Source organism: Microtus ochrogaster, unplaced genomic scaffold (genome assembly GCF_000317375.1).
Source record: "Microtus ochrogaster isolate Prairie Vole_2 unplaced genomic scaffold, MicOch1.0 UNK132, whole genome shotgun sequence".
In the NCBI taxonomy this organism is placed as follows: Eukaryota; Metazoa; Chordata; class Mammalia; order Rodentia; family Cricetidae; genus Microtus; species Microtus ochrogaster.
This window is the reverse complement of record NW_004949230.1, coordinates 2,608-61,063: the sequence shown is the minus strand read 5'-3', so window position 1 is coordinate 61,063 and position 58,456 is coordinate 2,608. Positions and strand designations below refer to the sequence as shown.

Below are 58,456 nucleotides of genomic sequence, written 5' to 3'. Positions count from 1 at the left end.
AGAGAGAGAGAGAGAGAGAGAGAGAGAGAGAGAGAGGTGGCTTGATTACCCCCTCCCAGGCCTGGGTCTCCATTCCAGCCTCCGCTGTGGGTCCAGCCAGGCCGAGAAACCACTCAAGGGGAAAATGAGAAACCGCGGGCTTTCACGGGTGGCAGCGGCTAGGCCTGCCGAGCAAGGCCTCTCCAGCTGCTAGCCTTAGTGGACGGACAGACAGACGTGGCGGTGGGAGGAGATCAGAGGCTTTGGACTAGGGGCAGATGCTGGCTGTCCCCACCGAATTCCCAAGGCATCCAGGCCACAGGCTCATTGAGGTGCAGATAAAGGCAAGCCGTGGTGACCAGCTGAGTCCCGGCTGCTGCCTTTATTGAGCGCCTACTGTATTCCTGGGGGTCCCTGGGAAACCTCATCTTTGTACTCACAGAACCCAATGAGGTCAGTGTCGCCACTACCCTATGTCAGTGGGGTCTTCATGCATGACCTCATGGGAAGAAGCCCTGTCACGCAGTGCCTGCTCCTTGCTCTGACCCAATTCAAAGCAAAGGCCGCCTCCCCACACCCACTGGGACATGGTGGCAACTTTGCATTCTGTCTCCTTTATGTTGCGTCTCAGAGCTGGGTGGCTTTCAGTACACGTGTGTCACGTCAATTGATCCTCCCACCCCCGCTTTTTTGTTGAGCCCGCTTTGGTTCCCACCATCCTCTGGGAGGACTCACAGGTGGGACATATATGCTGCTGCTGGAGACAGCTCTCATCCCAGCAATGAGGGGCCAAGGCCACTGACACAGACCGTGCCCGACAGAAGAAAGATTTGTTCAGTCATTTCTGACTAGTGTTGCTGCTCCCTTCCCTGTGTGTACCGGGAAGGAAGGTTCCAGCTCCCAGGGCCTTGCTCCTTTCTCAACCAGGCAGGGTGGCATTCCTGGGTCTGTAAGATGCCAGACAAAGGCTGTCTGAGGGCGGGGTGGGGAGAGGATACAGTGGGAAAACACAACCACTCTGTCTGCTTTCAACCCTGGCTCCCTTGCGAGCTGTGCAGTGTTGGGCAAGTCTCTGAGCCTCTCTGGTTTCTGAATTCGTCACTGGAGCGGAGGATGAAGCAGTGTATGGTGACTGCCTCATAGGGGTCTGCTTATGAAATGGGTGGACATGGATGTACCCGGTGATGACATCACTCGAGGATGTGGAAGAGCCTTGTCTACAGTGGGAGAGGTGGAGGGGGTGGCGTCATCCGGTGCCAAGGCCCGACACATGGGGACTTGGCTCGAGAGGCTTGGCGACACACATAACTTGGTGGCTTACGTCATTCAATCTCACTCAGTGGATCTGCAGGGAGGTGTTTCTGACCCCATTTATATCATAAGAAACCGAGGCATGGGATAATCCAGTAACTCCTGGGGTCAAAGCTTTGTAAGCAACAAGGTAAACCTCTAGTGAATCCATCCCGGAATCTCCCAGGGTCCAGGTTATGCTGAGAACCTGGGTTTCCGGGGTCACAAGGAGTGCTCAGAGCAGTTTGAGGGTGGGGAACCTTCGGCCTGGGTTCTGAAAGCACCCTTCCAGGGCCTTGCCCTCCTTCCTCCCTTGGTGAAGGCCCTGCCTGCTGGGACGGCCTGCCCAGATAACCCATCTCTTTCTCAGGGACACAGTGGATGCCATAACTGTGGTCAGGGGCCTTGGCTTTCAGTTAGGACAGAGGTGACCTGAGGGGTATCCCCCAGGACTGATGTTATCTGGATGCTGGGAACATGGCTCTGGTTTAGTCTCCAACACACACACACAGAGACACATACACACACAGACCCGGAAGCTGGAAGCCCACAGCCACACCCACCCCACGCTGCACAAATCAAGTTCTTCGCGTCTCTAACTATGAATGCTCTTGGCTGGGGCTCCTAGCCTGCCGCCTGTGAGGGACACCCACTCCTCCAGGCTGCTTGGCGGGGGGCGGGGGGGGGAGGGGCCTGCCTCACCGCCTGCAGCTCTGCTGTCTGGCTTTCCAATTCTGGTCACATCATGCCCACACCTGCCCGCTGCTGTAGCTCTGCTTCCCCAGACCCAGTTTGGGGTGAAAGCTTTGCTTATTAGCCAATCTGGACTCCTCTTTCTGTGAATTACCCAGCCTGATTGATATTCATGAGCCCACACATCTGAGGCCTCAGCCAGCTGCCACGTGACTGCTCCCGGCCTCCAGGATGACAGGGAGAATGTGTGCAGCCCAGAAACACCGCCGTGGTCCTCAGATGGGGATAGCGGTGTCTGGGGAGCAGCCCCTGGCTGACAGCATACCATCTCTGCAGTGGCAAGGACCTGGGCGCAGCAGAGGGGCTTCCCGCCAGAATGACCAAGAGGGCTGGGCAGCCATGGCCTCCCATCAGTGGCCCCTCTTCCTGCGTCAGAGGTGCTCATGCCTCCCACTCCATACAGGTCTTCTATCATTCTTCTGCTTTTCCTGGGGACCAGGGCTGGAATTCAGAATCACCATCTACCACTGCGCTGGCCTCGCCAATGACTGAGGCTTGCCACACTGTCCTGGCACATGCCACGTGGGTATCATTTGTCACTTAGTCCCCCAGTCTCTGGGGAAGAGGATGTGGGGCCCTGGACTTTTTCCCTTGGCCTATTGTCACTGCTAGTATTGGACAGTTATCAGCAAAACTCCACAGAATGGATGACTGCCAGGTCTTCCTTGGACTCGGGACATGGTTCTGGCTTGATAAGCGTCCTCTGGGTCCTTGGAACCATCTGGAAGGAGTGGTTTTCTCCCTGTCTTCAAGTGAGGGAGCAGGGGCACATCTGGGAACCTTCTGATCAGAATCTAGGCTGGGTGGGGTTTCCAGACCGTGTTTCTGGGTCAAAAGGTGGCCCTTAACCCCATCGCCTGAGGATGGGGATTCTTGGGCGTGGTCTCATCTTGGGAGAGAGGATGGCTTTTGCTCCAGAAACTGAGACTCCTTGGCCAGAATAAAAGAAAACACTGGATAGAAGAACAAAAACAAAAACAAACAAACCTGCAAAAACTTACAAAAATCAACACCAACTGCCTCTCCCCAGCATCTGCCGCCCTGTGAGCTTTGAGGGCCAGCAGGTGCAGAGCAGAGGTCAGCAGGTGGCTCACCTAACAGGACAGGAGATGGCAGAGTGGAGAATGATTCTCAGACCCAGCCTGCTGGGGGCATGAGGAAGGTGCTGGCTCCTCCAAGAGTCCCCCGGAAACGAGGCCACAGCATTGGGGAGGCAGGCGAAGTGGGGCCTCTGTCTCTGATTCGGGCTCCAGAGTGAGGACAACCAGGCCTGGGGAATTGCAGAGAAAGCAGAACGCAGCGAAATGAGGCCACATCCCAGATGAGGTTTTCTAAAGTCCCAGCTTTCCCTGGGGCATTCGGGTCACAAAGGACGAGTCTGGGGGAATAAGATGAACTGGATCTGGCTGGAGGGGTCCCTGAGTACCTTCTCAACCAGGGATGGGCACCATTTGCAAACGTCAGCTGCCCTGGGGAGGCAAGAGCAAGGGTTTGGGTCACTGGTTGCCCTGGCAGGGACGATGGTTCCCCTTCCCATGATTCCAAGGGAAGACAGAACCCAAGACTTCTCAGTGGAGAGAATTAGCTGCAAAGTCCACCACATCCCAGGTAGGGCCACTGGGTCCCTACCAATGTTCCTGCTCCTAAAGTTGAAAGACAAGCCACTTGCCTTGCCAGCACCTTCCTGGGCTGGGCCGGGCAAGCCTCAGATTGGTAAGAAAGGAATTTGCCCCAGTACCAGCAGAAGACAGTGTTCCCCAATGTAGGGAACAAGGCATACTGCTTTGAGGAAGTGGCATCTAGATGAGAATGACAGATAGGTTAAGTCTGCCATTCACACAGAGGTGGAAGGTGGAGGGTGCCCTAAAAATATGTGGGAGACTAAATACATTCACGACCCCAATTTTCATGTCTTTCCTTCCCCATATCCACGCCTGTGGACACGGCCCCCTCTCACTGACTATAAAATCTTTTCTTTTCTTTTTCAATAATGCTGGAGATTGACCTAGGCTTTACGTATTTGAGGCAAGCACTTTGCCACTGAGTTCTATCCCAGCCCCCTCCGGCTGTCTCCGGGTCTTCCCGTGGGACTTACGGGCAACAGCAAACTTGACCCAAGAGGCTTTAAGGCAAGCTCTCCCGCTCTGCCTTCCCCATGAAGAGATGCCCTGACTGGCCTGCTGGAGGGACGAGGTCACATCGAGTCAGCTCAGACAAGAAATGAGCCCTGACATGGGGAAGAGGCCAGCCAAGACCTGCAGAGGCAGCTAACAAAGCCGCAACTGAAGTCAGAGGTGCAGAAGATGACTCTGAGGTAAGAACAGGCCACCCACAGCCATCGACTAATGCTAAGCCGTTGGGCTTGGCGATCTCTATGCATTTTTGTGGCAGAGGCTAAGTGGTTCAGGAAAGGGGTGTAGAGCAGATGTCACGGGCTCAGATGGGACCAGACTTCTCTAGACAAAGTGTTCACGATGCATCTTCAACATCAACTTGGCAGGATTTGGATCCTCATAGGAGACACACGTTTGGGAGCCTCTGGCACCGTTTCCCTCAATGTGTAACTGGGTGGGAAGGCCCACTCTGAAGGTGGAAGGGGCACCATCCCGTGGGCTGGGAGCCTGGACTGAATAAGAAGGAAAAAGTGGGCTGAGTACCAGCGTCTATCTCTCTCTGCTTCCTGAGTGTGGATGTCACGTGACCAGCTGCCTCACACTCCTGTCACCATGTCTATTCCACCTCAATGAACTATTCCCTCAAACCATGAGGAAAACAAATAAACAACCCCTAAATCTTCCTTCCTTAAGCTGCTTCTGAGTCAGGCATTTTGTTACAGCAAGGAGAAAACTGAGCGATGGGCTGGACTCCTCCTCTCGTCCTTAACATCCACCCATCTGGTCCGGTCAGCACTGTAATCGGAACTCGGAATGTCCTCTCCTCTCCAGATTCCTACAGGGCACCGGCAGCTCGGGTTGGATGACAGCACTCTTAGCTTCTGTGTCTTCCCGACTGTGGGCAGAGACAGGGAAAGAGCAGTTCTCTGGCCCCATCTGCTAACAGCCTCTGACCCTGGCCAAGCCTCAGTTTCCTCATCCATCAAGTGGGGCCATAGCCTCATCTCTTCAGGTTGCTGTGAAGGCCACTGGTCTTGTTATTTATCGAAGAGCCCCACACTAATGGGGACACCTACCTTCCTTCCTCCAAAGAACTATTCTGGAAATCTGGGAAATAATGGGGCTATGAGGGCTAGCTAGAGGAAGCGGGCCTTGGTCACCATGATATGACTAGCAGGCTCCGGCTGCTATGCTGGTCTAAAATCCCTAAAGTTGTCATAACAACGAGGACAGCCACTAATACATGGCTGCAGGGGGGCTTCCCAGTCACCAGGGAGACATCAGAGGGTGGCTTTCTAGGCAGATGGCAGCCACGTTCTTTCTGCGTGGTGGCTGAGCTCCACACAGGGCATGGAGAGGAGAGGTGCCACAGTAGTTCCTTCCTCTGGAGCGTGTGGTCCCCGGGGAGGTATGGCACTGGGTGTTGGGGTGTTATGGTTAGGTTTGGATTAGCTCTGCCGGCAGACAGGCTACTTGTGGGCCTTCAGGGCATCTACTTGGGAATCCACTGATCTCATGGGCTCATGTGCCACTTGGTCCCCAGAATGTGGCACTGTTTGAGGAGGTAGTAAACCCTTTTAGAAGTGGAACCCTGTGGGAGGAAGTGGACCATTGTGGGTGGGAGGAACTTTTGGCCTGTTGCCTGGCCCTGGTTCTTGGTCTGTCAAGATGGAAGCAAGCAGAGTTCCTACATCGACTGCCACACCTGTCAGTCACTCCCTAGAACGATGGGCTTCACCTTCAAGCCACAAACCAAAATAAAGCCTTCCCTCCCTAGGTCATGGTAATGAGAAAGGTAACAATCACAGACTGTTTCCCAGAATCCCTTGCAGCTAGGCTACCATGTCCTGGCCAAAGGAATATGGCAGGAGCCATATGAGGACTACAGGATGTGTGCCTGAGGGGCAGGGCAGGAGTTCTTCCTCCTCCACACTGGAGGTCTGGGCATTCTCTGGGCTGTGTGAGGACGCATGCCCTCCAAACCAGGCATGCTCACCTTCCCACGGTCACTCTGGAGACTCACCTTCTTTGTATAAAAGGCCCCCGAGGCCAGGGCTCGACACAGCCAGAACACACCCTAGCTGAGTTCACTCTCAGAAACCCTTGCAGCTAGAACCTCTGAGTCTGCAAGATTCTTTTGCGGAGCACTGAGGTACAAGACAGCCTTGTATTCTAGGTTCTGCGAGGTATCTCATGCTAAACCATTACCAAGAAATGCTCACACTGGGAAGAGAAGGATTTGGGGGTCTGGATCCCACCTCATCTCTGGGGAGCAGAGTCAGACCACATGGCAGGACAGGTGTTTTCTGTCTGCTTTCTCTGGACGGTCACACATGTCCTCACTAAGACTTTTTTCCTCCCATACAGCAAAGGGCAGAGAGAGGCCCAGGTTTTAGTCAACCATGAGGTGCGACTTGAGAGGAGGGGACGCCTGCCTTCCCCTTGCACCTTTCTGGAATATTCATGAGTACCTTGGCTCATCTCTCCAGCCTCAGTTTCCCCTTGTGCAATAGCCCCCCCCCCCCCCCCGCCTACTATCCCAGTGAGTGAATTGCAGGGGTCCAGGGTCATGGTGATGCCATCTGGAGTCCTGGGATGGGAGGACTCTCAAATGCTCCCAGGAGGAGGCAGGAGCTCCCGCTGTGCAGGTCTGCACAGATGGATGTGTTTGTTGCTGGCTAGAGCCCAGGGCAGGGGCGCCATGGCCCCAGCCAATCACTGGCAGCAAAGCCGCAATGATGGGGAAGAGGGGTCTATTAAGGAAGCCAGAGGGGAAGGCATCCTGGATGTCTGGCAATCCTATAATGAACCTGTAGATCCCTTTTATTTTGTCACTCGTGGGGACAATCTCAGCCCAGGGCTGCTTGCTAGGCGTGCAGGACGAGAACACTGTTTTTGCTCTGGGGGCGGGTGGGATAGCGACAGAAGAGGTTTTAGAATGTGTGTTGGGGACCTATCCTAGCTCTTGGTATGTCCTGACCGATGAATCCGTGCTCGCTAATTTTATGTGAATGTGGCACAAGCTGGAGTCATCCGAGAGGAGGGAACTCCATTTGAGAAGATGCCTCTATTAGATAGGGCTGTAGTTAAGTCTGTAGGGCGTTTTCTTAATTAGTGGTCGATGGGAGAGGACCCTGCCCCTTGTGGGTGGCTCCATCCCTGGGCTGGTGGTCCTGGGTTCTATAAGAAAGCAGGCTGAGCAAGCCGTGAGGAGCAAGCCAGTGAGCAGCACTCTCCATGGGCTCTGCATCAGCTCCTGCCTCCAGGCTCCTGCCCTGTGACTTCCTTCGATGATGAACAATGACACGGAAGTGTAAACCCAGCAGACCCTTTCCTCCCAAGTTGACTTGGGTCATGGGGTCTTATCTCAGCAATAGAAACCATTAAGATGGCATCCCACCAGTTCATGTGTCTGTCCTGCTATTGCCTGGAAGGACACCGAGGCACCAGGAGACCAAACAGGCAGTGTCGAGTCATATAATCCGTATGTGGCAGACCTGAGACCCAGCTCGGGTTGTCTGTGCTGGTGACTGGGCAAGAGCAGTCATAAACTCTGCTGTGGTGACTTGGCTCTACCCACCGCAAAGCTGTGCAGATGATACGTATCTCAACTGGCACAGTGACGTTTGAATAAAACTTTATGTGAACACATAGTGTTTGGACTTGGCCCTTAGACTGTCACTATTTTTATTTAAAATAACATATTTATTTAAGAAATTTTCATGTGCTGTGGGGTGGGCAGCGTCATGTGTAAATGCTATGGGACGTGTTGTGAAGGTCAGAGGGCAACTTGTGGGGGGGTTGTGCCTGCCTTCTACCGTGTGGGTCTCAGGAACTGAACTCAGGTTGTCGGGCTTTGTGGCAAGCACCTTTACCTAATGAGCTGTCTCACTGGCCTCCTTGTTAGTATCCTGGAGAGCTTGGGAAAACCTGTGGATCCGCTGTGGCAACGGCCTGCTGTGGCAACTCATGAATTGAAAAATGAAGTAAACGCAGACTCTTGACGTAATCTTCTCCCTGCCACGAGCCACACTTCCTGTTTCTGGACCTGGTTTCAGCTTGCTGGTTTTCCACCACTGAGGTACTAGGGGGAGATGGCCCTACTCCGCACTTTGGCCTCCTCAGCAACACTCACTTTCATTTGAGCCGGGCAGTGGTGACGCACACCTTTAATCCTCGCACTTGGGAGGCAGAGGCAGGCAGATCTCCAAGTTTGAGGCTAACCTGGTCTACAGAGTGAGTTCCAGGACAGCCAGGGCTACACAGAGAAACCCTGTCTCAAAAAACAAAACAATTGAAGGAGGAGTTGGTTGGCCAAGAGAGTGGGGGACTACCTTCCTGTGGCCCTGATGTGAACTTGAGGAACTGGGGTGTAGCTCAGTGCTAGAGTACCTGTCAAGCAAGTATCGGATCTCAGGTTTGATATCCAGCACCCCCAAACACACTACTATAAATAGAATGACAACAAACTAAATACTACCCCATGAAGAACCCCAAGGCAAACGGCATCTGATATTTGTGAGCCAAGGGTCAGGACCCTGGGCTATGCCTCCCATGGGGGCTTGCATGGCTTGTCTCCTATTTCAAGGCCTCTGCCTCTTCATGGTGCCCATGCTCAGACTCACAGTCAGGATGGGACTGACCCCAAATAGTCTGCTGCGACAGGAACAAGGAGTGGGCACAGGGCCCTGAACTTAGAGGCTGAGGTGGGTGGGTGGGGTCACAAGAGCCCAGGAGTGCAGGACTAGCCTGGGCAACACAGCCAGATCTAGAACAAATGGAAACAAGGAGGTATAGTGTCATAAGAAGCCCCGATGGGGATGATGTGTCCCAGAGGGGATGGGCAATGTGGGGAGCAGCCGCTGGGCCCTCGGCAGCAGGGGTGAATACATTACCAGGAAGCAAGCACCCCACTAAGATTTAAAAGGCGATTTTGCAGGAAAAATGCCTAGCTACTCCTGGTGAGGCAGGGGGGGGGGGGCAGGCAGATGGAGCCCCAGAGGCTTCATTCTCAGGACCCGAGCAACTGGCTCCGCTTCCTCTAGGCCTTACCCGAAGGGTTAAAGCCATTTTCATTAAAATTTAAATTCCAGCAGGCGCTCTCTCTCCCTCCTTCCCCGTACTTTGAACGTTTTGACTGGCAACCATTTCATATTTCAATCTCGGCAGAACAAATTGAATTAGATGTTGAGCCCGAGCTCGGCTCTGTTGGGCAAAGCCCGAGTGCACAGCCCCAGCTGATCCTGCCCCAGCCACCCTGAGCGGCAGTGGAAACTGTGGACTGTGGGGAGGGTGGATCCCCTGCCCTAGGACAGTGGGGCGGGGTGGCAGAGGTGAGGGCACACATGGGGGAAGGGCTGTCTGGCGCCTGATGTGAGCATCTCTTAAAAAAAAAAAAAAGCAACTTTTTATTGATGCTTATCTTGGTCTCCTTTTGTGTGCCACCTGAGCACAAGCGCAAGCAGAATCCAGAGGGGGCACCGGATCCTTTGGAGCTGGAGTTGCTGGCAGTTTTGAGTGTGGCTCACTGCAGATGGCTCCTGGGAACTGAACCTGGGTCTTCCGGAAAAACTGCAGTCTCTTAACTGGTGAAACATCTCTCTAGCACCTCGCATGTGCATCTCAAGACTGGGGACAGCCTCTGGAGTCCATCCAGCAAGGACTGCCATGTTTCAAGAAAGACATAGAGACATCCGGGTTTGTCCTCAGGTCCAGATCCAGCATGGGTTTGAGGAATGAACGCAAGAATGAAGGTCAGGTATCACTGACTCTTACCTCCAACCTCTGGCACTTCCCTATCCACTATTGGACGGCTGTTCTGATGTCTGTCTGTCCCTTATGGAGTGTGACAGCATGCTGGTGCCTTCCAGAGGCGCCAGGGTGCTTGTGCTGGAACTGGCACAGAGGGCAGTGGCGTTCTCTATCTCAGGACTTCATGCTGGCTCAGACTCTACTCTCCTTCCCAATTTCCCTTCCCAGCTGGGTTCTTGGAAGGGTATTCATGTCCCAAACCACCAAAGCCTTCCTGGGTAATGAGTCTAGTCTCCTGCCCCTGACCTGCTGGCCAGAAACCACGTCCTCCAGGCCCCTGTCTGGTGAGGCTCAGTGAGGGCCCAGGCTTGCTCTACCCTCTTCTAGGCTCCTCTGGCCTCCTGCAGGCTCCTATTTATGTCTGTGTGTGGATGGGGGTGGGGCGGGGCACACGTGGAGGCCAGAGGGTCGCTGTGTCTTCCTCAGCTGCTTTCCACTATTTTTTTTTATTATTATTATTTGTAAATTTCTGACTCAGATTCTTACTCAACCTGGAGTTCACTGATTGGCTAGGCTGGCTGCCCACTGAGCTGTGAGGACCTGTCTGTCTCTATACCCCATAAAAATCAGGGATTACAGGTACACACCACCTTGTCTGGCTGTTGCGTAGGTGCTGGGGACCTGAACTCAGGAGGCTGGAGGACTCAAAAGTTGCCTGCTGAACTCTAGAGCTTAGAGGGTCACTGTCGCAGGGGCCAGGCTGGTCAAGCACAGGTGCCCTGTGGACCCTGCTTTGGGGAGAGTTCAGCTGCTCCTGTGTCATCCTGGGGAGTTTATGCTGGTGACAGACCGTGGCTTTCTGCCCCAGGCTCTCTGTGACATGTGGGCACACCTTGGTAGGACAGGGAAACTTCCCATCCTGTCTTCCATGGTTCCTGACAGCCCAGCCTTGGCGTGGCAGCGAGCACGGTGCAGGCCCACCGGTGGAGGTGGTGTAGGGTGATATCTGAAATGAGGTAGGGGGAGCTGAGCCACTCTAGGTTCTGACTTTTATTGCCTAACTCTCAGCGCCCTTGAACTGTAACAAAGTGCCAGCCCCACCCACAGGGTGTGGTCCCAGTTTTGGTATGGGCCACTGTGAAAAGCAGGACCTCATCCCCCCAAAAACCACACAGGCTAAGATTCCCCCCAAAAAGTCCGAGTCCTGTCCAGCACCCACAGTCCAGATGACAACGGCTCAGAAGTGGGAGGAGCTGTCTCAGGTCTTCCCGGGTTGGATGGTTGAACATGGTGTGGCTATCTGAGACCACCATGGCCAGCCCATCGCCTGCACTGAGCAGACACCACTGGAGCTCAAAATGATGTAGGTCTGAAACTGCACGCTAGGGGTGTTGGAGCTGAGGCTGGACAGTGGGTGAAGGGCTGTGGTCCCGCTCCCTGCCTGATGCCATGTCCTCTTTTGCAGTTGGTGAATTGGCCCAGGGCGAGGCTTGGACAGGGCTCCCAGGGCCTCCACCTTGAGAGGCAATGGTGATGGAACACCCAGGCCAGCCTGAGAACCTGGCATCAGTGCTTGGAATGTGGTGCTCCAGGTCTGGGAAGGGCCCTGCGTCTGAGGTGGCGTCCGTAGCTCCATCCTCTGGCCGGCAGTGCTGCAGAGGGTGAGATGGCTGCAGGAGTCTGGCTGGGTGCAGCTGGGGTGGCTGGTGAATGGGGCTGAGGTGCGAGTCCCTGCCTAGACAGCGGCTTACTCTTGCCATGGGCTCTACACTGGCTGTGCACTGTCACCCACCAGAGTCTCTGCTCCTTGGGAACAAGGAGAGGAGGATGTCGGGTCTGTGTCCCTGAAAGGAGCCACCTCACGTGGGCTCCCCAGTGCGGGAGCTCACAGCTGAAGAGCTTGCTCGTTGTCATCGTCGTCCCCATCTTCCAGATGCTCCAGGATCCCATCCAACACTGCAGATCGCTTTTTCTTCGGGGGCTCTGTGGCAGACGGCAGAGAGAGAAAAGACCAGAGAGGGTTAAACAGTGAGGGGCAGAGGTGTGAGGCGGGCATAAGGAGAACGAATGGGGAATCGGAGAAGGACGAGAGAACACACAGGCCCTCGCTCTGGCCTCTCCCTGCTGCTGGCCACCTCTGCGCCCTCTCCCATCCTTGTCACAGAGCAAAGGACCCACTTTAGGGAGCCAGTGGCCACCTGAGAGTTGCTTCTTTCCTGCCAGCCAGAGGCCTAGCCAACTCTGGCAACAGCTGGGCAGAGAAGCAGGAGCCAGCTCCGTTTCTGTGGCAGCCATGGGCCCCCAGGGTATGGTTGAGTGGCTGTAAGCAGATCAGCCAATGTTAGGTGCGTGGCTGCAGTGCCCAAGGAATCTAGAAAGGCATGGGGACCATAAGAGTGAGGGTGGCTTTGCAGGAGATGGGTTATCTGATTTGGGCTTTGATGAGTGCAGAAGAGTTTTCTATGAGGAAGGGGTACGGGGATTGAGACACACAGCTGTTCCAAATGCCACTGACTGAGTACTCACTGTATGCTATGGCACCTTCAACAACCCCACAGACAAGGAAACGGGGAGGCTGGCTATGAGCTGCTTGCTCCACCAGTCCCTCTGCCAGCCTAACCATCCATTCACTAGTGAAGGCATAACTTATAAAAAGGCTGCCCACTCAAATTCCCACCTTCAGGAGACTCTAACTCCTTGTGTAAAGAGGCCCCCCCCCCCGCACCCTGCACACCTACCCCGACCCTTTACCTCACACCCGTACATGGCAGCAAATGGGGGCACCATGCCTGGCTCCTCCTGGGATGTGGGTATGGTCCTAGAGTCCCTCTCCTTATCTCATTCTTCTCATGCTTATGAGGATATGGACCCTGCCCACCTCCAACTCTCCCTGTCCACTCTGCCTTGCCCTAGGGGATCCTGCATAGCCTACGCCCTTGATCTCCCTTGCCCTGGCTCCCCACACTTCCCTGGCCACAGCCTGTGCCCCCCTTTCCCACTGTGCAGCAGGCACTCCTGTTTGGGACACTACCCAGCCGGGGCTCCCGTGAGGCATCCAAGTGGGAGACGCATGAACACAGGAGCCCAGGGTTGGGGTGGAGGCTGTGCTGTGGGGAGAGGACTTGGCAGGGCGGGGGCACTGGCCGAGAGCCAAGGTCTGGCAGCTATGCCCATCATGGCCAACTGCAGAAAGGGGGGGAAGCGGCTGGGCTCCCTGCCGTGTCCTCTCTTCACTCTGCGCCTCATCCCGGCTGCACAATGGCCTCAGGAAATTGAATCGTGGGCAGGTAATAGGGCTGGAAATAGACAACAAAGCAGGTTCCCGGCCTGTGTCTGATGCTCCCCCCCACCCCCCGCTGCGACCTTCGAGGGCACCAGAGAGCCGGTCAAGCCAATGGGCAAACCACAGCCAGAGCCCACCTACCACTCTGCAGCACCTCCACTGTGCCCTGTTCCTGGGGGAGGCCGAATGCTTCACAGAGCTGGTCATTCCCCGATCCTGGTGCCCATTCCTCTTACCCCAGGGCCTTTGCACTGCCATGACCTGTCTGGAATGCTCTCTCTACAGGAGCACTCCGGGGTCTCATATCTGTGGTGAAGCTTCCCTGCTCTTCTCTCTTGCTGCGACTATCCTGGGACCTGGCGGTCCTCAGGAAATGGCGACCGAATGGCTGAAGATGGCCAGGGAACAGTAGGGTCAAAGGGATCAGGCTATGGCAGAAGGGCCAGACATTCTGAAGAATTTATGAGGCCAAGAACGTTTTCCATAAAGTTTTTCCCCGACTTCTTTCACACCAGAGACCTGGTCAACTCTTGCTTTTGGAGCCACAAACAGAATCCAGCTGACTCCTGGATGGGGCCTGTAAACACTGCCCCGCTAACCACCCTTGGGCAGGAGGCCTTGGGGACAGGGTACCCATTGCCCCTACCCTGGGCACATGGCACCAGACAGAGGTCTCTACTCCGTCCAGGCCTTTGTCCCCCTTCTAAAGAGCTGCTCTCTCGCTCGAGCACCCAGATGCAGGGGTGCTTCTTGCCTGGGGTCATTCCCTTAGTCACCGGGTCTTCTGCCAGGGAGTGGGTGCTCCACACTCTGCCTCTAGGGTGGGTGCACTGGGCTGTTTGTGACATGTGACCCTTACCTCCATAGCCCCTGGAGCCCATGGGTGCTCCTTCTGCTCGCTGGCACTCAGCACACTTAGGGAACCCTTGTGAATGGGTCACTCTGCTCACATTCAGACTTCTAGGGAGGTAGAGGAGGCAGTGTTCTGGAGCCTTCAGAGTTCCCACAACAGGGAACCAGCCCCCACCAAGGCCTGGCCTCCCTGAGGAAGTGACTGTGACTCTGCTTGGCCCCGTGTGAGTGACCATCTGCCAGCTGCAAGTCAGTAAAAGGAGCCCAGGGCTTGGGGAACAACCAGCCATTCCTTCAGTTGCAGGTTAGAAAACGAGTTGTCGGGCTGGAGAGGTGGCTCAGTGGTTAAGAGCACTGGCTGCTCTTACAGAGGTCCTGAGTTCAATTCCCAGCACCCACATGGTGGCTCACAGCCATCTATAATGAGATCTGGTGCCCTCTTCTGGCCTGCAGACATCCAGGCAGGTAGAACACTGTATACATAATAAATCAATCTTAAAACAAACAAATTGTCCAGGGAAGTGCTGGAGGCCTGGGACAAAGGGGCCAGGCAGTGATCACAACTCCAGGACCCCAGACCAACAGACTCTGCCATCAGCAGCCAAATCATGCTGAGCTCTGCCGCCTCCTGGGGGGCAGCTGTGAGGATGAAGGAGTCAAAGGGTGCACCTTGCTCGAACCCCCCCCCCCCCACGTAGAACATGCTGGGCCCTGCGTCTTCGCTGCCACCCAGCCCCCCATTGGCCTGACTCCACACAGAGTGCTGGCTTGCCTGGCAGGAACAGCTGTGGAAACCCCACTTCCCCACATCGGAAGCCTCAGTGGGTCCTCACCAAACAAACACAAAGCAGAACCCGGGGAAGGTGTGAAATAAATAAACGAAACAAGCCGTGCATTTTCCCTCCACGGCGCAGCTGCTCCTGAAGATAAACAAGAAGTGACTGTCACTAAACATCAATACCGAGAAATGAACTTGACAAAAAGCTCGGCCGGCCCCCAGCAGCCCCCCAGTCCTGCCCCCTCCCCCCAACCTCCAAACACCACTTCTGCATTTCTCCAGTTCCCACCTAATGGTTTTATTTTTCAATTAATTCCTTGACAGAATGCCAGCCGGCATCTCTCCCTTCCCTGGCTGGCAATGTCGCCTGTGTGGAAGGCGCGGGTGGAGGGCCTGTGGGAGGACAAGAGAAAGCGCTTCCTAGGAGGAGAGGCAGGTAGGCTGGGGATGAGAGCTTGGCTGACAGGGAGAAAGGATGCTGGAAGGGCCTGCGAAGAAGAGACAAGACAGAGACAGCCCAGGATGGGAAGTTAGCAGGCCAGGAGCAGACCTGGCTGGAGGCAGCAGCCAGGGCTGGCTGGAGCCCTGTCTGGGCTCAGCTACTGAATGAAGACAGAGCTGATTAAGAACACAGTTCCCAAGTTGCTGGCCATGCCTGGAACCCCAGCACCAGAGAGGCTGGCACAAGAAGAAGGCCTGAGCCTGGTGATGTGAAGCCAGCCTGCACAATGGAGAGATCCCATTTCAAAATACAAAATATGAATGAATATAACTAGTCACAAGGCCTTCAAGACAAGGACGGACACTCAGGTGCCTGAAGGCAGAGGCCAAGGCGGACAAGAAGTGTTAAATGTACTATCAAGTGTTTATGATGGCTAGCACCTGGCAACCAGGGGATCTGGGAGGCCATGGGAAAGATGGGACACAGGCAGGAATGGGGTTCTAGGCAGCTGGGGGCTTGCTTAGCTGCGGCAGGCTAAGTGTGGACTTTTCTAGGAATCCCACAAGTTGGATGCATGCTCCCTGGACTCAGGGGAAGTCCTCTGGGGAGAAAGCTCTGCACAAGGGGCCCATGAACACTTGCCTTGCCATGGGTCCACCCTCTGAGAGTCTCAACAGAAATGAGTGCAGAGCCAGCCACAGGGCAGCATTCATGCAGATGCTGACGGTACATGATGGCCTGGGGTCCTCTGTGCTTGGTCTGTGTGAGTGGGAACTCTTGTGCAGCCTAGGAGAGCAGAAGGTGTCAAGGCAGGGAGACTTGCTGCAGAGAGAGCGAGCGCAGGAGGAGGGAGGCCGGCAGGAGGCTCCTGCAGCCCTGCTTGGCGACAGGAAGGAATATGCCAGTGTAGGGGCCAGGAGGAGTCATCACGGAGTCACACTGGATGACAGAGTCAACAGGGAGTGCACGGGTCACATAAATGCATAGTAGCTCTGCAGGTCTCTCTGTGGGATGTGGGACCAGGGTGGCCAGACCTGATTTCCAGGTCAGATCTTCCAGTGGCCAAACAATGACGAATCCAATACTGTTTTGTGTTCACATGTCAAGGGCCAGGCACCAGTGGCTCAGCTGGTGGCCTCTGGTCTACGGGCTCCTTGCTGCCTATCACCGGTACTCGAGGCAGGCTCGGAAGCGGTTTTCCCTGACTTCCTCTGGTTGGGCCAGGCTGCAAGTCAGGTACGCTGGGCAGCCTGTACTCTCTGGTTCCTGGGCCTCCAGCCCCGCCCAGGATGGTGGCCGGGCCCTGCCTCTCCCACACCGCCCCGCGGTGCTCCCGTCAGTTTAATTCTGTGATCGATGAGAAGGAGCGGGCGAGATGGCCCGGCACAGCTGGCTTCCCCGTTAGCCCTAGCAGGGATTCGTGGGCTTGCTGGCGACGGCTGAGTGAAATGTTTGCAGAACGCACAGAACACAAGTCAATAACAATTTAGTGGGATTGGGAGCAGGTCCCTTCCTCGCACGGACAGCCGCTCCCAGGGGAGGGTGGCAGAGTGTGCAGGATATTGTCAAAGCACTTGGAGTGGGAGGCTCGGGTGTGTGTGGGTTGAGAGGGAGATAGGGGGTGTGGTTGGATAACATCTGCCCCAGCTGGTCCAGAGGACCTGCAGGCTCCAAGTGCATCTTCACTGGGAGATTAGGTTGCTGTCTGGAGGCTCCTCCACATCCCCATCTATCTGCATCCCGGCCAGGGGCTGCCTGGACCACATGGTTCCACTTCGTGAGTCTTGGTCTCCATTCACTTCACCAGCTGTGGCAACGGAGGCTGAGTGAGAGCGCGTCTTTGTGGCGCCTGACCTCTCCTGGCACGATCCATCCGTGCAACCAGGTGCCAGGATGAAAGCCCTCCTGGGTCCCTCACTGACAGTCTGGGGTGTCCAGAGGAAGGGCTGGCACAGCCAGGTCTTAAGAGGAGTGAGAGGGGCGCAGATGAGGGGCTGAGATGTACAGCTCACACAAAACCCCCATCTCCAGGGAGCGAAGGAAGCGCGACTAGGGGATATTTTGAATAATAAATTCTGTGACTTCACATACTTGCTTGAACTTTCTGCCTGTGATTTGAAAGCCTGATGATTATGTCTTCACGGCTAAGATCAAGGAGGCCCATTTGCAGGGGCTGATGGGGGATAACGGGCTCTCGTGGTTCCTGGTCTTCTGAAAGCGTGTCATTCTGCTGACGATAGAGGTGTGGAATGGAGGTTTGTGGGAACAGTGGCAGGCTTTAAATATCATCTGTATGCTGATAACTTCAAATTTATATCACAACTCAGTCTGAGCCCCTGAGCTCTGAACCCATCCATCTATGTGCTGATATCCCTTGGACATCCTGGCTGATGTCAGACAAACGGCCTCCTGACTCTGCACCTGCTCTTGGCCTCTCAGTCTGCTCACGGCTGGTCGAGGTGCCACCCTTGACTTCTGGCCAGCTCTCCCTTCTCTGGGCCGCTTTCCTCCCTGCAGCCTTTGGCTGTGGCCTTCACCACCATCTTTGGATGATGGTGTGCTCCTCAGCCCAGGTTTCAGCACTAACCACTGCAATCTCACACAGCAGCAGCGATGGAGTCTGATGAGCTTGGTTTGATGTTTGCCTTCCCTTCCAGTCTTCCCAGACGACAAGAGGGGAAGCCAGGCTTCCTGCCTCTCCTGTCTGTTTTCCACACTCTACTCTGGAGCTCCAGCACTGAACACACTTCTGCCTCAGGGCCTTTGCACCTGTGGTTCCCTGGGCTTGGGATGTTTCTCTCCTAAGTCTTTGGCTGGCTGGACCCTTGCAATCACACAGGAATGCTGACTCCGTGAGAAGGCCTTTTCTAGCTGCCACATTAGACGCACCCCTTCCCTTGAGGTATACTGTACCATCCATACTAATTTCTCAGAGAACTAGTTTCCTCAGAAAACTGCCAGCACTTCCATCCTTCTGGCTTCTGGTAATCGCCTGTCCCTCCCACTCAAACACCACCTCTGTGAGGGAATGAAGCGAGAGATGAAGCCACACGCCTTCTCCTAGGAAAGCTTACACTGAGGTTGCTAGCTAGGATGTGTGTGCATCGGGAATTCGAGAACTGTGGGGAATGCAGGGTGGAAAGAAATGGTATTCACTCTATAAGGGTCCAGGGCTGTGTGCTTTTAGCAAGGCGAACAGACCTCTCTGGGCCCATCTGCACCTCTAACATGGGAACTGACTTTCTCTCCGAGTGTGTCAGGCTAAAGTGCCACTGGGCTTTTAAACTGTGTGCAAAATTGCTCAGTGCTGCTGCTGCTCAAAGGCCTTCAACAAAGATCTCTCTGGCTTCCCTGAGGCCGAACTCATCTTTAGAAAGAATTCACAGGGCCATGTTTCTGCAGACGCACAGGGCCCGAGGAACAAAGTGAGAATATCACGCTCCAAACAGGGTCCTTGTCTTCATGTTTCAAGTCTAATAACTCTGGGCGGGGGGGGTCACTGCTGGCTGTGCTGAGCCCGGGCCGGGGGCCTATGCCTAATGTGGAGGCGGCTGCAATTAGCACCACCTGGGGCCCGGAACATGCTAAGTGTTCAGGTAACATCAGCCACACCCATAACTGGTTTATTGGGGTTCATTCATCTACTCTGTGAACAGTTAACGAAGCCAGTTTTATGCCTGATGCAAGGTAAGTTAGTGCAGAGGGAGAGCGCTGTCGCTCCTGGAGGATTAAGCTTGAGGGGAAAAGGACTCAGCCGCATGTGAGGACACATGGGGGTCAGGGGAGGGTTAAGGCACCGACAGAAAAAGGAACGCCTGTCTGGATGGAGGGCTGGTGGTGGATTGCTGGGACAGGGTCAGGGGGCTGCCCCGTGAGGCTAGGAGGCTGGCTCAGAGAGTCAAGCCTGCAGCTGACTGGCCAGGACTATTCCATCTGTGCCCAAGGGTTCTTACCATGTGCACTCTCTGTCTATGTTCTGTCCTGGCCAGCGTTGCCAGGCCCAGTGGGCAGGGTATAAGGCGGGGTGGGGTGGGGCGGGTGGAGGGAGTGCATCACCAGCCATTTGCCATGCTGCTCACACCTGCACTCCTGCTCTGGAGGTGAAAGTTGCAGCTGCTAACCACGCTAACCACAACCCATCAGGCCTCCCCAGCCGGACTAAGACAACAGAAGGAAGTCGAGCCACGCTCCCAGTCAAGTAAAGGCCCATGTGCCAGGCCTCCCTGGCTGTGAGTGCTGAAGACAGGGCTGGGCAGCAGACTGCTGCCAGGCCACTTTATTCTGTCGTCCGTGCTCGTGGGGACCATGGCCTGCCAAACCCTGAAAGCTTTGAGATGCCGCAACCCTGCTGGTTTATAACATTCTTAGGAAGAAAGGAACACAGCCAGAGGCAGACTTTCTTCTTCATCCCCCCCTTGAGCTCTCTTTTCACATCCCATGAGGTAGGCAGAGAAGAACAACACTTCACCTACCACAGGGCCAGGGGCTGGAGACCAGAAATCGGATTCCTGACCAGGGAGGGAGGGGCTGGGAGGCAGAGAGCAAGGGAGAGACAGGAGTTGGAGGGATGGGAGTGGGGAGAGGACCAGATTGGGATAGTCCAGGAGCGTGTGTGTGTGTGTGTGTGTGTGTGTGTGTGTGTGTGTGTGTATGTGTGTGAGCGTGTGTGTGTGTGTGTGTGTGTGTGTGTGTGTGCGTGTGTATGTGTGAGAGAGAGAGAGAGAGAGAGAGAGAGAGTGGGGGCAGGGAGGGTGTGAAAGTAGAGCCCCCCCCCCCAAGGTACCTGCTTGACTTTTTCCCAGTCAGGTCCAGTGACTTCCTGGGCCCTTCTTCCCACATGCCAGGCTGGGTGTGCCCTGGCTGGAGAGTCAGGAGCACCAGGCTCTCACTCTACCCAGCCACAGCTCCCTCAGTGCACTAGCCTGGGACTGGGAGAGTGGCAACAAAGAGCCATTGCTATCTCCTTGTAGCCACAGGCCCCAAGGTGCTGGCACCCTGTGCCTACTGTACAGACAGCAAAGCTAAGGCCGAGACTCACCAGAGACCATAGAGTGGATAGTAGAACACGCATACACATGCTGAGTCTAACATAAGGGTGCTGACCCGATCAGTCAATGCAAAGGCTTGGTCAGAAGAAAGGCTGAAAACCTAGGTTTGTGTTCCAGCTGCGCTACGGGTAGTGGGGTGGCCATTAATAAGTTACCTGTGCTGCCTGAGCCTCAGATTTCTGATCAGCTAAATGAGTCAGTGACAGCCTCTACCTCCCTGAGTCCTGTACGATTAAGCACACAAAAGACTGCAGCTATGCCTGGGTCCTGGCAAGGCCTAGCAGAAGAGACGCACAGAGATGACAATGGGAGCTATGTCTTCACCATCCCTTCCATGTCAGCAGCGGGGCTGTGGGCAAGGCATAACCCAGGGCAGGAGCTGCACTGGAAGCTCCAGTGTAGCGGCTCTGGCTACCTATCACTAGCCCTGAGAATGGCTGAGGCCCGTCATGAGCAAGCTTGTTCCTGAGCTTTGCCTTTGATGGCATGGCCTGCAGCCCTCAGGGAGCCTTTGTGGTGGCCAGTACTTCAAGGCTTCCACCTGAGGTCTGAGTGCCTTCCTGGCAGAGCCCAAGGGCAAGTGGGACTCGTGCCCAACTCTGTTCTGGACCCTGGATGCTCAAAACAATGCAGAGTCTGACACAAATGAGCCAGTATTTTTCGCGGCAGGGAAAAGGGCAGAAGAGAAAGGAGGTCCGGGCAGGCACTGAGGCCTGCAGCCCTGTTCTGAGGACTTTGGATGCCGTGCACAAGTGCAGGACAAGGTGGAGGTGGACAGCACACTATTTCCAAGGCATCTGCACACCTGGCAGCCTTGCACCTGCCCCAGGGCCTGCAGGGCAATACCTGATTTAAGGCACAGCCATGCTTGGAGGCCTTAGTCCTTGTGGCCACCTCGGATCTGCCAGAGAGGCAGACACAAGTATCTCTGTCAGTTTCATCGCTAGACCTGCCTATTGGGGCTCCACGGCTCTGCGCAGAACCAAGGCCTGGCTTCTGCTGCATCCTCTCACCTGGGAGGAGAGGATGCTGTCTTCAGAGCTCAATTTATTGAAGGGGCTTCTGCCCATGCGAAGTAGAAGTGCTGAGCCCGCACTCTTGCAGGCCTGAGCTGGGTGGTAGGGTGACCACAGGGGAGGCAGGCCCCTGCCTCGGTCCCGGGAGAGCGCCTTCCATAAACATTTGTCGACGGGTGCATTTGGGCCTGTCGATGCCTGTCGATGAAGACAGGTTCTGTCTGCCCATCAGGACTTGGGATCTTATTGAGTTGTGAGCCTGCCACTGAGTGTGCAATCCCCCGCTTCTCCAGCTTTGCATTGGCTTGGGTTGGAATGCTCCCGGCCCTGGGTGGAAAGCCTGGTGCTTCTCAGAGCCTGAACTAAACAGGCGTACCAGACAGAAACCAACCAGTCCAGATACAAGCACACAGCACACCACAGTTATCGTTGGGGGTTGGGGGAAAGGCGGCTGGGCCTGGTCAGAACATAAGAAGGCAAACAGCAAGAACGTACCGGGGCAGAGGCACAGAGGAGCAGAAGACAGGCACTGACTGACGCCTGACACCCAGTGGGAGGGAAGGGCTGCAGGAAGCAGCGGTCCTCTGAATGGCTCTCCACACCACTAACAGCACAGCAGCAGCAGCAGAGAGAAACGTTCTAGATTAATGTGGAACGGCATGGGTGAGGGCCTGAGGCCCCACCTTTAGCTGGGGAACAATGAACCCTGTAGGGCAAAGGTTCCCAACCTATGGGCTGCAACCCCTTTAGGTTGAACGACCCTTTCCCAGGGGTCACATATCAGATAGTCTAGATATAAGATGTTTGCATTACAATTTATAACAGGAGCAAAATTACAGTTATGAAATCGCAATGAAAATAAGTTTATGGTTGGGGTTTCCCACATGAGGAACTATATCAAAGGGGCGCAGCGTTAGGAAGGCTGAGAACCACTGCTCTGGGAAGTGTGGTGGGCAGGTGGCATGGCTCTGGATAGAAGACAAGCGGAAGGCCAGGGTCTATGTTCCAGGGCTTTGGTCTGCTGCAGTCAGTGGCCCCATGCTGCCTCTGGTTTTTAGCACTGGCCAGAAACAATCTTGCTGGACTGCTTTAAGCCCCCAGGACAACGTCCCTTCATGGTCCTGCAACTATCCTTGGCAAGGAACAGGGACAGATGGCTCCTGATCCCAGCTCTATAGACAGAGCTCACAGCAAACACTTTCAGGGGACAACAGTGGTCTGAGTCTACTAGCCAGGAGGATACCTGAGGGTCCTGATGCTGGGACAACCAGGTAGGAAGAAACTGCCTGCCTCTTGATCACAGCACCAATGTTACTGCAGACAGGGATGTTCCAGCCTAACCCAGAACCTGGCCTTGCCAGTAAGTGGGAGGAGGAACGTGTTCCCGGTTGGGAGACTCATAAACCAACAGACCTCAGGCCAGCAGACAATGGTAACTGCTGTGCTCTGCTTCCTGGGGACCTTGTAAAGGTGCTGTTAAGGAAGTGGGCTTCAAGTTCAAGCCTTGACATCCTAGTGAGGGGTGCACACCCTATTAGAGACGAGGCCCCACTGACTCCAGCTCCACAGACTCCAGCTCCCCCCGATTCCCTCTGTCCCTTAGCATCAGGTACAATGGACCCCCTGTTTCTCCCACGGCCCTGCTTAGTCACCATGGTGTCCCAAAAATGAGAACAGCACAGCTTAGGGGTTCCTGGTCATCAGCTCAATAGTCTCCAAGGCCACAGAGTGACACCTGGATGAAGTCAGCTCTGGGAGTGCAGAGCTCAGGCAGAAAGTGGGTAGCCCTTCAGAAAGGCATATTGGTAACCCCGTGGTTCAGGACCAGCCTCTGGGATTCATTGCAGCATCCCTGGGCTAGAGGGAACAACTGTGGAACCTGAATTGAGGACCGTAACATGGACAGAGGCGATAATTGCCTTGTCCTTCCTGCTTGCCTGACCCCACTGCCCTACCTGCATGCAAGACAAGGTGGCTGTGTATATGGCTGTCCCTAGACAAGAGGGTTTAGTCACAGAGGCTGGGGCTTGTGCACAAGTGAGGGCAGCTCTCCAGATCATCCCTGTTCCAGCTCCCACCACTCCTACCTTGGAAGTGTCTGGCCGTTTTCCTCCGCAGGGCCTGCACGGTCACCTCCGAGTCTGCCCACTCCAGGACCAGCCTCCGGCCATACAAGTGAGTGCTGTGGCAGAGGGCGCTGAAGGCTTTCTGGAGGGGACAAGAGAGACAGTCTGTGAGCTGTGGGTTCCACGGTCTCCCTCTAGCCCTGGGACTCTGGGCGTCTGGCAAGGTACTGGGGTGCTGTTGGCACAACTACCTTTTTTTTAAAAAAAATATTTATTATGTATACAGCATTCTGTCTGCTTGTATGCCTGCAGGCCAGAATGGTTTACAGATGGTTGTGAGCCACCATGTGGTTGCTGGGAATTGAACTCAGGACCTCTGGAAGAGCAGTCAGTGCTCTCAACCGCTGAGCCATCTCTCCAGCCCCCACAACTACCTAATTAGTAAGTTGTGCTGCAAGGGAAAGAGTTATAAGCAGTGAGCAGTCAACACATTCACCCCCAGGACAGGCGGGTCACCCGCTGCCCATGCGCCATCTTATCTGTGGAGGGTGACTCCAATGACTCTCTGGGTCATCAGAGGACAGTCCCTCAGGGATACTCAATGCCACTTTCTTTTGCTGGCCCTGTGCCTGTCCCCTATTTCTTCCTTGAATCTGTCCTGTCTGTCTCTGCTGTCTCCTTACTGGTCCCCTGTCCCCTCCACCACGGGCTCCCATGCCCAGTTCAGCAGCACGGGCCTCAAACAATCTCTTCCTCCTTGCTCTGCCTAGCTCCCTGCCCCCTGCCCCTGCCTTTCAAACTCTAAACTGCGATATAATCAATACACGGTCTGTGTATTTATATGCAAGCATCAGCATGTGGATTCTAGAACATTCTATCACCATCTCAAATGAAACAGGCACCTTGGTTGTTGCTCCTCAAGTCCCCCAATTCTTCTCCCAGCTCATGGAGACCACAAAACCACTTTCTGCTTTTCTGGATGTGCCTGTCCTGGGCATTCACACAATCACCAGACAGCACTGACTGAAGCCCTCTATAAACATGGCTGGTTGAGAGGCTGAGTGACCCTGTGCAGGAGCGGCCTCCAAGTCTTCCGGAAACACCCATGTCACTAACACAGGACAAAGAGTCTTTGAACTCCAGAGTCACCACGTCTGGAGTGAGACAGGCCCCGTGCTTCCTTTTCTTCAAGCACTTAGGCAACTTAAGGGAACCTTCTGGGCTCAGCATCATCAAGCAGAAGGGTGAATACACCGGGGTGTGGGGCCCTGGAGGATAAGTGGGGACACAGCATGGGTACCCATCTCCTGTGCTCAAATTCCCTTTGCAGCTTTCTAAGGTGTAGAGGATGCTCTCGGGGCTCCTGGGAGGGGCTGCAGAGCACCTGGGCTGCTCCTCTCACCGCATTGACACGTGGAAGAACTCATCAGCCAGCACAGCGAGGCCTGGAACCAGCCACTGTCCTTTGCCCGTGATGTGACTGCTGTGGTTGGAAAGCTTCCCCCAGGAGATGTGTGGGGGCCTGACCTTGGGCACTATGGGAGGTGACTACGCTGGAAAACAGTGGTTGAAGGAACCAGATCACACAGGAGCGAGGTGGCCCAGCTCAAAAGGACTACTGTCAGATACATAATATCATGTGGAGAGGTGAGTCTACCCATCACCAGATACCCAGTATCACCAGCTGTGGTCAGAGAATGGGAGGGAGGCACGGGTTACACTTCACCCCACACTGCTTGGTCTGGGGCCCTGGAACTGCCAGGCAGTGCACCTCTGTTGTGTACGCTTCAGGATGTGGGGAATAAGGCCACGGCCCTGGGCTAGTCCCTGCCCCACTTGGGTCATGCCCCATCTTGGAAAGGCTGCAGGACTTAGACCAGGTTGTAAAAGCGGCACCCAGAGTCTATTTAAGACAAACAGAATCTGGAAGGACAGGAGGGCCTGGGATGGGTGGGGTGGGAGAAGAGGCGTCAAACAGTTGTGTAGTCACACAGAGAGAGGAAAGGCCTCCACGCTCTGTTCTCTGCACTCGTGAGAAGGGCCAGGTGCAGCACCCCACACTTTTTTTTTTTTAAAGTTTAATTTAGAAGCCTCTCCTGGCTGCCAGCAGAACCCCTGCCATTTTTCCCAGGCAGATATAAAAATGCATCTGGCCCCAGAGCCGAAATGGCTCATTCTGAGCTCCGAAGCACAAGTGCTCAGCTGGCAGACAGGGAGACGGCGGGACTGGGGGAGTCAGCCCCTCAAGACCGAGAGAGGAACTGGTAGGGAGTCTGGTGTGTGTCCCCGAGGAGCGGCATCCTGGGGGCACGGCAGTCTGGGCAGCCAAGGCTGCATCTGGCGACTTCTCCAACCACACTTACAGAGTAGAAAGAGATCCTGGCAGGGAGGCCCATGAGAGCTGCCAACCCAGCCTTCATTTTCTTTCTCAATTTTTTGCAATCTATTTCTTCTTTCTTGTACCCCAGAAGGCCTGGTGGTGTTTCTGTTCACTGGAGGAGCTGCTAACAGCTCTTCTTGGTTCTCCCTCTTTCTCCCCCTCTGGTACTTTATCAGCTCCTCCCATCAGAAGGGCTTTCCATACTCAGAGCTGTGGGGGCTGTGTCTCTGCAGCTAGGCTGCCTCAGTTCAAATCCCTGTTGTACCACTTCCAAGCTGTGTGATGTTGCTCAAGCTGCTTGAGGTGTCTGAACCTAGGCTTCATCACATCTGCTCTGCGTGCCCACTTCCTGAGCTGGAGTGTGGTGTTCTCGAGCAGTGACTGGAGGCTAACGCCAGCCTCGGGAAGGTAGAGCACATGCAGCCTGTGGAGGTGATGGACACTTGTCTGCCTGAAGCATCTTAGGGGTGGAGTGAGGAGGGAGGAACAAACAGACCGCTTTTGAGGGGCTTCTGGGCTGGGGCAAGGACACACCTGAGATGCATGGAAGATTCTAGACACTTGATTGGGAAGAATGCAGGCTGCTGGCAGCTTCTCCCCTATACCTGGTCCCAGAGAAAACACCTCGCCACTTCCACAGAGAGGCTAGGCCCAGGGAACTCACTTTTGCCAACACAGCCTGAGGGATTGTCCCTTGTGGAACATGCAGTCCTGTGGCTGCTTTTTGTCACCCCTAGGACCAACATTCTTCTTGGTGTGGCCCAGGGAAGCCCCAGGTTCCACAGGTCTCCAACAGAAATGACTCCAGCTTGCTCATTTCACTGACAGTCACTGGTCTCCCACTTCAACAGGGGACACCTGAGGGCCTGCTATCTGTTCCATCTTTGCATTAAAGCAGTGGCCTAGTCTGGGGGGAGGGCTCTGTCACCCTGTGCCCAGCACACCCTGAACCCCAGAGGAAAGGTGCCCTGTCCCTTCCTTAGTCGGGACACTGCTCTCAGTAAACCAGAGTCCCCTTCCACCGAGGGCCTTGAGAACATGTCTCCACACTGGGAGGATGGTCAGCGGGGCTCTGCCTTACACACTGCCACAGCATTTCACCCCACACTTCAGAACACAAAGACACAGTGAGAGCACAGCTGGGGTCTCTGATGAATGGACACAGCCACCCACCTGCTGGCATAGGAGACATATCAACCTTTCACCGTGGCCTGCTGGGAAGCCTATGGTCCAGAGTGTAACCCAAGAGACTCAGGGTTGATACAGGGAATGCCAGAGAAGAGCCACACCTTGCCATCTCCTGGTGGCCATCACTGGTTACCCTTAGCTCCATCCTCTACACTCTGGGAGCCTCTTCCCGGGGCCACAGCCAGCACTGTCTCCCTATCTCTACAGAGGGGAGGCAGATGGGAGATGAGAGGAGGGAGGTGGGAATTCCTTCCCACCCCAACCTCCAGACAACAGCATGGGCCTTACCCCTCTTCCTGAGAGTCTCTATCCCGAGTGTGCTGTTTTACCCCCACCATCTGATCCCGAGGAGACCACTGCTCAGAGTTAGTCCCTCGGTTCCTGGGGTGTCAGTCTCTTTACTTGAGCCTCTGTGGGGGTGGACCTGTCCCAGCTGGACTAACTCCCATTGTCGGGGCTCTGTTTCAGGCAGCTACTATCCCAAGTTGTGAGCATCTACCCCAGCCTAAGCTACCACACTCCATATGGGATGCCCTGTGATTGAGGTCTTAGCACTCAGGACCAAGGCCTCCTGCCTCTTCATCCTGATCCCACCTGGAAGACAGTCTGCTCAGGCAAAGTGGGGGAACCAATACAGGCTGCAATGAAGCTGGACCTGGTGGCCATCTTTTAAGACCATGGAAGGTTCTAGAACGCTGCCAGTACAGTGCTGTGTTTGACCTCTATGCAGTTTCCCTGAAAACAAATTTCTTCCAGCAACCAAAATCATTCAGTGCCCTTGACAGGACTCCAGTCCCATTTGGTTACAGAGGACTGGCCGATCCTCAGCTGTGGGCAGAGGCAAGGATGAACCTAATATTAGATGTCAGGAGTATCCGGCCCTGCCCCCTGCTCCTTGGATTCCAACCCTGGCAAAGCCAGAGGGCTGCAGACACAAACACCACCAACCTGCCCTAAATATGTGTCCAAAACCTGAAGGGGAAGAGGTGGCCTCGTGAATGCAGGTGTCAAGACACTGAGCACAGGGGCAGAGGGGCCAAGTCCTATCAGGCTTGCAGGAAACACTGCGTAGTGACGTCCAGGGGTGAGTCTGCCTCCTCGTGGTCTGCGCTATGACGACGGGTCAGCAAAGCTTGCCAGCAGCTTCTGGCCTGTCCAGAAGTTGCCTCTTAGATAGGAGTGCGTCCTAGCTCTTTGGAAACATGGGGTGACTTCTGCAGTCCACTGTCTTAGTCCCTGTTTCGTTGTTGTAAAGGGACACCATGACCACGGCAACTCTTACAAAGGAAAACATTCAAGCAGGGGCTTGCTTACAATTTCAGAGGCTTAGACCATTATCATGGTGGGAAGCATGGTACTGGAGCAGTAGCTGAGAGCTACATTCTGACACACTTCCTCCAACAAGACCACACCTTCTAATCCTTCCAAACAGTTCCATTCCGGGGATCCTATGGGAACCAGCCTAATTCAAACCACTAGACACAGAGGAGTGGAGGGAGATCATTTAAGACGACCAGTCACAGGCTCACTTATAGACTGTACCCGACTCTATGACACAAAGAGATGAATTCCGAGTCATTCCATCAGTTCAATCCAGTCAACTTAACCTCTGATGAGGACACTGCCCTGACTCAAAAGACAAACACTACAGCAGGGCAGGGGTGAAGCAGGGAGGGCAGCTGTCAGGTGGTCAGGGTAAGAGGTGACAGGCAGTGCTGACTAGGCTGCTCCTGCACTGTCCAGTAACTGCTACAATAGCACAATGTTGTACGTTTCTCAATTCAGTGTGAGGACCCATGACCCTTAGCTGGTGACCTAAGCAAGGCAGTAGCTGCTCCCTGGCCCTGTGCATACCTCATGGCCGGGTTTCTATCTTCTCTGACTTACACTGTACCCAACAGGTCTGAAAGCCAAGTCTTTGCTTGGGTCTACAAGGTGCCTGGCAGGCCTCGGTCCCCAGAGGTCTGCGGGATTGGAATTGGCAGCATGGCACAGTGTGATCCTGCTTATGCCTCGGCAGTGAACGGGCAGCACCTGATCCCAGGTTGTTAGCCCACCAGTGCTGGTGGAGCCTGAGTCCCTGCCCCGAAATGCAAGCGTGGCTAGAATTTGTATCCATGGACTGTGGTGATAGACGCCTGGCAGAGCAGCACCGTTCACATGCCAGCGTGATCTTACATACAACATGAATACCAACAAAAACAGAAACGTGGGGGTGAGACCCGGATGCCTGGGTCAGCTCTGGCTGCATCCTGGCAGACACAGAACAACCCATCAGCAGAGGCTGCAATCCTGCAGGGAACCCCAGGGCCCAGAGGACTCAGCTGCTTCCCCATCCCCAGCATGTGCACCACAACATCTGTTCTCTCATGCACTGCCACTCCCAAAGGGCAATGTCACCAGTTCCTGCTGTGGGGCAGGGTCACCTGCGCTAAGGGGCCCACATGTAGAACAGGAAGGCAGCTGACGTCATGGGCCACCCTGATCCCACTTGGCGTTGCTTGGTTGGAAGAGGTGTTTCCTTGGGGGCCATCCCCACAGACCCCGTGTACTGACACCTCATTCTTACCCTGTGCACCCATGCAGTTGTGTGCTACACATATGCTGCCGAGGCTGTCCACCACCCCTATCTCTCTGATGGGCCCGCAGCACCACATGGCACCACCAGCCAGCGTGAGTTCAGGCCAAGCATCCTGTAGCTCACTCCCTGGGCATCCACCCACCATGGTGGAGAAGTGGAAAAGAGAAGAGAAAAGCATGAGACCCTACAATTAAAGTGGCGGTTGTTTATCACAGCAGAGCTCTGCCTGCCAACGCCAGCCGCCATCGCATCTCCGGCTGCCGGCTCCCCCCGAGTGTTTATTTAAGCCAACACATTGCTCTGCTAATTGGATAACATTCTATGTGAAAATAGGCCTTTTAAAACAACAGTGTCGGTGGCTAAAACAGCTGCAACCACAAAAGTACAAAGGAGCGTGGCTCACGAGGGAGAATTAAAGGCACCTCGCGTGGGGAACAATTAATATTCTGGGGTCTGGGCATCTGTCTGCTCCTCCCCTCCTTCCCTTTCCTTCCTCCAGGGCCAGCCTGGGCTATGCAAGAAAAGGACGGTGGGGCCTGAATGGAAACCCGGTGCTTATTGGTGGATGTCTAGCCAATGGGGCCAAACCCACCTGCTGGGACTCCCCACTGCCTGTCCAGGTGAGAGGGCCATACTAGGAGCTGGGACGGGTTGGAGGGAGCTCAGCAGTGCAGAGGTTCAAGGGCTCCTAAAAGCTGTCTGCATGGGACTTCTTGGCCTCTGCGTGTCTCCACCCAGAGAGCCCTTTCCCAGGGCGAGGTGCTAAGGCTGGGTAGCAGGGATGGCTGCGTGGGGCGGAGTAAACCAATGCTTGACAGGAGGGAGGAGCCTGGCTGTATAACACTGTGCTATTTATTTCCCCACCTGTCAAGCAACCCACCACCAATATCCAGGGGGTATCAGAAGGGCTTTACCATCAGAGGCACCTAAGAAGCCCAGAGAAGGGTGTGGCAGTGGTGACATGACAGGGGGCCAACACGCAGGCAGGTCAGCCCAGAACCCTCCTCCCCCGACAGGTAGGTAGGACGTGTGCCAGCCTGACTTCCTGCCCCATGCTACAGTCTCCTAGTTGACATTGGCTTCCCTCTTTCCTGCAGGGCTAAGTTCCCTGAGAAACACGGAGACTGAGATAATGTGGACCCCTTCAGTAGGACTGACAAGGGGCTGATCTAATGTCCTAGACAGGAAGATTTGCCTGCATGCAGCAGGTAAGGAAGGCTCAGGTCACTAGTGTCTGTGACTAGGCAGGTAGCCCCAGTGCCTCCTCCCATTTGCCTGAGCAAGTTCTTACCAACCAGGGACGGGCCCTGCGGCTGTGCAGATGTGCTAGGTCAGGAGAGGGAGGTTCTGTGCTAATCTCCACTTGACCTGGTGCACTGGACTGGGGCAGGCAATATGCCTGTGGTAGACGCGTCACTCACATGGGAGGTGCCCTCAGGAGCCCCTGCCTATTATTGTTGGGTGCCTGGTTCCCCTTGGTTCTGCCTTGGTTCTTCATGGAGCCTCCTGCTAGGTTTGCTCTCCAGCAAGTTGTGTACTTGACTTAGAAGGGGTCTGATGGGTCAGAGAACCTGAGTGTGCGAGGTGTGAGGTCAGGCCTGGAGAGAGAACCAAACTCCTCATTCCAGGATGAGGGAGCCCTTGTTCAGGGCTCAGTGGACCTCTGTGGGAGGGTATACCATGACTCTCAAGACAGTGGGGCCAGGACAAGAACCTGATACCAGGAGCTGAGATGGCATGAGTCCCTCTGGGACTTCCGGCCTCATGATCCTCCATTTAGCAATGAATGTAGCCTCCTGCCTCAGCCCTACTGGCTGCCATACTTCTCTCCCATCCCTCTTCCCTTCTGGTTTTCCTTCTGTGTCTGAGGACGGCTTGAGGAGGTCTCCTAGTGTACAAGGTTGCAGGTACCCGTGACAAGCTGCCGCTCTGCATGGAGGAGGCATTCAAGAGGGTCAGAGACCACTGGGAGATCCAGGTGCTTCTAAAGGGGCCTCCCTTCTCTCAAACATCACATGATAAAGGAGGCTCAGAAAATCATGTTCCGAGAGGCAGGGCCTGAGAGCCCCTTTCCAGCTTGATTGGGTTCCACTCTTTCTCCACTGAGAGTAACTCCCACCCCCAGGCCATATATGGTGAAAGACTCCATGTTCCGATTGTGGCCACACTGTGTGCAGGGCACATGCATCCATGGCAAGTGAAAAGTACCCATAGTGCCACTCAGCAGACAACCCAGTTCTGCCGACAGAACGAGGGGATTATGGAGAGAGGCGCAGCTGCCCCAATAAACGAGATCAAGGGAACACTGTGGGAGAGGTATTGCGGCTCAGTCCCACATCCATTAAGATGATCTCACTGGCACAACGGGAGAACGGGCACGAGTCCTAGCACAGAGGGCAGGACAGGGGGACTGCTGCAAGGATGGAGAGGCCCGAAATAGACCTGGTGAGGGGCGGGCACAGACAGTCTGTCCTCAGCTGCCCTTTGTATTTCAGGAACTGAGAATGGGGAAGGACGGAGGGGAGAAGCTGCTGCCTCACGGCTGAGGGGGCTATGCAGGCCAACCGGGTGTAGAGTGCCCTGTGCCCCAGGGACTCAGGACTGCTTTATAGGACAGGAGTGGGTGTGTGGACATCCGCACCGAGCCTGTCCCTCCAGCCTATGTGCCAGGCCAGCTGTGGCACTGACCTTGGGCAGGGCAGTCACTGTGCAGAAAGAAGGCTTCTGATTAAGGGGCTGGCACCGAACCCCAACTTGTCACAGCCCCTCCCCCACAAGGCAACACAAGGAGCTGGCAGGGCCAGGTCCTGGTCTAAGTGTCAGTCAGAACTGAGAGGTGTAAAAAGGACAAGTCACTTTTCCAAGGTCACAGAGGGGAAGAAGCCAGGCTGGCTTCACAGACAGTGAGCACGCAAGTTTGGGGTCGACATTGGTCAAAGAGCTCTTTCAGGGACAGAGAGCTCTTTCTGCTTCTCCCCAGGGCTTCCTGGTCTAGGAGCCCAGACAGGAAACTGACAGTGGTGGTTCTGCCACCCCCACCCTCCTGTCCCATGCCCGGGAATCCCAGAGGTCTCGGATTGCTGCTTTGCTGGCAGGAGTCACAGGTGTGCACAGGCCAGACAGCCTGGGTTGCCATAACTCAGGGCCCCTGGGTTATGGCAACGAGAACCAAGCTGTGTTGAGTATTTGCCATGTGCCCGTGACCTGGCCTCATAGGTTCATCTGTCACAAACGTTGGGCAGGGTGGGGGGCACTACTGCCAATCCACTTCACAGGTAAGGAAACCAAGGTACAGGGCAAAGCTCGGGAAAGCCACGTTGCCTTCAGTGACAGTGCGTGCATTGTACTGTCCCTTCTGTCACGGATGGAGGTGACAAGGGAAGGGCTGCCAGCTAAGGAGAGAGGACAAATGTCTAGGTGGTGTGGCAGGCACCTAAAGTGGGGTCTGGCACCCTGTGCCCATGGGATGCCCAGGCTGACCAGGCAGTGCTGATATCCTAAGCTGTCCCTTCTGTGCCATGCTGCCCGCGGGGCCCCTTGTAACACCACAGTTGGCTCTCAGAGTCACTCTGCTCTTCAGCAGGCTGCCCCTTGGGAATTGTCCTGGATGATCTGGTTCCCAGGGAGGAAAGCTGGGGCAATGGAGGGTCAAGGGTGTATAGGCAGGTGCTCAGTGTGGGGTACAGGATGGCCCAGAAGCCCTGACCTGTACAACCTAGCCTTCTGGATCTTGAGGCTGGTAAGAACAGTCAGTCCCTAGACACTGGCGGGATGACGGCCTGGCTGTTATCTTGGGCCTGAAGGCAGAGCAGCTGCTGTGCTTCCAGGTCCTGGGTGGTGGTGGTCACAGGGGTATGGCAAGATCGCTCAGTGAGTAAGGGTACTTGCTTAATAACCTGAGTTCAACCTCCAGTACCTATGGGTAGGAGAGAGCCAATTCCTGCAAGCCGCCCTCTTATCTCCACATCCACACGTGCATGCACACACTCACGCACCCGTACCAAACACATGTATAACAAATAAGCAAAAGTATCCACAGCCCCCAAGGCTGCTCTGCCCTCTGCACAGAGAAATATCTGCATAGGTGCATGTGTGCTGCAGGAGTGGCCCCTTGGTGTCACCAGCACAGAATGGAACTGGCCACAAGTGGAGGGAAGAGGAGGGAGCTGGGTCCCAGCCCAGGCATTGTTTTCTGCCTAAACTGTTTAACTGCTGTCTACAACGCTCAGCCCCAGGGTCTTTTCCCTGCCATAGAGCGGCCTGAGAAACAGGTCAACCCAGGCTCCTGCACATGTATGATGGGCACATACATATACAGGCCAACACATGCTGCCTGGCCTTCCAAACCCCATGCCCAGTTCTCTTCCTCCGAGGACAGTGGTAAATTAGCAGCGTCAGAGCCGAGGGCACGAGGGAGCGGCGGCCGCACTCACCTTTGCATCCTGCTTGGTGACGAAGTCCACAAAGCAGAAGCCCCGGTGTGCTCCCGTCCCTGTCATCTTCTTTGGCAGGCGCACTGTCTTCAGCTCCCCAAAGGTGCTAGAGACAAAAGGCCGACATCGCAGATTAGGGGCTGAGGCCTGCGAGGGAGGCAGGTTACAGGAGACCGCTGGTTTCAGGGACACCCACCGCCCAGGCACATTCATGTGGCTTCCCACTTCCCCAGCAGGCGTGGCTTCCTTCTTCCTGCTGGCCACCAAGTGGGGGAGGGAGGGCACCATCGGGCTGGAGGTACTGATGGAAAAATTTTGGTGCCTCTCCTGCCACCTGGGGGACACCTGGACACCTGTCCTTTCCCCGTGGGGACGAGTCTTTACACACTGTGCCAGGCCAGGAAGGCCCCAATCACGGCAAGGGACTGCTTGTGTTTGAGAGTCCGGGCTTGGGATGTTGGTGTGTTCCCCCACCTTTCCCAGGCAGTCTCCACATACACCATGGAGTCCTCTCTGCCAGCTCGAGGGCTCAGCACTCAGAAGACACAAGGCTCCTTCTAGCCCTGTGCCCTCCACAAGCTTCCCTTCTGATACCGCTAAAGACAGTCAAGCAGCATTCTGCAGCAGACTGATCGGGGATCTGTGGCCTGGACCACCCTTGGGGTCGCCCCTCCTCTCCACCAAGCTAACCTTTGAAAGACTCTAGGACTAAAGGAATGGGTCTCCTGGCCACATGCCCAACCCCATCCCTTTGTAATGTCCATTTATCTAATAGATATAAGTACACTGCCACTGATAAATATTTAATGCACTCGGCATCTGAAGAGAGGTGTTATTTTTATTTGAAAAATCTACACTCTCTGGTGGCTGTTGGGTCCACACATCCACACACCACGGTCTGGGATGCTCCAGGCCAAGGACCGATTGGGTAAAGCACACAGCGCAGGCCATAAACACTCGCAAAATGATATAAGTTAAATCTGAGGCGTTAACCCACAGCCCTTACAGCATGAGCAGGCATCTGCTGGCCCCATTTCTGAAGGCAGGACGGTGTGTAAAAGCAGCATTATGAAGCCTCAAAATGAATCAGCACGTCCAGCTCTCCCCGGCAAGCCCCCCCACCCCGCTCCTGTGCAGGCCGCTGGGAATGAAGCTGGTGACAAGGCCAGCATCCCTGGGATGGGAAGGAGGCAGAGGGGAGCCTGGCCAGATTCTTTGCTGAGAGGGAGCTCTTAGCTGATTTGGAGGGGGTCCGGAGTCTGAGCAAGTCAGATGAGAAGCCTGGAGAGCTGACAGAGGCATGGAGCCGGCAAACCCTGCTTTATTCTGCCACCTAAAGGCCTGCACATCCCATGACATGGCCTTTGGTCCCTCTACCCAGTTCCAATGAGCCTGTGACGTGCCTGGGACAGGGATGCTCCCAGGCTGGTCTGCAAGAAATAGCTCATTGGTCACTGCTGCAGGTAATGTCACCTGTGGGGACATTGAGGGCCCAGGTCCAAGGGCTTTACACCCAAGGTAAGAAGGCTAGAAGGTGTGGGGCAACTAGGCCAGCTGTCTCTGACAGCGTGGAGAATGCCAACATCTGGCTCTCCAGACCCACCGCATCGCCAGCACACCTATTAGCCACTTTCACAAAGCCACCACCCACTGCGTCCCAACATGGGAAAGGGGGGCTGTGTTACTTCAACGGTGAAAGAAGCCACACTGATCTTGTGTCTATGCCTGCAGCCTGATGCCCAGTGCTGTTCTGCATGGGGGCTGCTAGAATCACTTCCAGAATGAACCAACAGGAGACGGCCCAAAGAGGTGGGGCTAATTGAGAAAGGAGTTATAAAGTTCAACACTTCAAGTTTTTCTGCCCTATTTTACAACCCAGCAGAGTCCTGGAGAAGCAGCCTGGTTCTGGGTGAAAAACAGCAGGGGTGGCGCCCTTGCTCTGCCCCGGGATAGTTCAAGCCTGTTCTGTCCCCCATAGGTACCAGCCACTTCCAGAAATGGGGCTTCTTTCTTTCCCAAACAGGACCAAGTCTAGGGTGAGGTGACGTGTGTGTGTGTGTGTGTGTGTGTGTGTGTGTATGTGTGTGCACGCATGCGTGTCTTGTGTGGTGGTGGCTGGCCTGCACAGAATCCAGGGTCCTAGCGATCCACCCAGGATCATGGGGGAAGGGAGGGAGAACCATGCGTACCTCCTTTCTGTCTGTCTGGCTCTACGTCAGGGGGATGGGGAAGGGAGACAGAGGAGGGGTGCTGCTGAGGTTAATTCCTCCCCTCTGCAACGTGCTGTGAGCCGTGGATGCTCGGTGCATGGTAAGCAGCTGAGGGGCCGGAGGAAGCGAGGAAAATAATTAAAAGGTGGAGAAAGAAGTGGTGAGGAGGCGGAAGGGGCCGAGCTGCTGTGGGCTGAGGACGTGCATCTGAGAGTGTGCTGAGGGAGCCGTGACAATTCGGAGTCACTGTGGAGCTGGGGTGTGGAGGACGGGAGCTGGGGGCTTGCCTTTGGGGAAGTCCAGAACCCTGGCGTGGGCTTCTAGTCTGCCAACTGAATGGCCAAGGAAACAGGTGCCCAGAGACCAATCCCAGGAGCATCAGGGGAACGGCTCCCATGAAAAGTGGCTTCTAAGAACAGGGCAAGAGAATCAGGCTGAGGAGGCACTGGAGAGTCAGGGTTAGATCGTCCGAAGAACTTCCAGTTATCTGCGGACATTCTCAGAAATGTACAGTGCAGGCTTCAGGGCACTGTCACTGCTGCTATAAAGGAGGGCCTACTGGCTACCTGCCAGGTCTCGGAGGCCTGCCACTCCCAGATGTAACAATGCTGGGGTTCAAACTCACAGAGAAGCAAGAGGCAGAGGGCAGAAGTGAGCTCCTGCCCTTGGTGCTCAGGGACAGGGCTGGCAAGAGACTGGCTCTGGGTGCCTGTGTGATGTGGAATCGCGGGAGGCCAGCACCAAGGACTGCTGAGAGATAGCTGAAGAGAATTAAAGAGAAAAGAGAAGGATGGGGGAGGAAAAAAAAAATCAATGAAGTACCTTTCGTTCCAAGGAGATAAGCGACACATGAATGCCGGCCATTACGAAGGTTCTTATCTGCTGGCTAGGTCTGTGAGGCCAGTTTTTAAAAGAGGCCTTTGAAGGGAGTTCCGCGTGAACTCTGTCTTCTGGGAGCCAAGGCCATGGTCAGTGGGGAGAGGCTGGGCAGGGCCACCAGGGGCCAGGGAGGGAGCAAGGGAAACTGCAGCACCCAGGGATTCATCCCCAGCCCAGCACGCTGGGGGACCGAGCTGCGCACGCTCCCCACTGTGTAGATAATAGAAACCACAAAATAGCAATTACTGTATCAGAAGCTGTGAATAAAGAGGCCAGAGCGGGCTTTTAAACACAGCCCTCCTTCCCTCCCCCACACGCTCACACTTCCCCAACAAACTCACACCTCACTTTTCCAATTATTTCAATCACCCTGGGTTCACCAATTACTCCTGCACTGCGGCCCCACCCCCTCCGCCATGCCGCCACCACCATGATTGGTGGCGGGTCTGTGGGTTTTCAATGACAACTTGAGTTTGCTGTGGGTAGGTGGTTCTGGTTTCTTCAGGTGTATGAGGTGGAAGGAGGCACCCACAGGCCACTTATACCTGGCTAGGTATGCAAGGCATGTTTGCATACACAGGTCAAGGCATGTGTCCCCTCCTGGCAGGTCTCCTCCATACAGGCCACATCCCCTTCCCCCAGACTCAACCTACATAGTCCTGGCCAAGAAGATGGGCTCAGGGGAAGGAACAGCGAGGGAAGGGAAGGATAACACCCTGAGCAGATGCCGGGTTGAACGACACAGCTGCTCTGGAACCTGGCCCTGGGCAAGGTGGGCAGGCTGGGAAGTGGGCCTCACTGTGTGCATGCTGCCTGCCCACAAAGGGGTGGTTGGGGCACACCCTAATCCCAACTGTCCCTGGGGTCCAAGTCCTCATGCTGCCTGGAGCTCCGACTCTCCGGCTGAGTGTGGAGTCACATGGGAAATTCGCTGGCAGGTCCTTCCCCCACCTGAACTCAAGGCATTGTTGAGGAAGAGTCTGCTGCCACCCAAGGGACCCAGAGAGCAGTACTGCGGTATGGGCAAGATGAAGGGCAGCTTTGTGACGGGCTAAACTGCAGGTGTCCTCTTGCCATGAAGCCCTTCAATATGTCCCCAGCGCTAACTACCACATTACACACGTGCGGCACAGCAAGTGGTGACCAGCATGTTCAGTCCCCTGTGTTTTGCAGTGTGGGGGACAGCCTGGGCTGTGGACTCACAGGGCCCTGGAGAGAAAAGCATTGTCATTTCTGCTTTACAGACGGAGGTGACCAGGAACAGAGCTGGGTCACAACGGGCATCTGGTCCCCAGGCCTGCGGCTTGGCTAACAATGTCCATGGCTGAACCCAGGGGGAGCATCCAGACAGCCCACTTTTGCTGGGACGCACATAACCTAAGACTCCGGGGTGGTTTGTCCACGCTTCCTTGTCTGATCTCTAGCCTTGCAAATCAGCTTAAGGCTATGCACAGCCCACAGCAGATTTGGGGGCCCCATTGCCCTGGAAGTCACGTCTGTGTGCCAGACCCATGGCCTCAATGCTGCAGGACCTTCGCCTCCACCTCCCTTGTGGTCCAATCAGCTCATTCCCTGCCCCTTCTCGCCTGTTAAGGACCTACAGGGGTTTTTGCTGGAGTGGGCACCAACCCCAGGGCCTTTGTACTAGTCGGTCCCATCACTTAAGAACCCTGACCTGGATGTCTCCTCATCTACCCTAACCTCTCTACTATCTTCTCAGTTCAAATTTTGCTCCTGCCACTAATGCTCCCTCTACCCTGCTGGCCACTATGAAGACTGTCACCATTTGAATAGCCGATCTCCCTCCCTCTCCTTAGCTAGAAAAAGAAGGCACACTCTGACATGGCAGGGTCATGTCACTTAGCCGAGTCCAAGGAGCGATGCTCAACACGGAGGAACACCCCCGCCTCTCTCTAGCTGCTGAGTCAACACTGCAAGTTCTAAGTGTCAGTACAGCCCCACCCACTCCCACTTAGGCAGTCACCCCTGCAGGCAGAACCTCCAGACTTAGGATGACGCCCTGGATGTTAGGTGACCCAAGAGTCACTACAAAGGCCTCACCTCTCCTCTCTGAATCTAGCAACAAAGTCACAGCAGGAGAGAGGGGCCTGTCCCACACTCGCTCTGGAACTGTCCCCAGACAATGACCTTCTCAGTTATTTCCTGGTTAGCGGGAAAGAGGGTGGTCCCTCCAAAGGTGACCTGGGCTGGGCGCGACACCTCAGTGGGATCCGTCCCTTCCCACAGAACCACGAACGTGCAAGCGTGGACAAGCAAGTGAGCGCATGCGAATGCAGAAGCCATGGCGCAGGGCTGGTTAATGGAATCTCTCCCTCTTTGTCCTTGCGCTGGCTCTTTAAAGGGTGCCTTTTACCCTGAGCCCTTCCAATTACCCGGCGCTTCGGCCTGGTGAGAGCCGATGTAAAAAGGTTACCCAGTCGCCATCAGCCAACACTCCCTTTCATTTTTGTCTCTTGAAGGCTGAAAAATGGCCTGGTTTCTAAGCAAGCGAGAGGAGCGGAGGGCAGCATTTAGCGTCTCTCAATAGCCTTTCACAGGGCCCTTGCCAGGCAGGTGCGGCCTCTGTATTTTCTAGATGAGAGATCCAGGGCTGAGTGGTTAAACGGAGTCTCTGAATCTAAGCTGGGGCTGAGTTCCAGGTAGAGTTCAGGGTCTCTCCTGAGCAGCTCCACGGAGGGGACACTGGGAGGTGGCCCTTGGCCCGACTGCACCTCCAGGGGTGGCTGTGGGTGAGCCACTGCCTGGCTGTGTTGATGGGCGGAAGGGGCGTGAGGTTGGCCATGCCTAAATTCATGACTCCCAGGTCAGGCAGATGGCAGGTGGGACATGTTCACTAAGAGGCTGGAGTGAGGAGCAGTTGACGGCCAAAGGTCCATCCCCACCAGGTCACTGAGCGGGCAGCCCCCACATTCCCTGAGACTGCCAGAGGCATGACCCTCACCATCTTTCTGAACTAGCCATGTGGGTTGCCACCAAGCTGCCAAATGCATGGGAGCTTGCACATGTCCAAGGCTACTGTTCCTCCAGGAAAGGCAGGGTCCACTTCGTCCAGCCCTGGCCTCCAGGTGGACACTTGGACTACAGACTGGTCATACTTCCCTTCTAGAAAAGGAAGTCGGTGTCAGAGTCCAAGAGATTTAAATGACGTCAGCAAAGCCAAAAAGCCATTAACAGAGCATCGCTAGATACATCAGCATCAGCACCGTCTCCAAGTCTGAGATCTGATCTGATTTGGTTCAAAGAATCCTGCAGGGCCGGCCCACTTCCTGAAGACTGTCTCCCACCCTTCCCTATCACCCGAGTCTGGGCCTTCACTGCCTTACAGGAGTCCATGTCTATACAAGAGATTCTTGGGGACTCCATGTTCCATGGGAATCACGGACACACAGGGTCCACCCTCAGCTGCAGATCCAAGCAGTGAGTTGCCCTCACCACGCTTCAGGCTCCAGAGCTGTGTCATTCTGAGGTGATCCGATGGAGCCCTCGGGCTTGGGACCCGTGGGCCTCAGCTGCACCTGGCCACACCTCCCTGTGCCCTCTGAGCAGGCTGAGCTCTGCTTTGACCCCTGCCATGCACCATCAATAAGTTTGTGGTCTGCGGTCTTGGCTCTTCTGGGTGAAGAGGACCTGAGTTTGGATCCCAGAACCCAAAGAAAAGCTGGCCCAGAGGCATCCCTCCCAGCAGGTTCCTGGACTTGCTGACCAGCCCCGTTGGTGAGCCTCATGGGAAAGTGAGAAGCCGAGTCTCAAAATATAAGGTAGAAAGCTAGAGAGATGGCTCAGAGGTTAAGAGCACTGGCTGCTCTCCCAAAGATCATGAGTTCAATTCCCAGCCAACCACATGGTGGCTCACATCTATCTAAAATGAGATCTAGTGCCCTCTTCTGGCGTATAGGCACACATGCAGGTAGAACACTATGCATACTGAATAAATAAATCGTTAAAAAAAATAAGGTGGAGATCAACTGAGGGAGACTCTGGAGGCTAACCTCTGCCTGCCACGCATACTTAGAGGTGTGCGCACGTGCAAACAAACTAGAGATACATAAAGGACACTGTAACCCCAGAAATGAACTCTCTTCCTCTGACTATACCAGGTATGTTTGGGGCCACAGAGGACACAGAGCGCACCCTAGGTACTGCCACACAAGGGCCTTCTAAGCCATCTAATGGATCTGTCCAAACACACAAGGCTGTCAGGTGATGAGGCAGGGCTCAGCGGAGGCCCTGCACGACTCACTTGCTGTGCACACGCCAGAGAAAGAGGGGGTTAAAAGCATGGCAGTGCCCTTTGAAACCATTGCAGTTCAAAGCTATCCCAAGGGTCTGAGTCAGTATTAGAGTGTAGTGTGGTCATTGTCTCTGCTGTAGGCCTTGCCGGTGCCTTTAACACAGGGACACAAAGAGTATGTCTGGAGGGTGAACGGATGCGGTGCTTCCCAAACTCAGCTAGCCACCAAGTCCGTTTTTTTTTCTTTTTGTGCAAATGAATAAACTCATGGGATGTGTTAGCACACCCCTGTAATCCCAGATACTCAGGAAGCTAAGCAGAAGGAGAACTCCAAGTTCCAGGCTAGCCTGGGCTACTGAGTGAGTTTAAAGCCAGCTAGCATGACATGGTGAGACCATGCGTGAGAAGCAGTAAGAAGGTTGGGCACATAGCATCTGAGCACCTTTGTAGCACGTGTGAGACCTTGGGTTCCAATCCCTGGAACCTCTGGGCAAAATACCACTGGCATCTCTCAGGACATTCTCCAGCAGCTTAGGCACTGATGGTCCTGAGATCCAGGTGACGTCTCTGAACCTCCAGGGACTACACAGTGGGTCACTCTGCAGAGGGTCCAGTTCTGACATGAGAAGCACCTACACCTCAGGGAGAGATCTGGAATCAAGTCCCAGCCCTGTACCCGCCATCACATGTCTGAGGCACCTAACAGGGCTGTAGAATCCATGACAGCGTCAGAAACTGAGGGTTATGGCCACCTACATCGGTGCTGGCACCAAGCAAGTGAGGCCTCCCTGGGGACCATATATATGTCCAACAGAGTTGAGTCACTTGTCACACCCTGAAACAGGCAGAGCTCCATTTTGGCATGTATCTCACCAATGTTAAAGATACCGTGCACAAGTGTCACCATGAAGTGGCCGTGGGCCAGATGAGCCCATGGAGAGCAGGGATAGAGAGAAGAGCCCCCTCTGGCCCAGGGTGGGCACTCAGTCAGGCCTGCCCTCCACCCGGTGCAGCAATGGAGCACACCGGCCCTCTCCCCTCTGGTCTTCAACTGCCTGGAGAACAGCTAATCCCATTACGAGAAAATAAAGTGGATAATTTAGGTTAATGAAATCGTTACAAGCACGCAGCGGCCAGAGGTGGATGCCTAGAGCCAGTTCAACACCCTCTGTTGTCATTATCTTCAAGACAGGAAGGGACAGAAAGGGAGGGACAGACGTTTAAAGAGACAGCAAGAGAGAGGGAAAAAATCCTGGTCTTTCTTATTGGTTGAAACCAGCAAAGGCTTGTTTTTGTTCTTTTTTTCCCCCCCGCTGTTATTTCTACCCCGACTTGAGGACACCCCAGAGGTTCGGGCGTGCTGGATGTGCACATGGCTGTGTAGGACCCGCTCTACGCTGCTCTGCCATCTCTCATCCAGCTCTTTCACAATGACCGAGGACGAATGCCGGCCCAGGCTACACCACTCACAATCTCCAGCTCTCACTGAGCTGTCCCAGGGTCTTCATTAGGAGTGGGGTCTCCAGGCTTCCCTGCAAGCCATGATGGGAAGTGGGAAGAAGGGAAGATGGGGCGAGCAGGGGCTGGGACCCATGAGGTGAACTCAGAGCACTGTGCAGGAAGACAATCCTGCCACTGGCCCACAGCTGCTCAGATGGGCTCCCCACAGCTTGAGTGTAACCACCACACCTGCTGGCACCTAGCCATACCCAATTAAGACATGGTTCTACCTATTCGCATTTGCTTGGATCAGGTCACAGTGGTCTTTGGTTGGCCATTCCACCTGAGGGCCCGAGCTTCCATCGGTTCCCTGTTTTCTGCCCCGTCCCTCTCACACACAAACTGCTCTGCCAGGCCCTCTCAGTCAGGCATTTTGAGGATCCACTCTGACGCTCAAAACATAATGATGGTTGCACGCCACCAACCACACCATGTGCAGCTGCTTTTCACAGGCCCTACATTATTCTCCGGAACTAGTCACTGCCTATGCTAATGTCTTAAGGGCAAAGAGTCTTCTAGCCATCTGGATCCTGACCAAGGATGGTGGCCAGGAGGATGGGAAGGGAAAAGGAGGGAGGCAGGTCTTCCTGGGCAGGTGGAAGATGCCCCACTGAGGGTGACAGCCAGGTCACCTCCATCAGCCAACACTTGACAGTGAGGAAGGAGATGGGGCATGGAAGAGGTGTGTGGCTACCTGATGCTGCCTTCTCTGCTGGGGTACAAAGTGATGTACCCCAAAGATTCAGAAAGGCCTCTATGGCCTCCTGACACTGTCTCTAGGAAACAAACTCTGTGGCAGTAGGAGCACCGGTGTGTGCAGGGAAGCAGATCCTCTTCACCATGATTGCTGATGAGATCAAGAGGGAAGGGCAGTCACTGGCTGTCATTGTGGAGAACCCAGGGATTCAGAAGGAAGGATGGATGCCTAGTCAGACCCTTCCTCCCCTCCTTCCTTCTCCCAGAGTGGCAGACAAGGGTGCAGGCAGATTCCAGACGCTTTAGGAAGTGACAGGTGGCAGCCACTGTTACAGCGGGGCGCTCACACATTTTCTATAAAGGTCAGATGGTAACTGGCTTCGGCATTGTGACTACTCAGCTCTCCTTGTACCTGGAAAGCAGCCAGGACTGTAAGTGTACAGACACGGGTGACTGCTGATAAAACTTTATTAAAACACTAGAAAAACATGGCAGCAAGAGGCTCTGAGGCACAGGAGCGGTGGTGCACCTGCTCTGGACAACCTGGAGGTTCCAGGGACGTGCAGGAAAGGGCAGTCTCTCCCAAAGGCTGAGATTTTCAGAATCCCTGAGGGTGCCAGACACTTCAGAGGAAACCTCTCCTCCCCCAGAGGCTTGAGGCTAAGCTGGGCTGGGCGTGTCTGCTGTCCAGCAGGAGTGCTGGCCCCTGGAACCCTGAGCCAGACTGCTTCCCATCCACCTTAGGACTTTCTGAGCAAACACAGGACCTTTAACCCTGCCAAGGGAGCAGAACACAGGGTGGGCTAGCCCAAGGTGGCTTCCAGGAGCCTATGCAGGGGCTGGCATCTGTTTGCCACCCAGACCAGTTCTCTTCCTCCATGCTCTCTCACGAGAGGAAGCCTCCCTTCTTCATCTATGCTGGGCCTCCCTGCTGATGCCTAGATGGTGCCAGTGGCATATGGCACCTTCTGGAGAAAGCCACCCATTCACATATGCTTCGCTTCCCTACTTCTCTGGTTTGCTGCCATTTTCCTCCTCCCTCAATCATGACCAGGTCCACAACAGGGGAGTTAGCCCCTCCCTTTAGGGCCAGAGCGACCCTCTGGGGCAGCCATGGTGCTGTGAAGTCTCTGCTGACTTCCTACTTCGCCTCACCAAGCCCTGCCTTCCCAACTCTAGATATAGTTGCAACATTCTGCTCTTGAATGGCTCCTGAACGTCTCGCTGGGGCCACTAGGCCCTGGGAAGCCAGCAGGCAAACAAAGGAGGCAGTGGAAGAGGCAGTGGAGTGAATGAAGAGCTCTGGCTGTCTGGCGGTTTCTTCAGTCTGACAACTGACCTTGGGGAACTGCTCCAGAGACCTCACACCCCAGGGCACCAGAAGGCCTCTGAACGCCCCTCCCCCAAATACTAGAAGGCTTCCAAAACTCTACCCAGCCCAGCTTAGGGTGGTAAGGAAGTCTTGATAGGAAGTCCTGGGGATGCCAGGTTGACAGTTGGGAGGTGGTCACCCTTCCAGAACAACAGGGTACATACAGCCTGAGTGTGCTGCTTCAGCATTTGAGACAGCTAAGCCCAAGGTCGGGGAGGAGACGCCTTTCAAAGTCTGGAGAGCAAGCTGGGAAGAGGGCCTTAGAGGCTTCCCAGGGGCGAGGGAGATGGCGGGCGGGGGAGCAGCAGTGATTCATGCCACTGTGCCCGCCAGCACACTGGGGAGGGCAACGCGCCCAGCCTGGGACAACTGTTATTTTTAAAAGTCTGGGAAAGAAAACAATAATAAACAACTGTGAACATGATGGCCAGTGAGTTCTGAGAGAAAGGGAGCCTGGGAGATGAATCTGTGAGCTGCACCATTTGTTTGGGACCAAGCAAACTAACACAGGACTCTACTCAATCCCATAGGGGAAAAGGTGGGGGGCAGCGGCATGGTCCATCAGTCCTGGAGAACCAAGGGACTGGGACAAAGACAGGACCAGAAGGTTGTCTTCCAGCAGGTGGGTCCAAGGAACTAGAGGCAAAGATTAAAAAAAAAAAAAAAAATTCAACTAGGGCCAGATAGGATTTAAGTGTGGGAAAACTCAGGGGGATCAGCGGAGAAAGGAGAGAATCCTTTGGCCATCAGTGCTAGCAGGACTCTTCAGAGAGGTAGCAGGGGGCACAGGAGCAGTGTGGCACAGCTGGGGACCAGATCCTGCTGGCAGATCTGTGGTGACATGGGCCTTGGGGTGGGAGTGAGGGTGTTGCCAGGGGGGTGTAATCAATGCTTTCCCACCCCCAGGGGACAGGACAGAAGATAATTTAAACCAGACTCGGTTTCCCTGGATGGATTGCAGCCCCCGTGAAACAGAAGTTCTGTCTGGACCAGATGTGGTGTCGGGGGCTCAGTTTTCATTCCAGGCTCTGGGTCTGGGAAACTAGGAGGGGTTGGGGTGGGGGCCCAGGTGGAGGGCGGGCTGCCTCTACACAGAGCTTCCCCACCCCACCCTGCCCTAGCCTCCCGTCTATGTTAACTATGAAAGGCACTAATCTATCTGATGTGAACAGATGGTGCTGAAGAAGAGGGTGAAGAAATGAACGAATGGTTGAACAAGAGCTCTCCCTAGCTGGGAATGGCAGCCCACGCCTACAATGCTCGCATGTGGGAGGCTGAGGCAGGGTTGCTGAGTTGGAGGCAAACCCGGGATACTTAGCGAGACCATCTCAAACAAAACAACACAACACAATCTCAAAGCCTATGTTCTTGGAATCAGTGACAGGTACTGAGGTAACGAGTAGAGATTACCACTTTTTGCAGCATAAGGAAGGAGGGGGCACTTGCCCTACCCACCTACACAGTGAACCTGGGCCCTCAACCACAGAGACCCTTCCCCCACCTGCTGCACCTCTCCAACTCAGGGCAAGGAGGCTGGGGCTGGTGAGCTGGCTCAGGGGGTAAAAGTGCTTACCATGCAAGCCTGACAAGTTCAGTCACACAGTGGAACGCACGGTGGAAGAAGAGAATCGACTCCCGAGGGTGGTCCTCTGACATCCACATTGCCACTGAGGTGAGTATGAGCACATATGCGCGCGCGCGCACGCACACACACACACACACACACACACACACACACACACACACACACTGTCTCTCTCTCAATGGTACACTAAGGAGCAGATCTGTTCTTCCCGGGCCTCAAGTCCTCCTATCCCTGAGGGTGGTCAGATGAACCATGTGACCAAGTATGACGTATAAGCATGAGCCCAACAGGACCCCCATGGTTCGGTTCTCCCCTCTTGTTTGGAGTGAAACTGAGGACGAGTGTCTGTGTGGAGCCTACCAGTGACCTCACTGGACCTGCACACCTGTGGCTGGACCGCAGAGGCTGGGTGGAAGCCTCTGGAGGCACAGGAAGGCAGAGCAGAGGCAGCCCTGCTTTACTGTCTTTTGGTGCCTAGACAGCGATTCGTTTTAAATGATCAGCAAAGAAGGAAAAGCTGGTTGGCTCTTTCATACAGGGAGGGCCGGCAAGCTGCGGTCCATAGACCAAATCTGACCTTCTAGGGACACCCCAATTACACTGGCAATCTGTGTCATCTACGGCTGCCATAAGCCCCAGAGAATCTGTGCATGGTACAGGGATTACGTGACCCACACAGCACTAAGACTTTACTCTGGATCCTCTAGTGGACAGCCTGGCACCCCTGCTTCACCCGGAGGCATGGCGCAGACAGGTCTCCCGAGGCCCTGGTGTCTCTGTCTCCTCCTTCCTGCTGTCATTTGTTTTCCTTAATCAGGTACTTAGGAGGCCTGACGAGAGGCCAGGGAAGACCCAGTCAACCTGTAATTAGGAGGTTTGCAGCAAGCCTCATTAGGCCTCCCAACCTTGCCTCTCACATTCACCTGAGGGGCCTTAATGAGAATGTTTCCGGGTACACTGCTGAGAGGGCTGAACCAGCATCGTCCCCAGTGGACCCCAACCCAGCTCTGCTCTATGGGGACCAGAAGCAAGGGGAGGGGGTCCCCTAATCCTCAACAGACACAGAGATGGAAGGCAGGCACAGTGGTACACTCTTCATGTGGACCATCAAGTCATAGTGCTACGTGAAAAGGAAAGAACCAGGTGCTGGAGAGCTGAAAACAGGACAAAAAACCCATACAAACAACGAACAACAACAAGCAAAAACAAACAAACAAACAAACAAAAAAAACAAAGTTGAGGGGCTGGGGGTGTGACTCAGAGGCAGAGTGCTTGCCTGGCATTCTGAGCTCTAAGCCAATCTCCGCCACCACCAAAACCGAGAGGAGTTCTTTGTATTTGAAAAGCATTGAATGTACTCACAGCAGAGATCTCAGGACAGATGGCCTAGTCTTTGCAAGTGTAAGGCAAGGCCACTCACTCTCAGGGAGGCTTCACCTCATCAGGAGCCTGCGCACCCTGGCTGCTTTTGATGCCACCTGATTTACTATCTAGCTCTCCATCTTAATGCCAGCTCTGTGACCGTAGGGTAGCACTGTCTCCCTGAGGTCCCCACAGCCCTACCTGCATGTCAGCTCTGTGACCATAGGGTCTCACTGTCCCCTGAGGTCCCCACAGCCCTACCTGCATGTCAGCTCTGTGACCATAGGGTCTCACTGTCCCCTGAGGTCCCCACAGCCCCACCTGCATGCCAGCTCTGTGACCATAGGGTCTCACTGTCCCCTGAGGTCCCCACAGCCCCACCATGTGCTCAAGAAACAAACAAAGGTAAAGATCAAGAAAGACTGGGCCTCTCCTTCCACCTTGCTCAAACAAACAAACAAACAAAAAAAAACCACGACAGCTGCGAACATCACAAATGTCACTCAGCCTGTAGGCACCAGTGAGCATTTGGTGATCTATATGAGCATCCCATAGACTGTAAAGGCCCCACCCACCTGGCCAACTTGTTACACACATATACGGAGCTCTTGTCCTGTCCCCCCACCCTGCCCGCACCACAATAATGACTTCTCTTCAGCAAGTTTCTTGCAGCTGTGACTGCAGAGACAAGTGGCAGAAGCTGAGATGGGGACAGTTGCCATGATACGCACTGTGGTAATTTAGCCTCGGAGCTTTGGCTCCTGTGGTGGGGAGGGAGGGAGGAGGACAGGGGTCATGTGGCTTCATGTGCCCACCTCCAAAAACTCATCTAAGTTCCCAGAGCCCATGGAGGTGCACGGCTTGGGAAAGAAGAATGAGGTTTTCCGCCAGGACCCTGAGAGGTGTGTGTGTGTGTGGTGCCCTCCTCATCATTTTTGTGGGAGGGAAACAACAGGTGAATTAGAAAAACTGTGGGGCCTGCATCTTCCTTGCCCTGGGTCCGTTCCTTCCCATCCAGCCTGGAATGTCTTTTCCTAAAGGGATAGTCTGCGGGAGCCTTTGGCTGTGCCCTGCTTTCCCCTGTGATGGCCACCTTCATTGTTAAATGAACAGGATTTGGGATCTCCTGAGAGACACACCTTTGGCTATGTCTGCAAGGCTGTCTCCGGAGAGGCTTGCCTGAGGTAGGAGGAACACCCATCCTGTGTGTGGGCAGCATCATCCTGCAGGCTGGGGTCCTGCACACAGGCTGCCTTCTATCACCAGACTCCATCTCCAGAGCCTGCCACATGCTCAGAGCTGCCCAGAGCCATGCTGCTTCCAGTCCATCATGATGCTCATTCCTGAGGGAGGAAGCTGAAGTTGGGGCACACACCCACGCAACCAAGGTCAAAACTGGCCAGAAACAGAGCTGGTATCCAAGCAGTCTGATCCTGTGATCCTGTTTCCAGCCTTCGACCACACACACACACACACACACACACACACACACACACACACACACACACACACACACACACACACACAATCTTTACAAAACAGGGACTCTGCATTGGCCCAGGCGTTCGAGCGCTGCACTGGCCCAGGCTGCCAGAGGCAGCAGGATTTGAACCTAGGTTCGCCCCGTCTGATGTCTCCATCAGAGGGACATCCACAGAGCAAGTGTCTGGGTGCCTGTCACAACTGCCTGAGCTGTGAGGAACAAGGGAGGAGGCTGTCCTCCTGATCTAAAGCCAACCCCAGGCTGAGGATGAGAGGGGATGTACATTCTGCTGGGCCGGGATGTGATTCCCTCACACATTCAGGTGGTGCACAGAGCAGTGGTGTGGGGGCGGCCTGGTTTGTACAAACTATGGTCATTAAAGACATCTTGTTTTGACAAGAAAGATCTCTTAAATAACTTAGGGGGAGAATCAGCAACGAAGTTCATCCCCAAGTAGCCTCCGAAAAAACAGCATACATATGTAAGAACAGAGAACAGTCCAAACATGGATTTTTACAGTATTCTTGTAACTTCTCTATTTCTGAACAAAAACAACAAAAAAGCATGCCAACCTGCCCCCACAGCACTCAAATCCATCTTCAGTGACAGTGACAGACCCAGGCACCTATAATCAAGTCTCCTTAAAGATTAAGAAAGAAAAGAAAAAAAAGTAATACTTGAGGCTGCGGCTGGGTCTTTCTTCTGTGCCAGGCAGACTCTGGGGGGCTCTGTAAGGTGCTCCATCTGGCACTGGGGGCTGGGATGGAATGCATGCTTTTCTTGAGCTTTCTCTAGTCAATGATTGTCCCAGCCCTTGACGAAGGGCAGACACCTGACAGGGCACTTCCAAAGGGCTTCAGGAGATCTGACTTTCACACCAGTGACTCAAATGGTTAATTCCAAAAAGACAGGGCAGCAGGACCTCAGGGTACCCAACTTCTCTTTGCTGTCTTTTTATCCTAAAGCAAGTATTTCTGGGTGCCCGAGATACACCTCTATAACGTGTTAAGCACTGATGTAGAACTGAGGACATGGGGGCCCATCTACGGGAGGAAGCAGACACCTTTGGGGTGATTGCTCTGAGGTGACAGTAGCGGGGGCAGAGAAAGGCTGAGTTCGGATAGAAAAACACAGGACCAGAGAAGTCACCTATAGTGAGGGTGGACAGTGACAGCCTTACTAGGCCTGTTGCCCATCTCTACACAGCCTCAGAAAGAGCAGCGTTTGCACTGGGGAATGGTTGAAAAGAAAAACCTCACAAGAACACTGTGTGCCACAGGAGAAAGGTACGGCTTCCGTCCCTTCACCCCAGTCAAAACTCCTGGCGACAGCCACACCCCCTTCCCTCCCAGTCCCCAGTGCTTTTGAGCTGTGACTATTGTCACCATGTTCCCTTCACAGAAAAAGCCAGACAGTCTCTGCTCTGGATGAACCCTGCTACCCTTGGCTGTGCCTGGGAGTTCCTGAGTTAGCACCCCGGGAATTATGTATGCTATGACTCTATGTGTATGATGCAGAGGGACTGAGAGTCAGCACCCTGGTGTTCATGATGAGGGCTATGGTAAGACTCAATCTGTATGGTGTACAGAGGTGGACAGAGCTGGAGACGGAAGAAGGGAGGGGAGGGAGGGAGCAAACAAGTGGCAGAAAGTGACCTTACTAGACTGAACTTAATTTTAAAGACCCAATAGTTTAAAAAGACTTTGAAACGACATTGTGTGGCCCATCTGTTTAATGACAGAACACAATTCCTAAGTTGCAACAGCCATCAAAGAGTATTTGATTCTGCTTAGCCACACTTTGTATTTTTTTTCGGCCCAAATCTAATCCGGCTTTTCAATCCTGACTGTTTTTAGGGGTGCCAGGGTAGACCTGGAGCCTCACAGGAATGCTCTGCGCTGAACTACGCCGCAGTGTCTTATGTTCTGAGGCAGACACCTAGGCTATGCAGGCAGGCCTCGAGCTTGGGATCCCCCTGCCTCGGCCTTTCAAGTGGCTGGGACAATGGGCCTGTGCTGCTCGGATGGCTGCTTGGTTTTATGTATTTATTTATTTTGAGATAAGAGCTCATGGTTATGGCCTGGTTTTAGGTCACATCTCCATGGCTGCTGACTGACTCTAATGTTCAGGGCCTCAAACAGGCTTATCACCATCCTCACGGACTTAGGATCCTCCCAGGCATAATGGCTTCCTTCTCCATCTCACAACTTTGCCGAGTTCCTTTCCACTGCCCTCCCTCCCACTCCCCACCCCCGCTATATTGTGCTCCTGTCTTCCCATCTGTAAAGCAGAGGCAAACTTGGACTAGCAGTAGAGAGAAAATACCTGAAAGACAGCGTTTTCAAAGGCGGTGTTTCCTCCAGAAGGTCTGGGGCCACCTGTGGGGCTGGTCTGTCACAATGACTATCAACACTACCGGCTAGTCTTGGGTGGGTACCCACTCATGCAGAATACTCCCTGGATACAGGACAGGCTGTTGTCCCTTCATGTCAATCCCACTGCTCGTCATCCATTACCATTCCCCAGCAAATCCCGCCACCAACCTCAGCCTCGTGTGTCCCACACCCTGGAGGATGCACACAGTACTCTGGTACGGGTACAAGTACCTCCTTCCCAGGCACGACAACACCAATGGCTCTGGATGCCGCTAAACGTCACATTCTGAGACCACCGCGCTCAACTCTGCAGTACTGACAGTAAGGGAAAGCCTGCACCAGGCCCAAATGGAGCAGGTGAAACCCGGAGGGAGGGAGGCTAGGCTCCCATGGGGGAAGTCTGAGAGAAGATGGGGTTTTGGTGAAGGGAAAAGACGACACACGGCCCTGGCGTCTGGTCGAGTGCTGTAAAAGAATGAAATCTTTTACAGCACTCTGCCTGGAGCACGGCCCCCAGGGTCCTCAATGCAAGGCGGAGCCTGCCTGCTTCCCCGTCACCACATCTGCCTTCTGGTGCTGCTGCTGACTTTTTTTTCTAAGTCTAAAAACAAAACAAATCCAACGACCAAACAAACAGAGAATTTTCAACTGCTCGGGTAAAAGGCAGCGGATGCAAAGTGTTACTTATTCCCCTGCCTGGGCGCACAGCGCTCGGAGAGAAACACACAGGATGCAATTCCTACCATGGAGGAAGAAGGCCTGTGAGGGACGGACAGGAAAGTGCACGCATTCTCTCGAGCTTCACTTAAGCAGACAGAGAGGATGAACAGGCTGTTAGGTGGACCGGCGGGACTCCCTTGCCATGATCACCTCCTTCCCAGGCTCCCTGAACCAGGGCTTCTGGTTACCCCTGGTTTGACCGGCTTACAGCCCTGGCAGCTGGAAGCTAGGAGTGGAAACTTTGCTAATTCAATCAATGAGCTCTGACAAGCCTAAATGGTTGTTTGGAAGGGGCCTCTCTCATCTACCTCCCTCATTGCCCCAAACCTCAAATACAATAAATTAAATAAAACATGAGATACAATTGGGTCCTTTTTGGCTGCTGTTTCTACTGGGAGTCAGAAACATGTAAATGAAGCCTGCGTTTTCCCTCCTCCTCTGAGATGTTTGCTCTTCCTCCTCCCTGCCTCTCCTGGTGGGGTGGGGGCAGGGGGACTGGGGTATTATTCAGCGCACTGCCATAGGTGTCTTCAGCCAATCGCAGGCGATGGCAGCCGCTTGCACCTTGCTGACAGCTGCTGTCAAAATACTCTCTCAACCAGCGGCTCGATAATAACTCGAAAATGAGATACAAATGAGTGATTCCTTGCGTGTGACTGCGCCGACGGTTCTGCAGTCCAAGGGCCCTTGCTGTGGCCGGGGAACACTACAGGGCAGCTCTGGCCTCTGAAGGGAGGGTAGCTCAAACAAACAAACACACAAAAAACCAAAAAACCAGAAGCCAAATGGCTAGCCCTGGATGACTGTCTGAGGAAGATGCTCTGACCCCTGAAAGGGTCTTGAGAGTTGGTCCACGATCCCCCACCCCCTTGACATGCGGCTGGAATCTTTCAGTGCAGGCAACCTGTGAGGTACTTTGTCTACTATGTGGGGGGCCATGTCTGGAACCGCAGGAAGAAATAGAACCCCATGGTGGCTTCCCAGTACAAGTACCACCCGCCTGCTTCCCCTGTCACCCACAGCCAGGCTGGCCTGTTTCTCCCTCAACCGATGTCAGCCTCTCAGTTTGGTAAGAAAGGCAGACGAGCCCCTGGGAGGACCAAGTATGTAGTCAGTCAGTCCTTCCCCATGGGTCCCTGGGATGGCGGAACTCATGGCCACAGGCAGCAGGTCCTTGGGGGCAGAGTCGACACCTCTTCCCCATGGCCAGGGCTGCTACTGCCGAGTCCCTCTGCTTGTCACAGGACAGATGCCTCGATGGTGCCTCTTTCCTGCTTAATAAACTGCTCTGTACTGACATGGCTGTCTGGCCAAGTTTAAAAAAGCTACGATGATGGGGAGGCTGGGATGGGGGAAAAGCCGTTAGAGAGAACCTTACTTAAAGCAGTATTGTTGTGCCAAGGCTTCAGGAAGGGGCACCCTTGATGCCTGCACTAAAACCTCTTCCCTCTGCTCGCTTTCTCCTCCCTCAACAAGCTTTTATTCCCAGCCCATGGTGGGAAAACATTTTGCTTCTTCCCCACGTGTGACAGCGTGTGTTCCCCGTCAGTCGCCTGTGCACCCATCTACTTTAAACAGTAAACGCCGGCGAAGGCGGGATCAGCCTGTGGAGCCAGTCGTGTGAGCCGAGCCACCGTAGGAGGCTTTTAAGCGTACACTCGGAAGGACAAGAGGCTCTCAGCAGATACGAGCAGGGGAGATGCCGGTTTGGGGTTACGTCCATCAAACTCGCCCATGGAGCTAGGGGAGGAGTACAGACTGGAACCTGGGCCCCAGGGCCTCCATTCTGGCACTTGACGGCTATGAGACCTCAGGCGAGTCACTTAACCCCTCTGCCTTGCCGGCTCCTCATCTGTGGAGCGAGGACATTAATGCTGAGCCCTACACAGAGGCAAGTGGGGAGAGAATGGGGAGGGGCCACGATGCAAGCAGACAGTTGCATGCAGCTGCTTTTGTGGCTTCTGCTCACTTTCTCACGCTCTTTGGAACGAGACTCACTTTAGAATGGGGAGAAAGCCTTTTAAGAGCTAAGCTTTGACTTGTTGGCAGGTAATGATCCTTAAGGTGTTTAAGTTTCAACAGCGTGTGAAGGGCCAGGCAGAAACAGCAGTGGCCAGGACCATCCTGGCTACATTTATGGCAAGGAAATTCAAACAAGCGGTTGACCCAGGAGTTCAAAGGTGAAGCTATGAGAAGGCACCATCCCTGGAGAAAGAAGGGGGCGTGGGTCTGACAGAGTCATCCATGCACTGCTCAGTCCCTCAGGAAATGCTTTTCCCTGACTCCAAGCGTCATAGCAGCCCACAGGGAGGGCATCTATGCCACCTGTAAGTGGACCATGCTTCTCCTGCTCGTCACTCTGTGTGAGTGAGCACCTTCCACACAGACTTCCTTTCCCTTCACAGCTGGGAAGACTCCCCGCCCAGCATGGCTGAGGTCTCCTTGATGTCTTCAGCCCCTTTGCATGGAGACGGTCATAGGGAAAGGCAGGGAGGTGATGGAGAGAGGAACCCATGTGCACCGTGCCACTCCTGGCACCGGAGCACTCTCCGGGAACACCCTGCTCCACCTCTGCCCCAGACAGTTCTCTGGAGGAGCCACACTGCACCTACGTCTGGGGCTGGCCCTTGATGGGAACAGACAGACGACATCTAGTAGACACAGTCTCTTTGGGAGAAATGTAGCAAGCCCCAAAAGCTGGGCCTGGAAGGTAAGTGTTCTGAAATTGATCTAGTAAGAGAAAGAGGTAAGCAGCAGGGTGTGGGGTGTGGGGTGAGGGGCAGGAGACATGAAAGAAAGAAATTTCTGGAGGACGTCAGGAACCTGCATGTCCTCTGGCTGCAGCCTAGCATTGGGCATTGTCGTGTATTTAATCACAATTCCCAAACTCCTTTGCGCCACAGCACCCCACAACACCCTCAGAACCTCAGTGAGTTCTCACGGATCCCTCAGATGCCCCCTAGTCTGCAGCAGCCCCCATCACAGCTGAGATAGGCTCACAGTGGCACTCAGGGGTCTTGGGTACACAGTTTTAGAACCGTGGCGTAGTGCCAGCAATTATGTAAGTGGAGCTGTCTTACTGTGTGCTGATGAGGACTGCTGCATCCCCACAGGCCACAGGCATGGTCTGACGGTGGCAGGGCCAAGACTCAGAAACTCTGCTCTGGTGTGCTCCAGAGATGCCCTGGACACTGTACAGTTCTTGAGGCGGCCCCTCCCACAGCACGGTGCTCATGGCCCTGCCCTGCTCTGTGACTTCTGGGGTGACCTCCGGGCCATTTCCCACTGTCAAGCACAAAGACCGACGACATGCCACAGAGCACCAGAGGTGCCATCGGCAACTGACCAGTGCTAATGGGAAAATTGCACCAAAATTAGAGGTAGCACAACCAACCACCACTGAGGCTGATAGCAAAAAAGATTTGCAGGCTGAAGAGGATCCAACATGTATGTTATACAGACATTTGGACTAAGGTGAAGGGCCAGTGTTCTGTCAGGATTCTTTGATCAAAAGTCTGCTGCCTGGAGAGACCCTGTCCAACCAGGACTACCCTGTGATGAACCTGGTGAGGACCTGCCCTTTACAGAGGCCCACAGAGTATTGCTCACTTAAAAGCTTTGTAACATGGGAGGGGCCTGAAGATGCTCTGGGGACATCTCCCAAGCTGTTTGGCTCCCACTGCCTTTTGCACCCAGAATGCCAAGTGACAGACAAGCAGAGAGCCCTGTGCTGGCTTCAACAGTCATCTGCAAGCAAGACCAAGACCAAATAGAGCGAGGGCTGGAACAGCCACTGTGTGCAAAGTGGAGAAAGGAATCATCACCCAGGGTGTCCCACCTCAGTCTGTATCTTCCCTGGAGAGACTGAAAGGCTGCCTCCAGCAGTTGGCTTCCCCACGTCAGGGTGGCAGGTGAAAACACCCTTGTAGCAGGTGAACATCCTCATCACTAGTGCCAACCACGGCTGCTCACATGTCAATGCTGCGCTTCTGCAGCCACAGCAGACATCGCTAATCAATTGCAATGCATTCTTCTGCAGAGCCCAGGCAGTCTCCACAATCCCCAGCACTGAGTCCTAGGCAGCCATGACCAATGACTTTTGCTGTCTTGGAAGGCATAGCTCTCTGCCATGGCTGAGACAACTGCACTGAGTTAATCAACCAACACAGGTCAAGATAGGTCAAGAAGTGGCCTGAGTTCCGTTTTCTTGGTGGTGCCCTGCTGACTCGGAAAATAACACTGGCTCCTTCCCAAGCTCATGGCCAACTTCTGATACCAGATAAGCCCCAAACTCTCCTCTTAGCAAGTGGCTGGGCCTGGTGGAGCAGCAGAGGAACCATCATTTGGTATTGTCCTGAGTTCTGGGGTGTACATGGGGCTCACCAGGATAGGCGGGCTTAGAACTATGGCTACATGCACACCACAGACCCTATCCTACCTCCAGGGAGGGTACAGAAACACTCCTTGCCCCCATGGTGTTTGCTCCTTCACACCACAGACAATAAGGGTTGGTACTTCCAACTCTGCAGAATGCCAGGTTCATATCAATTAGCACAGATTTAAGTGCTAAAGTTTATGCAGCATATGGAAGTTGGGGTAACTTCTCTCTCCCTGATTCTTCCCCACTGGCTGTTCACTGACCTTGGTCATAGCTGCTGCAAGACTCAATAGTCTTTCCAACAGAGAGCTGCCACAGATGCTACTTGCTTACTCCTGTGACAGGCAGCTCACTACTGCCATCTGTCACAGCTTGGGGTACTGTCTTCCTAGTTGAAATCTGAGGTCATTTCAGAGTTATATGCAGCTGGCCTTGAACATATTATACAAAGATGTGGGGGACAATGTGGCCCTGTACCCTGCTCTGCTGTGGGGCCAGCAGATTGGAAGCTTCAGTTTCCCAGGGAGGCAGAGGAAACAAGGGGATCCCAGGCACAGAGTGGTTCAGGCCTGGCAGGGGCTGTGGTCAGGAGATACTGTCCAGTGTGCCCTGTCCCATGGCAGTAAGGATCAGAGACATAAAAAATGTTTACGTCACAGCTAATGCTCACGGATTCACCAGGAATGCTCACCAAGAGCCCAAACTGATCCAATACTGGACCAGAAGAAGCAAAAAGCTCAACTCTGGATTGTGGCCCTGGCTAAGGTTCTCTTTGATGCATATGGAGGCCAGGGAGTGTGTGGAGGGACTGAGGGGCACTGCCAAGCTCACTGGCTCCACCCCAGGTATAACCCACTGCCCTGCTGGCCACATGGTGCTTCAGTCATTGTCCTGGCCCTCACCGCGTGTGCACCCCAGAGTGGCCAGCATCTCACATGAGAACTGCTAGCTTGATACCAAGCCACAGGAACCTGAGTTACAGGGTACACAAAAGTCCCTCATGGCCACTTGTGTGTAAGAGGCTATGTTCTCCCCCAAAAGGCCTTAAATGACCTTAGCCAATAAGATCCAGAGACCTGATAAAAGAACAGAGAGAACTGTAACACTCAGTGGGTGGGAAAAAACATTCCAGAATGTTCTGGGAGCATGTAGTAAGGTCTGCATCACCATCAGCCAGGTGGGCTAACTCAATGACGATGGGGACAAAGTCTCGATCTCAGCCAGGTATAATGGATTTCAGAGGAACTGTGCTCAATGCAGGAGGCCTCACAGGAGAACATGGGGAGGAGGTGGAGACTGAGTGACAGCTACACATGAGTGGACACTAGACTTCCACGGGAACACAACAGAGACACTGTGATCATGTAACCTGGGATATAGTTCCAGAGAACACAGAATGACAGGGCCAATTAGGAAATTAATAAGAGAACTTAGTTTAAAGACAAGACAACCGGGGCTGGGGTGGCGAAGAGAGCTTGCTGCTCTTCCAGAGGATGTTGTTCAGTTCCCAGCACCCATATGGCAGTTCACAATCACCGGCAACTCCCCTCCAGGAGATCCAATGGCCTTTTCTGCCTCCCATGGGCAAATGCTCTCCCACAAGGACCTATGCGGATACACATACACACACACACACACACACACACACACACACACACACACACACTCTCTCTCTCTCTCTCTCTCTCTC

The 58,456-nt window shown here is 54.4% G+C and overlaps 1 protein-coding gene across 3 annotated transcripts; it reads right to left on the bottom strand.

Annotated features, from left to right (window-relative positions):
• Positions 1-10,921: 10,921 nt before the first annotated feature.
• Positions 10,922-37,204, bottom strand: Rbm19 (RNA binding motif protein 19). 3 transcript variants are annotated; one of them, XM_026778394.1, is made up of 4 exons: positions 36,987-37,204; positions 33,955-34,060; positions 23,394-23,514; positions 10,922-11,870 (listed from the first exon to the last, which is right to left on the bottom strand). In XM_026778394.1, exons 1-4 carry the CDS (start codon positions 37,013-37,015, stop codon positions 11,773-11,775), a joined length of 354 nt encoding a protein of 117 aa, XP_026634195.1. In that variant the 5' UTR covers positions 37,016-37,204; the 3' UTR covers positions 10,922-11,772. The 3 variants fall into 3 exon arrangements, with proteins under 3 accessions (XP_026634195.1, XP_026634196.1, XP_005371916.1); XM_026778395.1 differs by lacking the exon at positions 36,987-37,204 and adding an exon at positions 34,151-34,196; XM_005371859.2 differs by lacking the exon at positions 36,987-37,204 and having other exon boundaries at positions 33,955-34,196.
• Positions 37,205-58,456: the final 21,252 nt, after the last annotated feature.

Coding starts and splice junctions, on each gene's coding strand:
- Rbm19 (XM_005371859.2), bottom strand. CDS start 34,167: ATGAATGTGCCTGGGCGGTGGGTGTCCCTGAAACCAGCGGTCTCCTGT. Junction 23,515..33,954: donor TCACCAAGCAGGATGCAAAG/GTGAGTGCGGCC, acceptor TGTCCCCTCCAG/AAAGCCTTCAGCGCCCTCTG. Junction 11,871..23,393: donor AACGGCCAGACACTTCCAAG/GTAGGAGTGGTG, acceptor CGTCTGCCACAG/AGCCCCCGAAGAAAAAGCGA.